This window comes from Saccopteryx leptura, chromosome 4 (assembly GCF_036850995.1).
Source record: "Saccopteryx leptura isolate mSacLep1 chromosome 4, mSacLep1_pri_phased_curated, whole genome shotgun sequence".
In the NCBI taxonomy this organism is placed as follows: Eukaryota; Metazoa; Chordata; class Mammalia; order Chiroptera; family Emballonuridae; genus Saccopteryx; species Saccopteryx leptura.
In genome coordinates this window covers 61,807,562-61,879,650 of record NC_089506.1, presented here as the reverse complement: position 1 = coordinate 61,879,650, position 72,089 = coordinate 61,807,562, and positions in this window count along the sequence as shown.

The following is a 72,089-nucleotide window of genomic DNA, read 5'->3' as shown; positions in this document are numbered from 1 at the left end:
CTCTCTCTATTTCTCTCTTCCCTTCCTATGGCCATGGCTCCAGTGGAGCTAGTTGGCCTGAGTGCTGAAGATGGTTCCAAGGCCTCAATCTCAGGCATTAAGAAGAGCTTGGTTGCTGAGCAATGGAGCAACATTCTAGATGGATAGAACATCACCCCCTAGTGGGTTTGTCAGGGGCAAATGCAGGAGTCTGTCTCTGTCTCCCCTCTTCTCACTAAATTAATTAATTAATTAATACCTGGTTTTTATAATAAATAAATATCACAAATTTGAATATAGTTTTGTAATTTTTTTACCTAGCTATTTATGTCAATTATTTAACACTTAAAGATTTCCTTAAAAGTAAAAGATTCAAATTATATTGTATCATGTTATGTTGTTATTACAATTGTTTTTTCAATTTCTCTTTAATATAATTCCAGAAATTCATAAAGAATAAGCTCAGTAAATGTATCTTGAATAGATAACTGAATCACATAACAACATATGTTAACAAGATATATATATATAGTATAAATTTAATTACAAAATTTCTTCACACTTTTGACTTTTAACAAAAATTTAAAAAAGCATAATTGGAAATATTTGTGACTTATTGATAAAAAATATTTTATATATGGGGATGATCTTTTCCATAAACTGTTCTATCAATCAAATAATCCCTAAAGGACCATATGTTGCAAATTGGTGTGAAAACTATAAATCAATCGATCTTAACAGTAGAAAGGAAAAACAATAATAGAGCTGCTGGAGAAAGATCCATAATTAGGTCTTAGAAGTTACCATTCCCATTAACAAATAATTCCCTGTTACCTCCTCATGTTCTCCCTCAAACCTTAAAAGTTTTAGTATCTTATTCTAAACATGATATCCCTACGGTGTTTAGTCTACATTAAAAATAGTGCTCAAAAAGTACAGCATTGTACTTTGCTTTAAAAAAAAAAACTAAAAAAAAAAAAAAACCAAATCAATATAGTTTGAAGTACTGGCCTGAACACTGGACATAATTCAGAAAGATGCTTATAACTAAAAAAGAATTGTGTTCTGGGATTCTGAGCAGAGCCAGAGCGAGGATAGTAAAACTCAAAACAATAATAATAAAAAGTTTAAAGAGTCAAAGAGTAAAAACAAAATTAAAATCTCTGTGGTGTGTTAACTGAAAATGTCAATCTGAAAAGGCTGCAAGGCTGTAAACACAACATCGATGTGTATAAGGCTTGTCAACCTTACTGAAGTAAGCTGGCTGTAATGTGAAAGTAAATAGCAGCTGGTCATTGATTTTAATGTTTTGAGAAGCAATAAAGAGTAATGAGGACTGTGGCCAGCAGGAGAGGAAGTGCATATCCTGACTTAAGGGGGCACCATTTAAGCAACCACAGCTGATTGCTGCCACGTGAGAATCTATGTTCAGAGCAGACACCTGTTCAGGTTTCAAAAAAGGAATAAAAGTAATTTTTATGAAATCTATAAACTTGAGTTCCACATAATAAATTTATTTACAAATATATGAATGTGTGTATATTTCCATACTTATAGTTAGGCCTGGTAAGAATATCCTTCTGCTCATTTATGTGCAATATGAAATATTAGGTTTCATATGTCCTTTTAAAACACTCTTTGCAAAACTTCTGCCGATGCCAATTGCCTCTTTTTACAATTTCTCTTTCTCTATGAGTCTTCACATTACCTTCAATGTAATAACATAAAACAAAAAGATAGTTCATTGTCAATTCAACTTTTTGCAGTCATGTTTTCAGTAGTCATGTTTAGACTGAGTACTTCACTATTTTTAGCTTGTTAGGTTGTATACACAATATATTATAATCAACTATAGTTTCATGAGTTAAATTTATTTCTCACACTTTTATGTCATTAATTACTTGTTTAAATTTCTTCATATTTTTTGACAGTTAGGAGTATAAGAATATTTATTTTTGCTCACAAAATATTAATGCTCATTGGTCAAATCTATACCTCCAAATTAATACTTTGTTTTGAGATTATTCAACTTTAATTTTTTTGAAATTAAGAATCATACTTTTATTTTTTAAGAGACCGCACAAAAAGCTGTTTTCTAAACTGATTCCTTTTGGCTGTTCAAGTAAAAGAAAATGTGAATATATCCAATGTATTTATATTTTACATTAAAATGCTTAGAGACTACACTATAATTGTTACATGATTAAATTTGTAGATATTTATGATATAAAAGAAACATTTGAAAAGTTATGATGTTTGGGCTGCAAGTTACAGAAAATTCAATACAAACAAACAAGTCTTGAAATTGAGCCATTCCAGGTAACTTGAATTTTGTATGAATGAAAAATGTAACCTGGTTCTGCCACCTCAGCACGTTGACTCTCTACAAGTAGTGCCAAGATGGCAGTCTTATTTAAATGTGTCATGTGCAGAGGAAAAGATCAAGGAGCAGATAAAACAACATATGTCTTTTATCTCCTTCAGGAACAAGAAAATCCTTCATAAATTGCTTTCTGTAAACTTTTCTGTACTTCTGAATTGCCTTTTTCTTTTTCCAGACAACCTTTCCTAAAATAATCATATCTAACCTAAGAGAAATGAGACCACTATTTTAGTTTAAAAAAAAGTTTCTTAAGACAAGCATAGAATTGTTGAAATATATTGCAAATTGGAGAATTAAGAACCACACTGGAGTTTTAATAGCAAGGAAGATGTCTAGGAGATACGTATAAATCCAAAAACAGAGACAATTCAGGCTATTTTCTCTTAAGCTGTCTTGTTTTTTTTATTTTAAAACCATCATGTAAAATATTGCTTACTGTATTCTATCAAATATTAAGAATACTCTTCACTCTTGATTACAGTCTAAGATTTTTAAAACCTATATTCCAATTTAAATTCATAATTTTTCTGTTGAGGTATAATTAAGAAGAATATTAAGGTTCATCAAAAGATATCTTGGCTTGCTCCAAATACTACAGGCTTACCAGAAGAAAATATAACTTTTAATGAAATAAGCCAAGAATTATTTTTACTAATACATATTGAATATTTCATTTTTAGAGGAATTCCTGGTGAAAGTAATATTAATAATTACACTGATAATGTTGCAATGGGTTAAGAATCTGTATATAATGGCTTTAGGATTGATTATCTCTGTGTAATTACACATAGAAAGTATAAGGATTTCTTTTAAATATGGGCATTGATTTTCTTAATTCAGTTTATCCATCTATGGGAGAGAATAGTGATACATACTAAATTACTGTCAGATTTAGTAACACATTACCTTTCTAGGGCAAAAAAAAAAAAAATAGCACCTGACATAGCTGGTACTTTGTCTATATATTTTCATTTTCCAATGTCTTCAAAAACAGATAAAATTCTATCTACTATTATTATGAATGTCATCCATACTTTGTAGTTTAAATATATTTCAAAAATTTGCAGTGTAATGCTATGCAAAATACTTGTTTTTATTTTTCAAAGTATTTAGGCATGATGTAAGACCCATTGATTGATCTTGTGCATAATAGTATTTCAAACCATGATAGTGTTCATATCAACCTGAAATGTTATGCATTATTAGAGTCTTTTTAACAATATAATACTTTGAATAAGATATTAATGGATAGGGTAACAATGAAAGATGATGCTAATTTTCTTTTTTAAAAATAAATTGTATGTTTAGCTAAAATATCTTCTGGATTTTTTTGTTTGTTTGTTTGTTTTAGGGTTTTTTTTGTTTTTAGGGTTTTTTTTGTATTTTTCTGAAGTTGGAAACGGGGAGGCAGTCAGACAGACTCCCACATGTGCCCAACTGGGATCCACCCGGCATGCCCACCAGGGGGCGATGCTCTGCCTATCTGGGGTGTTGCTCTGTTGTGACCAGAGCCATTCTAGCACCTGAAGCAGAGGCAATGGAGCCATCCTCAGCGCCCGGGCCAACTTTGTTCCAATGGAGCCTCAGCTGCGGGAGGGGAAGAGAGAGACAGAGAGGAAAGAGAGGGGAAGGGGTGGAGAAGCAGATGTGTGCTTCTCCTGTGTGCTCTGGCCGGGAATTGAACCCGGGACTCCTGCACACCAGGTCGACGCTCTAGCACTGAGCTAATTGGCCAGGGTCTTTAGTTCTTATTTGAAGTCTTTTATTTCAAAAATATTTGTGCAATCTTATGGTTTTAATTTATTGTACTAGTGGAACAAGAAAATTAACCAAGAATAAATATAGTTCAGAATGGTGCAAAAACTTGTGTTTTATAAAATACAGTTTTATATATTTTACTTTGTAAGTTGTAGAATCAGGATATTTTCCAATTAAAAGTATTATTTTATAATATACATCTTAGAAGTAATATAGGGCAAAGCTATTCCTATTTCTCTTTTTTGGAGGTATTACATGCATAAAGTCTGCATATCCTAAATGTGTAGCCTATATAACCACTACCCAAATCAAGACTGGGTAATTACCACACAAGGAGGCTTCTTCATGCCATATCCCAGTCACAGCCATATTCCATTCTCAACATTAATCTGACTTCTAACACCACAGCTTAGATTTTGTCTATTCTTTACTTAATAGAAATAGAATTATAAAACATGAATTCTTTTATTTCACTTTATTCAAAAATGTTCTAAATGTGAGATTCATCAGCCTGGCGTGCGGGGGACCTGGGTTCGATTCCCGGCCAGGGCACATAGGAGAAGCGCCCATTTGCTTCTCCACCCCCCCTCCTTCCTCTCTGTCTCTCTCTTCCCCTCCCGCAGCCAAGGCTCCATTGGAGCAAAGATGGCCCGGGCGCTGGGGATGGCTCCTTGGCCTCTGCCCCAGGTGCTAGAGTGGCTCTGGTCATGGCAGAGCGACGCCCCGGAGGGGCAGAGCATCGCCCCCTGGTGGACAGAGCATCGCCCCTGCTGGGCATGCCAGGTGGATCCCGGTTGGGCGCATGCGGGAGTCTGTCTGACTGTCTCTTCCCATTTCCAACTTCAGAAAAATACAAAAAAAAAAAAAATGTGATTCATCCATTACATGTATGTACAGTAGTTTGATTTTTAATACTGTATACAATGCCAAGAAAAAAAATCATGATTTATTCATTCTACTGTTATGTCACATATGAGTTATTCCAGTTTAGGGCTATTATGAATAAAACATCTATGATCATTCTTTTATATCAGTTGTGATGCTTTTCTGATGTGCATTGATTAAAGAATACAATGTATAATTGTTGACTCTAAGCATATAAATTAGGTGCTGTTACTTTATTTAAAAAATAGATACTAGTAATATATTTTCTTCATAATGGTTTTACCTTTTTTTTTAGAGTGAGAAGGGAGTGAGGAGGAGAGTGATGAGAAACATTAACTCCTAGTTGTAGCACTTTAGTTATTCATTGATTGCTTCTCATACATGCCTTGATGGGGAGGGGGCTTCAACCCAGCCAATGACCTCTGTTCAGGTCAGTAACTTTAGGCTTCAAGCCAATGACCATAGGATCATGTTGATGATCACACAATCAAGTGGGTGAGCCTGCACTTATGCGGGTGACTTCAGGGTTTTAAACCTAGAACTTCAGTGTCCCGAGTCATTGCTCTATTCACTGTACCATCAGAGGTCAGGAAATTTTACAAATTTTTATTTTCACTAGTATTATAGTAGACTATCTGTTATTCCACACCCTCAGCAACTCCGGGTGTTTTCAGTTTTACTTATTTAGACATTCTGATAGGTGTGAAACGTATTCATCTTTTTTCTAAACTATTTGAGAGCTTTCTGCAAAGCACATGTTCAATCTTTTCACCCTTTTTCTATTGATTTATAAGAATATCTCAGGTAAGATGGTGATGGAGTAGGCGGAAATACCAACTTCTGCCTCCCAAAACCAAAGTGGATTAAACTTAATTTTAATAAAAATCATCTGGAAGAACCAACTTTGGACTAAACTAAGAGAACTCTTTAACTAAAGAACACTGAAGAAACCACACTGAGGCTAATAGGGAAAGTGCAAATGCAAAGAGGGCTGCCTAGCTCCCCGGAGTGAGCAGCACCCTGGAGGGACTCATGCAGCAGGAAGTGAGTTTGGCAGAGAAGTGAGGGTCCTGGGCCCCAGGAATAAAGCCCCAGCCTGCAGCCCCAGAGTCTACAAGAGGCATACGGACAGTATTTAGCTGCCAAACAAGCCAGGACACTATTTGCAAGAAAGAGACAGAATACTCAGACTCAGGATTCATTTTAAAGTGACTGAGCAAAAAACCTCTTTACAGCCACTCACCTGGGGTTCTGGGGGATGGGAATTACTGAAAGGACCAGAGTATCAGGAAGAAAGTATAAACTATGAGGCACAGGGAAAAACATTTTGGGGGACAGCCACCCTAACCCCTGGGCTGAGTCACTCCCCAAATCTAAAGTAAATATTTTTCCTGTAACCAACAATACCAGCAAAGGGAACCAGGTCACCAGCCAAACAGAAGCTCTCCTGCTGCAGTCAGAGAAAAGAATCACTTAGAAGCAGGGAGCCATCAAGGATACAGTATTGAGTGTTAAGGTATGAGCTGCACTGCCAACCCCATTCTGCTGAGTGCTCGTTGGAGGGTGGGTGGTGGCAGGACACAAAAGTGTGGTCCCATTTGTGGGGATGGAAACCAGGGCCTGGCCATGGCTGCAGACCAGCACAAGTGCAGTCCTGCCTGTGGGGGCAGAAGCCGGGGCTGACTGCAACTGAGGCCTAGCACCAAGTGCAGTCCTGTCCAGCTGGGCAGAGGATGAAGGCAACCATGGTGGTAGAAAGGGCACATGAAAGTGGACCAACCCATGGCTGCGCTCCAGGCATGCGAGAGCAGTCCCGCCTTCAGTCCCTCCTGCAGAGGTAAGGCGAAAGCTGGGGAACCAACTGAGACTTGCGGCTGAGCGCAGGAGTGCAGCCCAGCCCAGAGGGCCAAGGCTTGTGGCCCAGCATGCAAGCACAGTCCCAAACCATGGGGGCAGGACAAAGGATGGGGGCGGCCAAGGCTTGCAGCCTAAATGTGTAAATGCATTCCCACACACGGGGTTGGAGCAAAGGTCAGGGTCGGCCAGGGCTTGCAGCCCAGGCACAGGAATGCAGTCCCACTCTTGGGGTCAGTGCAGTGGCCAGGCTGGCCAAGGCTCACAGCCCAGGCATGCGAACACAGTCCCACTAACAGAGGCGATGTGGAAACTGCAGTGACTGCTGCATCAGGCCAGCGTGGGCAACACCCTTGCCCAAACATTCGAGGGAGTGGAATAGGGAGTGGTGAGCCTGCAGACAGACCACATCTAGGGAACACAGAGGCTACACCCATTGAACTCCAGTGGCCACACTCTTCTTAATACACAGACAAAATGAAAAGGCAGAGAAATGCAACCCAAATGAATCAACAAGAGAAATCTCCAGAAAAAGATTTGAATGAGTTGGAAGTAACTAAATTACTGGAAGCAGAGTTTAAAATAATGATTGTTAGGATGCTCAAAGATCTTAGTGCAACAATGGATGGACATAACAAGTACTAAAATAAAAAGATAGCAAGTATAAAAAAGGACATTGAAATAATAAAAAATAATCAGTCAGAAATGACAAATACAATATTAGAAAAGAAGACCATACTGGAAAAGAAATAATCTAGTAAAAAGGGAATGTAGATTTAAAGAATAAAATGGCAATAAACAACTACATATCAATAATAACCTTAAATGTAAATAGATTAAGTGCTCCAATCAAAAGACATAGTGAAGCTGCATGAATAAGAAAATAGGACCTGTATATGCTATCTACAAGAGACACACCTCAAAACAAAAGATAAACATAGACTGAAAGTAAAGGGATGGAAAAAATATTTCATGCAAGTGGAAATAAAAAAAAGCTGGGGTAGCAAAACTCATATCAGACCAAATATACTTTAAAACAAAGGCTATAGTAAAGGATAAAGAAGATCACTACATAATGATAGAGGGAACAATCCAACAGGAAGAGATAACCATTATAAATATCTATGCACCTAATATAGGAGCACCTAAATATATAAAGCAGATTTTAATGAGCATAAAGGTTGAGATCAACAGCAAACCAGGCAAAGACACTACAAAGAAAGAAAGTATATACCAATATCCCTGATAAACTTAGATGCTAAACTTCTCAAAAAAAATATTAGCAAAGGGATCCAGCAATACATGAAAAAAATCATACATCATGATTAGGAGGGATTTATTCTAGGGAGACAAGGCTGGTACAATATCTGCAAATCAATCAATGTTATTCATCACATAAACAGAAAAAAGGATAAAAATCACATGATAATATCAAAAGATGCAGAAAAAGTATTTGATAAAATCCAGCAACCATTTATAATCAAAACTGTCAGCAAAGTGGGGATACAGGGTTCATACCTCAACATGATAAAGGACATCTATAACAAACCCAAAGCCAACATCATAATCAATGGGCAAAAATGAAAAGAAATCCCTTTAAGATCAGAAACATGGCAGGGGTACCCCTTTCACCACTTTTACTCAACATAATTCTGGAAGTCCTAGCCACAATCTGACAAGAAGAGATAAAAGGCAATCCAAATTGGAAAAGAAGAAGTAAAACTATCATTATTTGCTGTTGTTATGATATTGTACATAGAAAATGATAAAGTCTCAGTCAAAAAACTACTGGACCTGATAAATGAATTTGGCAAGATGACAGGATATAAATTCAATATTCAGAAATTAATGACATTTTTATACACCCAACAGTAAACTGTGCAAAAGAGATATTAAGAAAACAATCCTCTTCACTATTTCAACAACAACAAAAAAATAAAGTACCAAAAAATTAATTTAATCAAAGAAGTTAAACACTTGTACTCGGAAAATTATAAAATATTGATAAAGAAAATCAAGGAAGATACAAACAGGTGGAGCATATACCATATTCATGGATAGAAAGAATAGACATCACTAAAATGTTTATATTACCCAAAGCAATCTATAAATTCAATGCAGTTTCTATTTAAATAGCAATGACATATTTTAAAGATACAGAACTAATATTCCAAAAATTCATATGGAACCAAAAAAGAACACAAATAGGCTCAGGAATCCTGAAGAAGAAAAATAAAGTGGGGGGTATCACACTTCCTGATATCAAGTTATACTACGAGGCCATTGTACTCAAAAAAGCGTAGTACTGGCATAAGAACAGGCATACAGATCAATGGTATAGAACAGAGAACCCAGAAATAAACCCACACCAATATGCACAATTGATATTTGACAAAGGAGGTAAGAGCATACAGTGGAGTAAAGACAGTCTTTAACAAATAGTGTTAGGAAAATTGGACAGGTACTTGCAAAAAAATGAAACTGGATTACCAACCTACACCATTCACAAAAGTAAACTTAAAATGGAAAGAAGACTTAAATGTAAGTGAAATTATAAATTATAAATATCTTGGAAGAAAACAGGCAGTAAACTCTTCGATATCTCTCATAGCAATATTTTTGCTGATTTATCTTCACAGGCATTTGAAATAAAGGAAGGGAGAACAAATGGGACTATATCAAACTAAAAAGCTTTAGAGAGCAAAAGACACCATTAACAAAATAAAAAAGACAACCCACACAATGGGTCAATATATTCGCCAATACATCTGGTAAGGGGTTAATAACCAAAATTTATAAAGAACTGGTAAAACTCAACATCAGGAAGATAATCAGTCCAATCAAAAAAATGAGCAAAAGAAATGAATAGACACTTCTCCAAAGAGGACATGCAGATGGCCAATAAGCATATGAAAAAATGTTCAACATCACTAATCAATAGACAAATGAATTTAAAACCACAATGAGATACAATCTCAAACCTGTCTAAATGGCGCTTTTTAACAAAACAACACATAATAAATGCTGGAGAAGGTGCTGAGAAAAGGAAACCCTCTTACACTGCTGTAGGGAATGCAGACTGGTGCAGCCACTGTGGAAAACAGTATGGAGATTCCTCAAAAAATTAAAAATAGAACTTCCCTTTGACCCAGCCATCCCACTTTTAGGAATATATCCTATGAATACCAAATCACTATTCAAAAGAAGAAATGCACTGCCATGTTTATTGCAGCATTGTTTACAATAGCCAAGATCTGGAAGTAGTCCAAGTGTTCATCAGTGGACGAGTAGATTAAAAAGCTGTGGTACATATACACAATGGAATACTACACTGCCATGAGGAAGAAGAAAATCTTGATTATTTCCTTTCTTCTATTTCCTTAGGGCTTTATTTGTTGGTCTCTTTCTAGTTCTTTTAGATTCAGGGTTAAGTTGTTTATTTGACCTTTTTCTTGCCGCTTAAAGTATGCTTGTAATCTCTTGAATTTTCTTCCCAGAGCTGCTTTTGCTGTGTCCATAAATTTTGAGTTGTTGTATGTTCATTTTCATTTGTTTCAAAAAAATTTATTTCTTTCATGATTTTGTTGTTAATTCATTCATTATTTAATAACATGTTATTTAGTCTCCAAGTGATGAAAGTTTTCCAGTTTTTCTATTGTAGTTGGTTTCTATTTTCATGCCATTGTGATCAGAGAAGATGCTTGATATGATTTCAATCTTCTTAAATTTATTGAGACTTGTTTTATGTCCTAAGATGTGTTCTATCCTAGAGAATGTACCATGAGCACTTGGAAACAACGTATATTCTGCTGCTTTGGGGTGAAAAGTTTTAAAGATACCTATTAAATCCATTTGATCTAGTGTGTTATTTTAGGCTGCTGTTTCTCTGTTAATTTTATGTCTAGAGGATCTATTTATTGATGTTAGTGGGGTATTAAAATCCCTACTATTATACCATAGCTGTCGATCTAGCCCTTTATGTCTATCACAATCTGCTTTATATATGATATTTAGGTGCTCCTATATTAGGTGCATAAATATTTACAATGATTATATTCTTCTGTTGGATGCTCCCTTTATAATTATGCCATGCCTTTCTTTATCCCTTACTATAAATTTTGTTTTAAAGTCTATTTTGTCAGATATAAATATTCCTACCCCAGCTTTTCTTTTTCACTTTCATTTGCACAAAATATTTTTTTCTATCTCTTCACTTTCAGTCAATGTGTATGTTTTGTTCTGAGGTGGGTCACTTGTAGAAAACATATTTATGGGTTCTGTTTTTGTATCCACACAGCTACCCTATGTCTTTTGATTGGAATGTTTAATCCATTTACATTTAAGGTTATTATTGATATATAATTGTTTATTGCCATTTTATTTTTTAAATCTACAATCCTATTTTTCTCAAAATTTTTTCCTTTGCTCTTTTTAAAGCAGACCCCTTAACATTTCTTGCAGTACTTATTTGGTTGTAATGGATTCCTTGAGTTTTTCTTTTTTTTTCTGGTAAGCTTTTTATTTCTCCTTTAATTTTAAGTGATAGCATTGCTGGAAAAAGAAGTTTTGGTTTGTAGGTTCTTACTTTGCATCACTTTGAATATTTCTTCCCAATCACTTCTGGCCTCAAATGTTTCTGTTGAGAAGTTGGATATCATCCTTATGGGGGCTCCTTGTAGGTAGTTAACTATTTTTCTCTTCCATCTTTTAGTATTCTTTTTTTGTCTCTTAACTTTGCTACTTTAATTATGATATGTCTTGATGTAGGCCTCCTTGGATTCCTCTTTAATGGGACTTGTGTTTCTTGAACTTGTGTGACATTTTCCTTGATCAACTTAGAGAAGTGTTCAACTGATTTCTTCAAACAGGTTTTCTATCCCTTGTTTATTCTCTTCTCCTACAGAAAACCCTATGATGCAGCTGTTGCTTCTCTTCATGTTGTCACAGCACTCTCTTAGAGTTTACTCAGACTTTTTGAGCCTCTCTCTTTTTTTCTGCTTTGCTTCCATTCTTTCATTTATCTTGTCCTTTAAGTAACTGATTTAATTCACTGCTTCATCCAGCCTGCTGTTGATTCTGTCTAGTGCAGTCTTCATTTCTGATATTGTATTTGTTATTTGTGACTGGTTCTTTTTTTATGATTTCAATGCCCTTTATGATGCTTGCTATCTCTTTATTTAGGTGCTCATTATGTCCATCAATTGTTGCTCTAAGATCCTTAAGCATCCTACAAATCATTATTTTAAACTCTGCGTCTGGTAGTTTGGTTACTTTCATCTCATTCAGTTCTTTTTCAGGTATTTCTGTTGTTGATTCATTTGGGTCACATTTCTCTGTCTGTCCATTTTTTTTTTCTGTGAATTAGGTAGCACTGTCTGACTGAAATTTTTGTGGGATCTTTATGAAGAAGACAGACTTGGTGGTACTGTCTTCCAGGTCACTTGTTTTCCTTGTTCTAGAAATGTTTCTTTAGGGTACTATTTTCTCTCTTCTTCTATAGGAATATTTGTATGGGGGAACTCCAATCTCAATACAAGAAAACTGAGTCTCTGATGTGCCACCTGCTTCCTGGCCTCTCACAACAATCTAGTCTCTATGACTGGTGTAGGAGAGACTTCCAAGGGCGAAGCAGTTGCTTTTCCCCAGGCATGCTGCTCTGAGGGGACTGCTCCACCCAAGCAAGATGGTTACTGCAGTACTGGAGAATGACTCAGCACAGGGATTCCAGTGGCCATCCTCCACAGTGTCTCTCCCTGGGCCTCCAACTTTACATTCTTCTCATATAACTCCAGTTCTCTCCACTCTTCCCTGCCAGATCCCAGTGTAAATGGCTGTGAAAGAGGTTTTCTGTGTGGGCCTTTTAAGACGGAGTCTGCATCCGAGAGCTCTATCTATTTCTTGCAGACAGAAAGCTGGCTCTTTTCACAGCGAAATGCTGTCTGGTCACCTCTTATAGGCTCTGGGCTCTAGGTTGGGGCTCCGTGCCTAGAACTGAGCACTCACGCCTCTCAGGGAAACCCTTCCCACAGTGAGAGTCCCTCCAGATCCTGAGTCTCCTTTCGCTCCAGGGAGCAGAGCAACCCTTTCCGCATCTCCGCCCTTCTTACCAGTCTCAGTGTGGCTTCTTCGGTGATCCTTGGTTATAAGACTCCTCCTCTTAGTTTAGTCCAAAGTTGGTTTTTCAAGATGATTTTTCTTAAATTAAGTTGTAATCCAATTTGGTTCTGGGAGGTGGCAGTTGGAACATGATGAGCCTACTCTGTCACCATCTTTGTTCTATAAGAAGGACATTCTCACAGTTCTGTAGGTCAATAATCCTGTTTGGGTTATCAAAATGTCAGGAGGGCTGTGTTTCTTCTAAAAGAAATTCTATCTCCTTGATCAATTATTGTCAGAATTCAGTTCCTTATAGCTATGGAACTAAAGTCTCTATTCCTTGTTGAGTGTAAACTAAGTACCATTCTCAACTTCTAGGGGCTGTCAAATTTATCTCTGAGCCTCCTTCTTAAATCATCAAAATCAACAATAGTTGGTTCAGTTCTTTTCACATCACACCCTTCTGCCTCACACTTCTCTCTTCCTATTTTGCTTTTAAGTATTTAAGTACTTATGATTATATTGTTCCAAACCAAGTAATTCAAGATAATCTCCTCACCTCAATGTCTTTAGCCTTAATCACATCTGTAAATCTTTTTTTTTTTTTTTTTTTTTTTTACCACATTAGCTAACAGGTCTGTAGATGATGGCATGGGCATCTTTACAAGAGAAGCGGTACTTTCTTGTCTAACAGGGAAGTAGTAGGTAGGTTTCTTAAAAAACAAACACATATATCTGAACCAACTTTTAAAGAATATAAACTTTAGGAACAGGAAGAAAAAAAGTGTTCAGCAAGAACAATTAAGAGAGAAATTTGTCATTTAGAAAAAAAGTAATAACAAGTGTGAAAAAGTGTCTTCAACTTAGCAAGTGATGTAGATGTCATGAAAGGTTGGGAGGATTATCAGTAAAATGAAGTTCCTATGCCATGTCTGTACATTTAAGATTTATTCTACAGCATATATTCATTTCACACAAAAAAAAAATACTGAAAGTAGCCTAGAAAGGGATTGTAGGGGACCATCAAAGCTGGAGAAAGGAAGAAAAATTAGGAAGATAATGCAATAAATAATGAGAGAAATGGTATCAGACTGATTATAGCCAATGACAGTAATTATGTTGAAGAGGGGGGGATTCTAATGGTATCCAGGAAGTATGAGAACCTAACAACAGGTTGGATGTGTGGAATAACGTTAACGAGAGAGAAAGAATAATTTCAAGAATGTTGATTTTTTTAAGTTGGGGCCAGGAGGTGAAAGTTTCAATTCATGTTTTTTAAATGTATCCTTGAGGAACTATAGCAAGTAAACCTAGAAAAGCTGTGTTATTCCATGATATACTGGGTCTCACTGCCCCACACTAAAACTTTAGATGAAACTGGGAGTTGAAAAACAATATAAAGATGTTCTTCAGTTCTTATAAAATCTACATAATTGCTGCTCCTTATTAATATCATACTATTCATGTATAAGTCTAAATTGACATAAAATCTAAATTATTAATTAACATTAAAATTCCATGTGTTAAGAGTGTAAGAACCTTGAAGTTTAAAAGGAACAGAGAATAAGCTATTTGAGACAGGTATAAATATATGTTATGTTTAATAAATTAGTTGAAAAATTTTTAAAAAGACATTTTTTTTTTAGTTTTATCACTTCTAGAAGTATTTTAATAGAATAATTGCTCTTTAGCACATAAAGAAGTCCCACAAACATCCCTACAAAATAATTCAGATGTTATTTTTTTTCTATTACTAATCTCTACTATAAGTAATTAGAGCTCTTGGGAGTATACTTGCTTTATGGCTTTGAATAAGAAAAAGAAATAGGCTTGGTGTGAACTCTTGTCACTGCCTAATGTTTAGGGTACTTTTAAGATTGTCTGAGGTGCTAAAGCCATGTTAAAGGGATTCTCCCTAGCCAAGCTGTAATAATGAATCAGACAATAAAATATTAAAAATTATTATAGCAATTTGGATCAATTTGAATTTATTAAAATTCATGAGTATAAAAAAGAAGTATGGGATAATATATATACTTATATAAGACTAAATGATAGCTATAATAGAATAGTTATAGCTTTAAATTATTTTTATAAAAGAAAATTTTATGCTATAAATATTTAATTGGTTATGAAACATATAAATGTATATGTATGCATATAGTATATACACACACACACATATATATATATATATATATATATATATATATATATATATAAATCAGCTTTGATAAACAGAAAAGCACAAAAACAAAAATGTTCAAAAAGTATTCTCAAAAACTGATGAAATGCACTAAGAACACAAAGAAGTGTGTCCAAAATAGTGACTAATACTAGTGGTAATACCAAATGACCAATCAATATAAAGATCAGTCACTATTTTATAAACAGAAATTAGTCAAATGTTTCAAAAAAAAGTCTTACATAGACATGATTCTTTATTCAAAAAATTTTAAGGAGGTTTAAATTTATACATTTTAAATAAATACTGCTTATGCCACATCTAAGTTTCCCATCACACCAAGAAATTATGTTAGTACATTACTATAATTAGGCCATGTATTAATACATTATTTTTAGAAAAGTTATTAAATTTCACAATCTAACATACTTATCAGACAAACGTAAAATCCCACATTATAAAAGGTAAAGCTTCATTACATTAGGAATAAAAAAGAACTCAGGCTACTATTGAATGTTTTAATTTCACACTGTTTCTTTGTACTAATCTATATCTTGGATCTCACCCAAGAATTGACTCTCCAGCAATTAAAATGTATAGCTTTGGTATGGTATCCTCATTATATCTTGAAAGGAAACTAAAGTAAATGTAAAAATATATGGCATAATAAATAAAACTCTAAAAGCATGGGGAAATGGCAATTAAATAAAGCTATAAAGATAAGATGCAAACAAGTTTATGTAAAAGCACATTGTAATTTTGAATTCTTATCTCTGTCTTTTTAATTCAGAGTGACTGTGGTCTGCTCAGAATCTGTTTCCCTACATTGCAGTTTTGGAAGGGCCTCTAGGCACTGCCCAGGTTCTGATTTCCAGAAAATAATGGTAGGGTACGTCCAGTCTCATTACTCTATCACATCTTATGGCAGATTTCTTCTCTAATACAACTTTGCAAAATTATGTATTAGTTCCAGTGCATAGGCTATGCTCTCCAAGAGCTGGCTTTTCACTTCACTGTCTAGAATTTACTTTAATCTAGTTTTATTACAAATCCTTTTGCAAGAGGTTGTGTAGAATTTCATTTATGTGTGAGGCATTTCCCAGATAAATTAATTTTTTGTACAATGAAAAGAATGTTCTTTATTTTATATTTATTATTTTTTATTAAGTGAAAAGCAAGAGGCAAGAAGGCAGAGACAGACTCCCACGTGCATCCCTGATGGGATTCACCAGGAAGCCACCTACAGGGTAATGCTTTGGCCATTGTGACCACTGCTCCATTGCTCAGCAACAGAGCTATTTTAGCACCTGAAACTAGGCCATGGAGTTCCCAGGGCCAAATTGTTCAAACCATTCGAGCCATGGCTGTGGGAGGGGAAGGGAGAGAAGAAGAGAAAGGGGAGAGAGAAGGGTGGAGAAGCAGATGGTTGTTTTTCTTTTGTGCCCTAATTGGGAACCAAACCCAGACCTACCATGTGCCTAGCCGACACTTCAGCACTGAGCCTAAAGGCCAGGGGAAAAGCTTGTTCTTTTAATTTTCTTTTCTCTACTTTTGCATATTTGAAAAAGATTCTTGAGGACTATCCCCCCCTTTTTACATATCTTGTGAGCAGAGGCACTGGCTACCATTTTTTGTTTATCTTTTCAAAGGACATTTGTATATCAAGCAGCCTGGAAGACAGAGGGAGTGCCTCCCTCCAAGCAGATGACAGGCATGCTTACTGTGAACCTAAAAGATCTGAGTTTCTTAAGAAAAAGGTTTATCTCCTGTCATTCAGCTATTTGATGTGCTGAGGTCATCTGTCTCTTTTTGCATCACACTTTAGAAATACAGACTTACAGAAGAGATACAATAAGAATCTGATATCCTAAATATTGCTATTGAAGTGACTAATTCCTTTGTTTATATAGGAGATTATGTTTTAGACAGCCTCCATGAAATTGTTAAGAAGTTAACTTTTAAATTTACATATAGGTTGCCTGACCAGGCAGTGGCGTGGTGGATAGAGCATCAAGAGCATCAGACTGGGATGCTGCGGGAGGGCCCAGGTTCGCTACCTCAGGTCTCCAGCTTGAGCACGGGTTCATCTGGTTTGAGCAATGGTCACCAGCTTGGACCCAAGGTTGCTGGCTCAAGCAAGGGGTTACTTGGTCTGCTGTAGCCCCACAGTCAAGGCACATATGAAAAAGCAATCAATGAATAACTAAGGTGTCGCAATGAAAAACTGATGATTGATGCTTCTCATCTCTTTTCGTTCCTGTCTGTCTGTCCCTATCTATCCCTCTCTCTGACTCTCTCTCTGTCTCTGTAATAAATAAATAAATAAATAAATAAATGTGCATATAGGTTAACATTTCAGACACTTCACAGTATTTGTCAGTATGGGCAATGAGGATGGGTGCTGACACAGCTTTCTGAAGAGGAAGGTGAGGCCTGGTGAACTGATGAACAGAATTTCAAGAATGTCCAAGGGAGTTGATACTGTAACATTGACCCAATTATATTATTATTCAGACAGTAAGTGGTCTTTCACATAGTTCCCTGTTAACAAGGAAGAATTGGGAGGGTAATTGTAGGCTGAGGACTGGGAAGCAGATTCAAAGGCAGCTGTACGATGGTATCCCAGTTGTTGCTAACCATCCTTTCAGTGGACTTTGTCATGACCATGGCAGTCAGCCTCAGTTCTCCAGCGTGGTGGGAAGAAAACTCTTATCCTTTTCAGATTAAAGTCACAGAAACACTCACTCTAAAGGTAAAATTTGCAACTGCTATGTGCTAAACTAGGCAATTCATTAGAACTTTTGGTAGTTCACTTGAGAAAGGAATGGGTGTAATGCTCATTAAAGAAAAACTGCATAACCTGCACAATTTTACAGCCAGTTCCTCCTGTAGTATATCAAGCCAGCTGTAGCACTTTCGGAGACAAAACAGAAAAATATTTCAGAGTGTTTTCTGTTGGTCATAGATGTCATAAGGCTGCTATTAGGCCCTACTGGGGAGATTTTCCTGAGACATTGTTTAGTATTCATGGTAAGAGCCTGGCCTCTGTTGAGACCAGTTGCAGTCAAGCTGCTGATCAAGTCTGCACCTCACAGATTGCCACTGTTGATGGCTGTACCCTTTCTCAAGTCAGAAATAGAAATACATCTACTATGATAGACTGGCTGTACATAAAGGACTATTATTCTGATGCAGAGTCTATGACTGCATGCCAGATTTATGACTCTTACCAGAAGCTGAGCCATTTATAGTTCAGTGTAGTTCAAATGAGGCAATTGTCCAAGACTTCTGCCAAGAAATTAATTAAATCAAACCTTTGGCCCACTCTCAGGGTGAAAATTTTGCTATAGAATGGGTTATACTGATTTTGTGGCATTAGAGGAAGAAGAACAGCCCTAACAAGGGGAATTATAGGGGAGGGAATGATACTTCACAGATAAAGATGGTATTTATACTATAGCAATATATCTTCTTTCTTAATTTTACTTGTTGACTGTAGTTTATATTTGATATTATTTTGTATTATTTTGCATTAGTTTCAGATTTCCTCACACAAAGAAAAGTGGGGCTCTCACAAACTTAAAATTGACTGATAAGTTTGTCATTCTTTTCCACGTGGCTCCAACTATAAATTAAGAGTCACCATTTCTTGTATCAGTATCAAGAAGTTTTTCACAAAAATTAGGGAATGTTCTAGGATTTTTCACTTTGGAGACTAAACACCTGTCTACATTTCCATACCTTTGCCCCATTCTCATTCATTTACAATGGCTTAGTGATCCTTGAATGGCATTGATCCTACTTAGGGAGTCCAACAATTGTGGATAGTTTATATTCAGGGAGGACACATTGGTGGTACTGTCAAATCGTACCAATGACTGATGTAGATTCCCACTGAGACACAAACAGTTGTAAACATTTCATTTGGAAAATCTAGAAGCCCATGATTCATCAATATATCTTTCATCACTCCCCCAAAATTTAAGTTTTATTAATTTAACCTTATTTTGAGCTTTGATCAGCCCCTCATTTTACAAATCTTCATTTAGTGCAGACACTATATGACTGACCTCCATGATCTCAGTCATATTGCCTTAAGTCTGTTTATTTTTTGTTCTAGAAAAAATAAATTTTCCTGGCATGAAAAATAATATCATCTTCTCCTAATATTTATTAAGAATGCCAAATATCATAAGAATAAAAGACAAAATTCCTAGCACAACCTGCAACATCCTTCATGACCTGGTATTGAGCCTATCCAGAATTATTCTTCCTACTCCTAAGACCTTCTCCATACACTCAAGTACAAGTATACTATGCATTCAGTATTCAATCTCACAGCTCCCTCATATATCATACTCCCTCTACTTCCTGCTTTCTTTCTGCTTGTCCTGTCTGAAAAATTTTGTTCATTGCATAATTCATAATCCATTTTGAATGTTAAGATCCTTGTATTTTCTATGTCTCATTTCACCCCTGATTGAAATCCTTCTCAGGAATTTGAACAGTTGCTCACTGATGTGATTCCACAGCACTGTACATGACTTTAATGTAGTTGCTATCACTCTATGTAGCATTATTTTACTATTTGTCATATCTCCAAACACACAATAAGCTTCATGAATTCTGAAGCTACTTTGGAAAGTACCAACCAATAAATTTCAAACTCAATGTAAATACAAACCCAATGAGTGCTTGCTGAATAAATTAACAAATGTATTCAGTATCACTATTTCAACTATTAAAAATTGTATAATGATTTCAATTGAAAACAAAAGTAGTTTAAACTTATTATTTTGGGGGAAAATAATTTAGTTTTTACTTTATTTTACACTATTGTTATAATAATTCTTATGTGAAAAAAAAATACTTGTAAAAGCAAAACCCTGAACTTTATAAGCATATGAATAATGAATACTCCTTTTACACACAATTAGCAATTAGGTTTTTAGATTAGTTAGCTGTCACATTGAAAAGAGCACAGATCTCAAATTACAGGATGCTAAGCAGATAAAAATAAATGTTGGGCAGATTTTCACAAAAATATTAGAGATTCAATAAGTCATCCTGGAAACATACAGAGCAACACAGAATGAAAGAGGAAGGAAACAAATGAGAAATTGAAGCATTTAGATGATAGAAAACTATTCTTTTACGTCACCTACTTCTGCTCTATATTCTAAAGCTTCAGAGAAGCACCATAATTAAAACAAGAGAGTAAAAGAGTGACTTAGGTTTATTTCCGTATCTTTGCTTTTGTGACTAATGCTACAATGAACATGGAATGCAAATATTCTATGAGGTCCTGATTTCATTTCCTTTAAATATATACTCTAAAGTGAGATTTTTTAATTTGATAAATGAATGGATAAGGAACATACGTGTGTGTAAATATACATATATGTGTTTGTATAACAAAATATTATTCAGCCTTGAGAAGAAGAAAATCCTGCCATATGCAACAACATGGGCATTATGCTAAGTGAAATAAGTCAGACAGAGAAAGACATAATGATATGCCATTATTTACATGTGGAATCTAAAATATTTAAACTCACAGAAACAGAGAGAGGCTTGAGGGTGGTGAATGGAGTAGATGTTGGTCAAAGGTTACTGACTTGCAGTTATAAGATGAATACAGCCTGATCAGTGGTCGCAGTTGGGACATTGAGGTCCCAGGTTCAAAACCTCAGGTCACCAGCTTGAGTGTAGGGTTCACCAGCTTAAGCATGAGATCATCAAAATGATCCCACGGTTACTGGCTTGAGTCCAGAAGACACTGTCTTGAGCAAGGGATCACTGGCAAGGCTTGAGGCCCCTGGTCAATCAATGAACAACTAAAATGACACAACTACTTCTCATCTCTCTCCCTTTCTCTCTCTCTCTGAAAAAACAAACAAACACAAAACAACAAAAGATGAATACAATGAATACATTATTCTGGGAATCTAATATACAACATGGTGATTACAGATAATAATATTAAATTATATACATGAAAATGTCATAAAAGTAAGTGTTAAATGTTCTCACCACCAAAGAGGGTAATTTCTGATGTGATAGAGGTGTTAGCAAATGCTGCAGTGTGAAGCATTTCATAATATATTAATGCATAAAATCAACACATTGTATACCTTAAACTTACACAACATTGTAGGTAAATTATACCTCAATAAATCTGGAAAGAAATTAAAAAAAAAACTTGGAAGTAAAATAGAACAAAAGGAATAAAATGTTGAAAAGATACAGCAGCTCATAACTTCAAGTCATAGGCTGAGAGGTGAATGGGTTGGAGCTTGGCAAAAAGCTTGTTGGAAGAAAGTGGAAATAAGAAAAATTTTAAAGCATGTTTAATGAGCATGTCAAGCTATGCCACATGACGAAAAAGAGAAAAATCCTGAAAAAAATTACAAATATAAGTTTACACACAATGTGTATTTTAATAATTTAAGCTTAAGTAATTAAGTCACATGTTATTAAAATACTACATAGAATCATAATATTAATGGGAAAATTCCAGGAGGAAATACAGTGGGTGGCGCCTAAGAGATGGAACAGGCAGGGACCACATTCTCCAGACCTCTAGAACAGAATGCAGTTTATGGCTGGTTGTGTAGATGGAGAAGAAAAAAGTTTTAAAAGGCATAATTTAAGAGGAAGTACCTCTGGTTAACAAGACATGAAAGAGAAGAAATAGCCTACTTGGCAAATGAAACAAATGATTTTAATTCTTCACATGGGAGAACCTACAAAATATATAAAATCTAGAAAGTAAATCCAAAACCTCCAAGGATAAATATTAACACCAAATATAATTTTTACATAGTCAAGGTACTGAAATGCTAATTTTGTGTTAGCTCTCAGTGCATATTTAATTCTTAGACACATTCTTGATTTTTGGTTTTGACAATAAACACAGAGAAAATAAAAGTTAGTAGATTAATTGCCCTTGCTTTATTCTAAAATGGGAATTAAATTTTGACAACAGTATGTTTTCTAGTGACATTAATGTTAATCTTAATAATATAACCTTTTTTTTATATCTTACAGTTTATTTTTATTATTTTATTTTTATTTTTATTATTTTTTATTTTTTTAATAATTTTTTATTAATGTTAATGGGATGACATTAATAATTCAGGGTACATATATTCAAAGAAAACATGACTAGGTTATCTTCTCATTAAATTATGTTGCATACCCCTCGCCCAGAGTCAGATTGTCCTCTGTCACCCTCTATCTAGTTTTCTCTGTGCCCCTCCCCCTCCCCCTAAATCTCTCCCTCCCTCCCTCCTGCATCCTCCCTCCCCCACCCCTGGTAACCACCACACTCTTGTCCATGTCTCTTAGTCTTGTTTTTATGTTCCACCAATGTATGGAATCATGTAGTTCTTGTTTTTTTCTGATTTACTTATTTCACTCCGTATAATGTTATCAAGATCCCACCATTTTGCAATAAATGATCTAATGTCATCATCTGATGGCTGAGTAGTATTCCATAGTGTATATGTGCCACATCTTCTTTATCCAATCTTCTATTGAAGGGCTTTTTGGTTGTTTCCATGTCTTGGCCACTGTGAACAGTGCTGCTATGAACATGGGGCTACATGTGTCTTTACGTATCAATGATTCTGAGGTTTTGGGGTATATACCCAGTAGAGGGATTGCTGGGTCATAAGGTAGTTCTATTTGCAGTTTTTTGAGGAACCACCATACTTTCCTCCATAGTGGTTGTACTACTTTACATTCCCACCAACAGTGTATGAGGGTTCCTTTTTCTCCACAGCCTCTCCAACATTTGTTATTACCCGTCTTGTTGATAATAGCTAATCTAACAGGGGTGAGGTGGTATCTCATTGTAGTCTTGATCTGCATTTCTCTAATAACTAATGAAGCTGAGCATCTTTTCATATATCGGTTGGCCATTTGTATTTCTTCCTGGGAGAAGTGTCTGTTCATGTCCTCTTCCCATTTTTTTATTGGATTGTTTGTTTGTTGTTGAGTTTTATGAGTTCTTTGTAAATTTTGGATATTAGGCCCTTATCTGAGCTGTCGTTTGAAAATATCAGTTCCCATTTAGTTGGCTGTCTGTTTATTTTGATATCAGTTTCTCTTGCTGAGCAAAAACTTTTAATTCTGATATAGTCCCATTCATTTATCTTTGCCTTCACTTCTCTTGCCATTGGAGTCAAGTTCATAAAATGTTCTTTAAAACCCAGACCCATGAGTTTAGTACCTATGTCTTCTTCTATGTACTTTATTGTTTCAGATCTTATATTTAGGTCTTTGATCCATTTTGAATTAATTTCAGTACACGGGGACAGGCTGTAGTCGAGTTTCATTCTTTTGCATGTGGCTTTCCAGTTCTCCCAACACCATTTGTTGAAGAGGCTTTCTTTTCTCCATTTTGTGTTGTTGGCCCCTTTATCAAAGATTATTTGACCATATATATGTGGTTTTATTTCTGGACTTTCTATTCTGTTCCATTGGTCTGAGTGTCTATTTTTCTGCCAATACCATGCAGTTTTGATTATTGTGGCCCTATAATATAGTTTAAAGTCAGGTATTGTAATGCCCCCAGCTTCATTCTTTTTCCTTAGGATTGCTTTGGCTATTCGGGGTTTTTTATAGTTCCATATAAATCTGATGATTTTTTGTTCCATTTCTTTAAAAAATGTCATAGGAATTTTGATGGGAATTGCATTAAATTTATATATTACTTTGGGTAATATGGCCATTTTAATTATATTTATTCTTCCTATCCAAGAACAAGGAATATTTTTCCATCTCATTGTGTCTTTTTCTATTTCTCTTAGCAATGCCTTGTAGTTTTCTTTATATAGGTCCTTTACATTCTTTGTTATGTTTATTCCTAGGTATTTTATTGTTTTTGTTGCAATCATGAAGGGGATTATTTTTTTTAGTTCATTTTCTAATATTTCATTGTTGGCATATAGAAAGGCTATGGACTTCTGTATGTTAATTTTGTATCCTGCGACCTTACTGTATTGGTTTATTGTTTCTAGTAATCTTTTTGTGGAGTCCTTTGGGTTTTCAATGTATAGGATCATATCATCAGCAAAAAGTGATACCTTTACTTCTTCTTTTCCTATATGGATGCCTTTTATTTCTTTGTCTTGTCTGATTGCTCTGGCCAGAACTTCTAGCACCACGTTAAATAAGAGTGGAGAGAGTGGACACCCCTGTCGTGTTCCTGACTTAAGGTGGAAAGTCCTCAGTTTTACGCCATTTAATATGATGTTGGCTGATGGTTTATCATATATGGCCTTTATTATGTTGAGATATTTTCCTTCTATACCCATTTTGTTGAGAGTCTTAAACATAAAATTGTGTTGTATTTTATCGAAAGCCTTTTCTGCATCTATTGATAAGATCATGTGGTTTTTGTTCTTTGTTTTGTTGATATGGTGTATTACGTTAACCGTTTTACGTATGTTGAACCATCCTTGAGATTCTGGGATGAATCCCACTTGATCATGATGTATTATTTTTTTAATATGTTGTTGTATTCGATTTGCCAGTATTTTGTTTAGTATTTTAGCATCTGTATTCATTAGAGATATTGGTCTGTAGTTTTCTTTCTTTATGCCATCCTTGCCAGGTTTTGGTATGAGGGTTATGTTGGCCTCATAAAATGTGTTTGGAAGTATTGCTTCTTCTTCAATTTTTTGGAAGACTTTGAGTAGAATAGGAACCAAGTCTTCTTTGAATGTTTGATAGAATTCACTAGTATAACCGTCTGGGCCTGGACTTTTATTTTTGGGGAGGTTTTTAATAGTTTTTTCTATTTCCTCCCTGCTGATTGGTCTGTTTAGGCTTTCTGCTTCTTCATGACTCAGTCTAGGAAGGTTGTATTGTTCTAGGAATTTATCCATTTCTTCTAGATTGTTGTATTTGGTGGCATATAGTTTTTCATAGTATTCTACAATAATTCTTTGTATATCTATGATGTCTGTGGTGATCTCTCCTTTTACATTTTGGATTTTATTTATTTGAGTCCTGTGTCTTTTTTCCTTGGTGAGTCTTGCCAAGGGTTTGTCGATTTTGTTGATCTTTTCAAAGAACCAGCTCCTTGTTTTATTGATTTTTTCTATAGTTTTTCTGTTCTCTATTTCATTTATTTCTGCTCTGATTTTTATTATCTCCTTTCTTCGGCTGGTTTTGAGTTGTCTTTGTTCTTCTTTTTCTAGTTCCTTAAGGTGTGAAGTTAAGTGGTTTACTTCGGCTCTCTCTTGCTTGTTCATATAGGCCTGAAGTGATATGAACTTTCCTCTTATTACTGCTTTTGCTGCATCCCAGAGATTCTGATATGTCGTATTTTCATTTTCATTTGTCTCTATATATCTTTTGATCTCTGCACTTTTTTCTTCTTTGACCCATTCATTTTTTAGAAGTATGTTGTTTAGTTTCCACAATTTTGTGGAGTTTTCCCCCTTTTTTTTACAGTTGAATTCTAGTTTCAAGGCTTTATGATCAGAAAATATGCTTGGCACAATTTCAATTTTTTTAAATTTGCTGATATTGTCTTTGTGGCCCAACATATGGTCAATTCTTGAGAATGTTCCATGTACACTAGAGAAAAATGTATACTCTGTCGCTTTGGAATGAAGTATCCTGTATATGTCTATCATATCCAGTTGTTCTAGTATTTCATTTAAGGCCACTATATCTTTATTGATTCTCTGTTTCGATGACCGATCTAGAGCCGTCAGCGGTGTATTGAGGTCTCCAAGTATGATTGTATTTTTGTCAGTTTTTGTTTTAAGGTCAATAAGTAGCTGTCTTATGTATTTTGGTGCTCCTTGGTTTGGTGCATATATATTAAGGATTATTATGTCTTCTTGATTCAGTGTCCCCTTAATCATTATGACATGACCATTTTTGTCTCTGAGTACTTTTTCTGTCTTGTAGTCAGCATTATCAGATATGAGTATTGCTACACCTGCTTTTTTTGGGGTGTTGATTGCTTGGAGTATTGTTTCCCAGCCTTTCACTTTGAATTTGTTTTTATCCTTGTTGCTTAGATGAGTTTCTTGTAGGCAGCATATAGTTGGATTTTCTTTTTTAATCCATTCTGCTACTCTGTGTCTTTTTATTGGTAAGTTTAATCCATTTACATTTAGTGTAATTATTGACACTTGTGGGTTCCCTATTGCCATTTTATAAATTGCTTTCTGTTAGTTTTGTATCTTGTTTGATTCTTCTCTTTTGTTTTTCTATCATTTGTTTTTGTTTGTTTGTATTCCATACTTCTTTCCTCTGTTGCTACCTTTTTTAAGTCAAGTGTTTTTGTGGTGGCTTTTTCAAGGGTGGTTACCATTAAGTAATGAAAAGGGTACCTACCATATTCATTGTAGTACCCTTTCTTGTGAGTATTTCTGCACTTCATCGTCCTTTGCTACTGTTAATCTTCATCCTTTCTCCCCCTTTTTTTTTCTTTTGTTGTCACAGTTTAAGTTTGGTTTTATTGTGTTCTTGGTGGAGCTGTTACTTGTGGTTATGTTTCTTTTGTTTTTTGAATCTGGTTGGAAAACCCCCTTTAGTATTTCCTGGAGTGGGGGCTTTCTGATGATAAATTCTCTCATCTTTTCTGTATTTGTGAATATTTTTATATCTCCTTCCTACTTGAAGGATAGCTTTGATGGGTATAGTATTCTTGGCTGAAAGTTCCTCTCTTTCAGGGCTTTAAATATTGGGGTCCACTCTCTTCTAGCTTGTAGAGTTTCTGCTGAGAAATCTGATGATAATCTAATAGGCCTTCCTTTATAAGTTGTATTCTTCTTTTCCCTGGCTGCCTTGAGAATTTTTTCTTTGTCATTGGTTTGTGTCATCTTCATTATGATGTGCCTTGGAGTGGGTTTGTTGTGGTTAAGAAAACTTGGTGTTCTGTTTGCTTCTTGAATTTGAGGCTTTAATTCTTTCCATAGGCTTGGGAAGTTCTCATCTATTATTTGTTTGAGTATATTCTCCATTCCATTTTCTTTCTCTTCTCCCTCTGATATACCTATTATTCTTATGTTATTCTTTCTGATGGAGTCATACAATTCCTGTAGGGCTTTCTCATTTTTTATTATTTTTGAGTCTCTTTCTTCTTCTCTCTGTTGTGCCTCAAGTTGCTTGTCTTCTATTTCACTGATCCTGTCTTCTATCTGGGCTGTTCTATTAGCTAAGCTTGTTACCTCGTTTTTCAGCTCTTGAATTGAGTTTTTCATTTCTGTTTGATTTGTTTTTATAGTTTCAATTTCCTTGGTAATATATTCTTTGTGATCGTTGAGTTGTTTTCTGATTTCCCTAAATTGCCTTTCTGTGTTTTCTTGTATATCTCTGAGTATTTTTAAGATTTCTATTTTAAATTCTCTGTCATTTGGCTCCAAGGCTTCCAATATGTTAAATCTTTTCTCCATAGATTTTTCCACATCTATTTGTGATACCTCTCTGTCTTTTGTATCCATAATGTTCGATTTCCTTTTTCTTATTGGCATCTGAAGGTGGTCTTGATGATAGTGTTAATTGGAATTAATAAAAAATAAAAAGAAAGAAAAAAAAAAGAAAAAAGGAAAACACTCCACAAAAAAAAAAAGTAATAATTTATTATTTCCCCCTTTTTTCTTTCTTCTCTTCCCCCCCTCTCACCTCCTTAGGGAAATATCGTGATGACCTGTGAATTATATTATGCTAAATGGAACAAAAACTGCCTATAATGGAGGGCCTAATTTGGGGTGAAGAGTTCAAGGGGCAAAAAAGGGAGTAGGGACCTACTAAATACAAAAAAAAAAAAAAAAAAGGGGGGGGGAATCTTAGACAAGCATAAAATGATTTGCTTGTAAGTGATGGTCGACTAAGAGATATAATGAGAGGGATGAGAGGGAAACAGAAAAAAGGAGAGAAAATCAATAATTAAAAAAGAAAAAAAGAAAAATAAAAATAATAAGTAAAAATCTATTGTATTAAGTGGAGCGAAGACTAAATACAATGGAGACTTTGGGTTGGGAGGAATGCTAGTGAGTTAAAAAGCAATGTAAAAAGTGCCCAAAATGCCACAAAAACAAACAAATAGAGGAAAACCAAGAACAAAAGCAGAAGAAGAAGAAAAAAAAAAGAACAACAAAAAAACCCCCACAAAAACTTGAGTCCCAAATTAAATAATTTGTTCGTGATTGAGGCTTAAATGGGAGGAAAAGTAAAAGGAGAAAAGAAGAAATGAATAGAAAGGAAAAAATAAGAGTAAGAGAGAAACAAAGGAAGAAAAAAAGGAAAGGAACAAAAAAATAACAAAAGGGGAGAGAGTGAGAGTTAAGGGTTTTGGAGTGTAACCCTAAAGGAGAGTTAGGATGAAGAAAAGAAATAAAATGTAACACTCATGGGTAGTGTAGTTCAAGAAAAGGGTAGCATAAGATGGGCAGAGGGTAAAAGGACCGAGGTGGAAGAAATAGAAATAATAATAAAGGCAATAAGATAGAAGAAAGAAACAACAACAACAAAGAATTAGTGGAACAAGTTATAAAGTCTGTGGATTTTTCTTGATTTTGAGAGGTTAACTTCTTCCTTTTTTCTTTTCTCCCCCTCTTCCTGGTTGGTGACTCTGTACCCCGGTTCTGCCCCTGTGTCACTCTTAGGTAGGAATTTGCAGTTGATGGGATTCTATGGCAATGTCATATAATTGGCTTTAGTCTTGCTGGTAGTCAAGGCTTGTTGGCATTTGCACAGGCCAACAATGAGAGAGTTTGCTTTCCTGGAGTCTCTTTCCTAGTCTCCCCTTCCTGAATTAGCAGCCTTGTGATCCAGCTATGAGGCTGCCACTGCTTCTGTCTGGGGAGTAAGAGGCTCAAAGAGCTGGGAAATCCCCACTCTATCCTCACTCAGCGCAAGGCTCTGGGTAAGGCTTTGGCAGTCAGAGCCTCCAGCATAATCAGGCGGGCTTTCCACCCACTCACAGACCTCTGGCTCTGCCACTCTGTCCGGTAACACAAGCGGGTGCCCACTTCCGGGGCGCTTGGAGAAAACTCTCACTCACTGGCTGCGCGCGCAGACCAGGATATCCGGCCAGCAGTCTCACGCTCTGAGTGAAACCCCCGACCGCAGGGAAAAGTTGCAGCGTTGGAATTGAGTCTCGCTCCGTCCCCGTGTGCGGCTTTTGCAAGGCGCTGGGGCGGCCCGAGATTCCGCTTTGGCCCACACAAAGGCCCCTGACTCTGCTCCTCTGTGCGATGACACGGGCGCGCACTGCCGAGGCACTCGGAGGAATCGCTCACTCCTTATCTGCGCGCGCAAACCAGGATATGAGGCCGACCGCTTTCCCTCTGAGTGAAACACCCTCGGCAAGGAAATTCTCCACCATTGGAATTAGTTCTCACTCCCTCCCGTGCGTGGCTTTCCCAGGGCGCTGGGGCTGCCCAGAGACTCTGCCCTTGGCCCACAGAAAGGCCTCTGACCCTGCCTCTCCGTGGGGCAACACGGGCACCCTCTTCCGGGGCTTAGGAAGAAATCTCTCGCCCACTAACTGCGCACCAACCAGGAGACCGGGTAAAATGGCCGCGCCGCTTGTCTTTCTTTGTTTGGGTTTGGCGCGAGTGTTAGCTTGTATTGCCCGGGTTGCCACAGGATCAGATTTTCCTCGGCTTGGATCTCCGTGCCACAGCCTGGTTCGGCCGTTTTTATTCACCCCCTTTGCCCGCCTCAGTTTCTATATTCACAGTTACCAGAGAAAGCCGCCCTGTTTAGGTTAGTGAGGAAGGCGGAGCATTTCTTACTCCCTATTTCCTTCGGGGTTTGGTTATATATTTAGCCAATTTTTCACTCAATCATACCTTTGGGTGTATTGCGAAGCATCTGGAAGCTCCAAGTATAGGTTTTTCTGTTTCTGGTTGAAGATCTTGTTGAGTTTTGGGGGAGATTTATCGGTATCGCTTCCTACCCCGCCATTACTCTGACGTCATCCAAATTTCCCCATTTAAATTAATGTGAATGCAATTAATCCATTCTGGCCCCCAAAAACCACACAAATTTTTTGTTTTATATGCTTTTAAATAAGAAAATATACTTTATAAATAACAAAATACACACACATATATATACATAATAGGAGAGAATGTAAAGAAATAAACTGGTTTATGAAGTGTATTTACCTTCAAGGTCAGGCAAAGATGCTGGTGGAGAAGGAGGAGACCAGTAGAGGTTATCATTTCGTGTGCTATTGCTTAACGTAACTTACTCTCTACCCACTTAACACTACATTTAATTGCAAAATTTAACTTACACACTACATATGATATATAACTTTATCATTAAACTTAATTGCTATTTACTTTGCTTAACCATCATCATTTTCTTCAGTGGCTTTTGGCTTTTTTGCCACACTTTCCTCTCTTTCACTTAGATGCCGTTTCAACAAAAAACTTTCCATGGAAGTTCGTTTCTTTCTCCCTTTCAGAATGTTTGTTAGGCCATCCACTGGAGGGTGGCGGAAGCTTGTGATTCAAATATCTGCTCATGACTTAAAGCAAAGAATCCCACAAGTGACTACTCATCTCTCAAATTGTTCGTGATTTAAAGTGCTTGTGTGTGAAGGTACCACTGTATGTCTAATTTTGTATAGCAAGATTTTGCAGTATATAGGTGTTTTTATATATTTATTATTTTAATTATTTTTGCTGTAAAATAAGCATTTTCTAGCCTAAAAAATAGAAAACAATATAAAAATATTAATTAAAACATATTAAAAGAATATTAAATCATCTTCATCATTCAAGTTGTAGTATATTCACTGGTAAGTACCCATTAGAATTTCATATGTTGTTAAAATTACATAGGTTTAACAGTATAGAAACTATGTAAGAGCATAGGAAGTATTTATAAGAGTGTGGGAAAGGTTAGTAACAGTGTGGGAAAGGTTTATAACAGTGGGGGGAGGGTTTATAAAGCCTTAAAATACATGTAAATAATAAAATAAATATAAAGTTGCTATTTCGCAGATCTTTGTCTATTGTGGGGGGTTCTGGAACCTAACCCCCATGATAGACCCTGAATCACTGTATTGGTAACTATTAGTGAACTGACTATTGGAGTCTAATGTGTATGCATGCTTATTGATTTTAAGATTTTAGAACTCAAAGAGCTGACTAAGATAAAGTCTTTGAAGGCAATAATACTGTGTTCTGCTTAGCATAGAAAATCACAATTTTTAAAATTGAATTATCTTTGAAATTAATTTGTTTTAAAATCAATATCCATTCATTAACTTTTTTATTTATTCTATAAATACTTATTGAACTCTGGCACGGTGTTGATGATCTGACAGTAAATGAACATGTCAGAAACCCCTGTCCTGATGGAGCTGACTCTAGAGTTTGTAGTATTGTATAAGAGATGATTATACATCCAACAAAATGATAATATGCTTTTGAAATAGTCTCTCAATAATGTCAACATAAAAATGTTGATGCAACATAAATTGAATATAAAAAAGAATCAAAGAAAATTCATCGATATCATATAGGAATATGTTCAAATTTTGTATTACAAGATCTTATTTAAATGCAGATATGCATCTCATTTATAATACTTTTATTAAATTCAAACTTTAGAAAAAACATGTGTTTACACCTAACAACAAAGTCAATTTCTAATTCTCTCCCACTGGTAGAGAAAACATCTCTCTCCAAAAAGAAATTTGTTTTGATGACCTTAGTAAATTTATCATCTATAATTTATACATTAATCAATTTCAAAGCAGAAAAATAAGCATAAGAGAAATTAAATAAAATTACAGTTGTACTATAGTACCAAATCAGTCTTACTAAAAATAGAGTAAATTTTACATGTATATGAAAACAAATATTTTAATTTTTTGTAGCCCTTTTAAAAATTCAAATAATTCAAGCTATCTACTTTTTAAAAAAAATTGTTTATTTTAATTTATTGTGTTAACATGGATTCAAATGTCCCACTGAATATGACACCCTCACCCCCCGCCCGCGTGTTCTTATTTACACCCTCTTTGCCCCCTCCCCCTAACACTCTCTCCCCTTCCTTCTCTGATTTGCTGTCCTGTTATCTGTATCTATGTGTAATGTATATATAATTTCACTAATTCCTTCACCTTCTTTTATTTCATCCCCTCATCCCCCTCTGACAGGTGTCCCTCAGCTCCCTGTGACCCCACCTCTGTTTCTATTCCATTCCTCAGTTCACTTTGTTCATTAGATTCCACATATAAGTGAGATCATATGATATTTGTCTTTCTCTGCCTGGCTTATCTACTATTACACATACTGCAACATTTATCTTAAATATGTGAAAAGTCATGAATTTTTATATATGCTTAAACTGAGAACCTGGCTTAAAAATAAAGTATACCTTGCCAAGAGAAACTCATAATATTAAAATATACCATAGGCTCTCAATATTTTATTCATTAAATCTGGGAAATTTATTATTAAGCACATGACAACTGAGTCCAATGTTTTTTAAAAATCTATTTTTTACTAATTTCCAACAAACACTAAAAAGGGGAATTACTGGTTCAAATGAATAAAAATTTTAATATATCCAGAATTGCAATGCAGTGAGTAAAACATTCTCCTATTAGAAGGAATTGCTTCCCATTAGCAATATTATTAAACTTCATTGGAAAGGAGCAAAGATGAATTAGCAGCCTCTGTAACAAACCAAAAGCTATAGAAATCTTGGGAAGAAATCTGTTACTTTAAAACATCTTATATGAGTATTTCACAGATGAGGAAAATTCTAAGATAAAAAATAAAGTGATTTTAAATTTACTATTTTGAAAGGTTAAAGGATGGGAAGTCATTAGAGCAATATCTTAAGTGGGAAACAATATAAAATAATATTAATTTTATAGGCTATTTTTATGACAGAATTAAATTGTAAGTGGAATATAATTGCAAATGGAGACTATGTCATAAATACATAAATTTAAACTAGTTAAAGTACATCCTCAGAGAATGTATATATTTGTTGGCCTTATTTTTATATCATCATTCATATCAGACTTTATAAGTTGGAACCATCATTTTTACTATTATATATTACATTATATTATTATTTTATGTTGAATATTGCATATTTGTTATCATATACTATTATTATATTACATATTATGTTATGTTATATATCATATTGTATCATGTTATATTATATATATTACCGACACCTTTTCTTTACATATGTCTACATAGTAAAAAGTATATGCAGCTTGACCAGGCGGTGGCGCAGTGGATACAACATTGGACTGGGATGCGGAGGACCCAAGTTTGAAACCCTGAGGTCTCCAGCTTGAGCATGGGCTCATCTGGTTTGAGCAAAGTTCACCAGCTTGGACCCAAGGTCTCTGGCTTAAGCAAGGGGTGACTCGGTCTGCTGTAGCCCCACAGTCATGGCACATATGAGAAAGCAATCAATAAACAACTAAGATGTCGCAACGAAAAACTGATAATTGATGCTTCTCATCTCTCTCCATTCCTGTCTGTTTTTCCCTCTCTCTGACTCTCTCTCTGTAAAAAAAAAAAAAAAAAAAAAAAAAAAGTAGATGCAAGAGGTCTTTCAGTTCTGCCTTTTTCTTACAACCAACTTTGATTACTGCAATACAGGTAGATGAGTAAAAATCTAAAATTTATTAAAATCCTGCAGAGATTTTACAACAACCTTTTGTACACAGTGATGACATTTAGTGTTATTTGATATTATTTAAAACCACCAGCCTTGACATATCACTGAAATTTTACTATGCTTTCAGTTATATAACATGTTTTATTGTATCAGTATAACTTTTATTTCTGTCTTCTATATAATATTTATTAACATTATTAAAAATATGCCCTATTTTTTAACCTTTCCCAAGTCTTTTTCTTCTGATATTATTGTATACTTGTATTTTATTTGTTGACTTTTAAATAATTATTATTTTTTATAAAAAGATTGTTAAGGAATTATTGTTTCATTCTTCCCTCATTAATTTTGTTTGTAATGTACTAACTTTACCCAGTGCTGGAAGAGAAATGCCTTTCCTTTAACATGCTACCAGAGCACCTTTTTAAAAGGATAATAAAGCTGCTTATATAAAGGTCTAAAACCTAATTCCATTTGGAATAAATAAAAATAATATAAAAATGTAAATTTACAAATGTATATATAAAAGAGAAAAAGTATTAAATGCTAGTCGATAACTTTTTTTATTTTAAAGCTAATTATATGCAATGAAGTTGCTTTATTGTGATCCATGTTTCTTATAATGTGATAACCTTCACTATAGTAAAATGCACAGTGGATTAAAAGCTTAGAAACTGATATATGTTTTACTTTCTGTCCCTATCCAGATATTTGACTTTGGAAAGTCACCTAATTGCCAAGTCTGCTTTTTCAGTGGCATGAGCTTCAAGAGAGCCTGCATGATGTCTTGGCATCCTTTAGAGGCAATGAGACAGTGATGCCTGTCAATGCAAATACAATTTGTTTTTGCTTGTAGAATGCCTTTGTTACTTGAATTTATACTTAGGTATCTCCCTTATGCTAGAAACCAATAAAATAATGAACTGCCACTCTGAAGATTCAGAAAGCTAATCAATGTCTACCCTGACAAGTATAAATCTTCTCTGTGTAATCTACTTCATCATTCACAATTTGTTGTTTGCTTTTCAGAGATTTAAAGCTTCCTATTAAGGATGTTCTTTTTCAAATCCCCTTGAAACAGATATTCTATGTCTCTGTGATATCAAGTGTTTCTCTATTGGGAGAGTAACTATTTGATGTACTCTAGGATTGATTAAAAAATTAAGTAAAACACTCATTTAAAAAATATTTTTATTGTATTGTTGCAAAAGTGAGGTTTACTTACACAAAGAAACTTATGACCCAGCCTCCTACATTCTATTTGCTCACATTCTAATGGGAAAATCCCTTAAACGTTTAATTACCCTTTAAAAATTATGGAGCAATATGTGTAAAAGACAACAAGTGATGCCTGACCCGGTGGTGGCATAGTGGATAGAGCATTGGACTGTGACACGGGACGCGGAGGACCCAGGTTCCAAACCCTGAGGTCTCTAGCTTGAGCGTGCGATCATAGACATAACCCCATGATCTTTAGCTTGAACCCAAAGGTCGTGGGCTTGAAACCCAAGGTCTCTGGCTTGAGCCCAGGACGCTGGCTTGAACAAGAGGTCACTCACTCTGCTGTAGCCCCCTGGTAGAGGCACATATGTGAAAGCAATCAGTGAACAATTTAATTGATGCTTCTCATCTCTCTCTCTTCCTGTCTTTCTTTCCTATCTGTCCCTCTCTCTCACTCTCTTTCTCTGTCAAAAAGAAAAAAAAAAAGACAACATATGAGTTATCAAAAGGCCAATGAATAGTCTCATGAAAACAGATGAGCATTTCAGAATGAAGATACAGCATTAGCATTACACAAAAGATTCAGACAAGCATAACACTAGAAGACATATAAATAACTTTGCATGTCAAGGATGTGGGGAAAAGTAAAAGATATGAGAGGAGACAAAGGATACAAATCATTAATGAAATTTTGTATCTTGCTAAAGTTGTTGAAATTAACCTTGGTGGATTTGAAGTGGGGAAGTGACCCTATCAAGAGTATATTTGAAAAAGATTACTATATCAGCTGCATGAAGGATCAATCTGACAGGGATCTAAAGCAAGAAGAATATTAACACATAGGAGAGATGCAAAGAGCAACAGTGCACATTAGTGAGCTTTCAACAATGTTTATTGAGTTGAAATAAATTGAAGAATTTCTTGAAATTCTTCTTTCTTATATCTTATCTATAGAAAATGTCAACAGCAACTATTCATTGGGTTGCTTCAAAGTTTCTCTACTGAACTCCAGTGAGGGTAAGATAGTTAAAGTCTGGGTGAATGACCCATCTCATCAAAGATTCTCCAAAAATGTCATCAAGTAACTCTTCTACAGATGGTCCCATTATTTAAATGGTCTTTATAGGTCCTGAGTCTTATGCTGCAGTCTGAATCACAAAATAGTATCCTGTTTTTAGCACACTATTTAGTAGTTACCTTAATTTTTCCCTCCGTACCTTTGCAAAACAGCATGCTAGTAATTTTGTCCCCTTTGGTTGTTATAATCACACTCTTTGACTATTAATTACTCTTAGAGCTGTTTATTCTGTTATTTTCCCAAGTAATTTTTATAAACTTTTGCCAATAAAATAAGTTATTTAGCAGTTCCTTGTCAATAATTTTGAAAGCTGAGATACAATAAAGTGCAAGTTTCTTACTGATGATTGAAAGCTGACTTTCAATTTTTATTTTTGGAACACTTCCATGTTTTTAAATGTGTCATCATAAAACTGTCATATAGATAAAAATAAATATAATTTTTATCATTTTGCAAATGAGTATGTTAACATACAAAAGATTGACTTGTAAGTAGTACATTTACACAATGGAATAATGCTTAGCCATAAAAAAAAAAAAGGAAATCTTACCTTTTGCAACAGCATGGATGGACATGGAGAACATTATGCTAAGTGAAATAAGCCAGACAGAGAGACAAATATCATAAGATTTCACTTGTAATGATATTAATGAACTAACAAACAAAATAGAAACAGACTCATAGATAGAATATAGGCTGAAAGCTGTTTGGGTAGAGGGCTGGGTGAGAGGGGTAGAGCGATTACACAAAAAAGGACAAATAATAACAAGAAAAAACTAGGGACAACAGTGTGGTGATTGCAGGAGATGAAGGAGGGTATGCGGGGATAAACAGTGATGGATGAAGACCTGCTTGGGAGAGTGAACACACAATACAGTGTTCAGAAGATGTGTTGTAAAATTGTGCATCCGAAAACTGTGTAATTTTGTTAACCAGTGTCATCCCAATAAATTTAATTTTTTTTTAAAGGTGAAAATGCTTTTCTCAAAAGGAGAAAAAATATCCCACCACTCTATAAAAAAATTTTAATATTTATAGCATCTATATTGCTGATACTATTTTATGAGTTCAGCTTTGGCAATGAAAAGGTACTATTTTCCACACACACACACACACACACATACACATTTTTGTTCCTGTATCCATACATACATATTTTCAAGCATCATAGCCTAGAAACAATGACCAACCTAGTAGCAATGAACAACTTCACATATAGAATATGGTCTCCAAAATAGCATTTCCCATTAAAATGAATTACGTCTTCAAAAAAATGACTAAATACATATTGCACAAAGTGTAAGAATTAGTTAGAAAAAATTTAAAAATTAAAGAATCAATAAAAAATTACAAAGAGTATGTCAAAAGGACTCAAGGTCTAATATGAGAAGCTTCTATTGTTGAGATAAAGCAATCTGAATAGCCAAATAAGTGGAACTAACTGAAAAAAAAGTTTAAAATAAAAAAATCAGTAAAATATGATAAATTCATGAATTGATAATGTCACTCAATTAAAAAAAATTTCATACTTGGTGAATACTAGATAGCCAAAATATTCTGAAAACTGAGAAATAAATGAAATCATCAAAGCATTTTCCTAACACCTACAAAATACAACTAAATAATGACATTTTTTATATTAAGCAATCCAACTAGAAAAGAAAAAATAGTATAATGGAGTTCATATTGCAACCACTAATGAAATTACTGACATGTAAATGATTAACAGTGACTTCTAAAATTATTAGGAGACAGGTTAAACCGGATTAGGCTAACCACAGCTGAATCCACAAAACTGCACACAATATTTCTTTAACAAGAAATAGTAATTATTATTTGTGACTTTTACAACCCAGAATGTAAAATCTGAGTTGAATCAAACCAATAAATCTATCAGTTTATTTGAAATAGAAAAAGTGAAAGGAGAAATTAAATGGTACCAAGGATTCATAATTCAGTAAGTAAGGTGTAGAAGACAAAGGACCTGGTTTTGTCAGTAATAACAAAATGTTTTTTGTTTTTTGTTTTTTAATACAAAAAAAATACAAGAAGATATGGAAACCAAGAGATTAAAATGCAATAGTATTCGGAAACATATAAAACCAGTGCAATGTGTGAACTTGTTTGTTTACTCATATAATCAAAACAACTTAAAAAAGGAGAAAAAAAAGAAAAGAAAAGAAAGAAAGAATAGGGCAAATGTAAACACTGACCAAATAATTATATATTAAGGCATTCTTGTTAATGTTTTGTGTGACAATAGTATTATGGTAACTTTTTTATTTATTTATTTTTTCCTTTTTTAAAAATTTATTGGTTTTTAGAGGGGATGGAGAGAGAGAGAGAGACAGAGAGAGACACACAGAGAGAGAGAGACAGAGAGACAGAGAGAAAGGGGAGGAGCATGAAGTATCAACTCCCATATGTGCCTTGACCGGGCAAGCCCAAGGTTTCGAACTGGCAACATCAGAGTTCCAGGTCGACACTTTATCCCACTGCGCCACCACAGGTCAGACCTGGTTAACTGTTTTTTTTGTTTGTTTGTTTGTTTGTTTGTTTGTTTTCTGAAGCTGGAAACGGGGAGGCAGTCAGACAGACTCCTGCATGCGCCCGACCGGGATCCACCCGGCACGCCCACCAGGGGACGATGTTCTGCCCACCGGGGGCGTCGCTCTGTCGCGACCAGAGCCACTCTAGTGCCTGAGGCAGAGGCCAAGGAGCCATCCCCAGCACCCGGGCCTTCTTTTGCTCCAGTGGAGCCTCGGCTGTGGGAGGGGAAGAGAGAGACAGAGAGGAAGGAGAGGGGGAGGGGTGGAGAAGCAGATGGGCGCTTCTCCTGTGTGCCCTGGACGGGAATCGAACCTAGGACTTCCACACGCCAGGCCGACCCTCTACCACTGAGCCATCCAGCCAGGGCCCTGGTTAACTTTTTAAAAAAGAATTCTGATTATTTAGAAATATGTACTGAACTATTTATAGGTAAAGTTTTTTATTTGTTTGTTTTTTGTTTTTTGGGAGGGCACTTGTTTTCAAATAACCCAAAGAGGTCAAGGTGAAAACAGATTGCTAATGAATTAATTATCTGTTGAAGCTGGATGCTGATAGGTCAGGACTTCTTATACTGTCTTCTCACTTCTGCATATCCTTTAAAATTTTTGTTATAAATATTTTTTAAAATCTTTTAAATCTTTTTTAAGTTAGGTCCAATTCTTATTGAAACACTGTTTTTGCTGAAATATAACATAAAATAATTGTTTCTTGTTTGTTTTTATAACATAAGAGGAACAAGGAGTAGCAAGAGTTATGGTTAACTTATTTATTTATTTTTTATTTTTTTAAAATTTATTGATTTTTAGAAGGGAGGGAGAGAGAGAGACAGAGAGAGAGAGAGACAGAGAGAAAGGGGAGGAGCAGTAGTAAGAGTCTCCTTGGAAAAGGAGATTGTTAAATGATAAAGGATGGGGAAGCTGACAGAAAATTAGCACTGAGCTATGTCTGAAGGCTCTAGTCAGGGGTCTCAAACTCAACTCAGCATGTGGGCCGCAGAGCAAGATCACAACCATTTGGCGGGCCGCACTAGGTCTACAAAAGGCAACTGTTACGCAACGCTTTTCTCACTGCAGTTGAAAACAAAAAAATCAGTACAACAAGCACAATGCGGGCTGCATGCGGCCCACGGGCCACGAGTTTGAGACCCCTGCTCTAGATGGATATAGAAGGAACTGGTGTAGATGCTACTGAATATAATTGACACAGATTGAGGTTAAATATATAGTTAATCTTGAGTACCAATTAATAGGAAGCTATGAGTTTTGTTGGAGGAGTGTTGAAGCTCATCAAGATTTGTATATCAGACTTAATGAGGGAACAAATCAGCTGTTGAGACAGCTTATTATGTATATTAGGTCATCAAAGACACAGTATCCAAAGGCATAAAAATCTCAGTTAAAATTAAAACAATTTGTCTAGATGCAGGGAAAGATAAGATTAGGTAATTGTTCCACAATTATATTTTTCAAGAGCAATTTTTTGGAATACTTATATTTATGTATGTATCTATATTAACTATATATATACATCCTAGCACTAAGATTTTTAAACAATGTGACCTTTAATAACTTGATATTTCTGAGTATATTTCTCATCTGTCTAATGAAAACAGAATGCATACATTATAATAGAGTTGTAATAGTTAAATAGAAATTGCATAAAAAGTGAGTAGTATGTGTGTCATATTATAGGTACTCACTAAATGTTCTCAAGAGAGAATAAAACATTGGACACAAAAATAATTGAACGTTCATTATCAGCTTGTGATGAGCAAAACTAAGAGCAAGAGAAATAATACGAACTTTAGAAATGAGGTAAGTTGAAGGGCAGTAGTGCTGTGTTGCAGGGATAAAACTGAGACCCAGTTATCACCCTCTGGTTTATGGTAATAAGAAACAAAATTAGAACTTGACCAGTGGTGGTGCAGTTGATAGAGTGTTTACCTGGGATGCTGAGGTTCCAGGCTTGAAACCCTCAGGTCACCAGCGTGAGCATAGTATCATCAACATGACCTCATGGTCACTGGATTGAACCCAAAGATTGCTGGCTTGAGCCCAAAGGTAACTGACTTGAAGTCCAAGGTTGCTAACTTGAGCTCAGGATCAGCTACTGGCTCTGCTGGAGCCCCTGGTCAAGGCACATGTGAGAAGCAATCAATGAACAACTAAAGTGCCACAACTACGTGTTGATGCTCTCATCTCTCTTCCTGTCTCTTTCTTTTCTCTCTCTCTCTCTCTCTCTCTCTCTCTCTCTCACACACACACTAAATTAATTAATTAATTAATTAATTAAATTAAAAAAGGAAACCAAACAAAATTAACAGTACTGGAATTCAGAAATTCATAGTGGATTACACAAATCTTGAGTCTGGGCATTTGGACAAGATGCAAAGTCCCAAGACAGTTTCTTGGATATAATTATGATTTCCTACAGTCAGAACATACTCAGAAACATGAGTATGATTAATCCCAGAGCCAGAAAGATCCTTTTGACCAAAATGGCTAGAGCTGATGATAGAAAACTGAGGAATTGGAGACATGACACAAAAACAGGTTGCAATTCAATGTTGCCTCTGGCCAGACCTGATGCTTACTAAGTTTGTCAACATATATTATATAAGAGTGCTGATTTATCTTGTCTTGAAAGAATCTTATCTTCTGTTGGCAATGGAATTGAAGAATTGTTTACATCAGTGCTCCATCTGAAGTTTATTATAATTAAGTTTAACAACATTATCTAGAATCATAAAATAGTGGAATATTAGAAGTAAACATATTCACAGATGTTATATAATAAAAGACTCACATTATATTAAAGAATAAACAAAAAATCTTTATTTTACTTACTGTTGGTTAACAGCTCAGTGTAGAATCATTTACTCAAATCTAAAAGTGTATATTGCATTAAATAATTACTATTAATACCTGGGAGAAATGTATAGTTTGTGAAATATTTTTATTTAAAAAATAAAATAAAAACTGAAGCAATTAGTTAATTTGACTGTTTATTGCAACTCTAAAATTAATAGAAACTTGAAATTTATATTAACTTATCATAGAGAAGTGAAGTTTTAAAAATTAAATGTAATCAGAGACACCAGATTTCCATTTTCCCTACCTTGCTTTAGTATAAATGCTTTTACAATAATTTCATTGTAGAGTAAAGCATGGGTTAATTGATTAATATAATTAAATTGATACATTAATTTAAATATTTAAAATTTACAACTTGTGTCATAATTTTTCTTATTTTTTTGCATTTTTAAAATTTATTTAGTGAGAGAGAAGAGAGAGAGAGAGAGGGACAGACAGAGATATTCAGGAACTGAGAGAGATGAGATGCATCAACTCTTTGTAGTGGCACTTTAGTTGTACATTGATTGCTTTCTCTTATCTGTCTTTACCTGACAGCAGCAGCTGAACCAATGACCCTTTGCTCAAGCCAGTGAGTGACCTTGGGCTTCAAGTCAGTGATGTTTGGTTTCAAGCCAGTGACCATAGGGTCATGTCAATGATCCCACGCTCAAGCTGGTGACCCCGTACTCAAGGTGGTGAGTCCACATTCAAGCCTGTGACCTTGGAGCTTCAAACCTGGGTCAACACTCTACCCACTGCACCACCACCTGGTCAAGGTGGTTCTAATGGTTCTACTGTAAAGGAGAGTCTCATTTAGATATAGGTGACTGTGAGTGTGTACCTTTAGTAGCAAAGGAGGTTAGAAAATGGAATTCCTTGATCATGCTTTGGAGAAGAAGGTTTATAGTGTGGTTAACCCACTGGTAAAAGGAAATGTATTTAAAGATACTGGTAAGTGATGAAGCATGGCTGCTAATAGAGTTTACCCATGGAACTATACTAAACAATCTATAAATTTGAATAGAGATATTCACTTGGAAGTTAGCAATCTGAGGACATAGGTGACTTGCAGGTACATTTTCAATGAGGATTACAGCTCTCTTGTACATCAGTGCTAGGTTTCTTAACCCTTGCTCAGTGCTGTGGTGCCAATCATGTCTCTGATGAAGGTACCAGTTGTGAGGTCAGAGTTGATATAATTCTTCCATGTTAAGTGGAATTCTCTTATGAATCAGATTCTGATATGGAGATACACTAGCCAGTTTACTAAAGAATGTTTTCAGGACCATAGTTTAACAAGGTAATTAAAATAAAAAGAGTGAAAGATATAGAATTTGAGAGAAGGAGAAGTTAAATTACCATGAAGTTGAATCAGAATGACTCAGCCTATTATATTGGGTACAGCAGACCTGATATAACAATTTAGAGTTTTTAGAAATTGAGATAAGGGGTCCAGGCTCTATATCCATATAAGCCAGTCATTGGATGTGAGTTATTTCTAAGGTGGGCTACAATCTTACCAGCTACTTTTGACTGAGGGCAATTCCTTGAGAAAGGCTCGTCTTTGAGCTTTCATCATCCAATAATACTGACATCTTGGTCCTAGATGGGAGTTCTGAGCAATACACAGTTGCACTTACTATGCCTATGTGGTTTGGATGTCCTTCATGACTGTGTGCCTTTTAGACCCAGCTTTCTGGCCCTCCAAGATATTGTAAGAGTTATAAGGCTTAAACATATGTCTTTTTCTTTAGTAATTGAAATGGGTTTTATTTTATGCAAGTAGCTTTGACTGAAAAACTTTGTATTTCCTTAAATTATTCTAAATTCTTAGATGAGATAGCAGTCTCATCATACACACAGAAACCTTTCAAGATTTTCTAAGGATCATTAATATAAAAATGAGTGATAATAGGAATTGGTCTGTACATGTATACATAGATCCATCTCTTTACATTAAATCTTATATGTGAAGACCAGATGCCACAGAGATAATGAAGACTTGTTCTCAGAATGATACACTTGCCAGTGCCACTTATACAACAAGTTGCATATTAACTGGCTTTAAGAGCCATAAGAAAATCAGCATGGGGATGCATCACCATGTCTTCACAAAAAAGAAAAAAAGGATGAAATATCCAAATAAGAGCATCTGGTATAAAATTAGAATACTTGTGTTTGTGTTGTTACTTCTTCAAACAAATAGAAATTGGGTGAGTCAAGATCTGCTTCTGTGGGTAAAAGTTGCAAAAGAAATATAATTCTCGCCTGACCAGGCAGTTGCACAGTGGTTAGAGCATTGGACTAGGACGTGGAGGACCTAGGTTCAAAACCCCAAGGTGGCCAGCTTGAGACTGAGCTCATCAGATTTGAGCATGGGCTCACCAGCTTGAGCAGGAGGTCACTGGCTTGAGGGTGGGATCATAGACGTTCCCCATGGTCACTAGCTTGAGCCCAAAATTTGCTGACTTGAAGCATAAGGTCGCTGGCTTGAGCAAGGAATCACTAGGTCTGCTGTAGCCCACAAGTCAAGACACATAAGAGAAAGCAATCAGTGAATAACTAATGAAGTCCCACAATGAAGAATTGATGCTTCTCATCTCTCTCCTTTCCTGTCTGTCTGTCCCTATCTGTCCCTCTCTCTGTTTCTCTCAAAAAAAAAAAAAGAAATATAATTCTCAATTATATAAATATGTACTTATATTTCTCAATAAGATTCCAAAGTATTGTAATTGTTTTCCTTTTTTTTTTTTTTTTTTTTTTAAGTGAAGCAAGTGCATTTTCTTTTGGCTGAATGTTAATGCTTTTTGTTCATTATTTATCTTTTTTAATTCAGTAAACTATAATTCTGATGAATGCCTATTAAGATGGCAGGAATTATCCCTTGGCCAGATTAATACAACATGCGAGAGGCAAGGAAAAATTATAAAGAGAAAATGGTATTTTAAAAAAGACTTAATTGTCAAAGACTCCTCTGGAGAAACTTTAGAGAAATTTAAATCATCATAGAAGAAACATTGGCAGGAAGCATGGAGGCTCAAGAAAGGCCCATGGAGTGTGGACAAAACTCCTAATTTTCAAGTGATGTGGGTTGCTTGTAGAACGATTAGGTCTATGAAGGAAAGTGATGCAGCCCTTGCTGTGTCTCCATCTGCAGAAAGATTCATAGACCTGTTTTCTTTATTAGGGTGGGCAAAGAGGGGCATCCTGTTGAGATGAAGTCCACAGCATAATAAAGGAAGAAACTGTTTTACTTCTTGGGCTGCAACCAAGAAATGTGTTAATTAGCAGGATGGGAGAACATTTTGTATATGTGATAAGTAAAATTCTTAACAAATAAGAAGATTGGAGGTGATATTTGAAATTTTTAATCAACAAGGAAGAGTGTTACAGCCTCTTGAGACTGCTGATTGAACTAAGTGTGCCAAGTATATTTATTTGATCTCTAACCCTGATTTACTTAGCATACTAATGGTTAAAATGTGTGAGAGACCTTTTCTTTTCTAGCCTAGGAGGGGCATTTATAATATTTTCAACTAGACAAAGATCTACTTTATAATTTTATTTAAGTGATGTGAATTTTCTTTAGGCTTATGCTAGAAATTAATGAACATTTTGAAATACAGGAGAATCTATACTATCATGAAAAAAAAATTCAATACCATGGTGTCAGATATAAATCTTAATTACACTCTTATTCTTATATTATTTTCTTTTTTATCATACATGTTGATTTTTGGTAAGTTTATAACATCTTCTTTTCTGAAAAGTAGTCAGATATAAAGAATGTTTGTAAAGGGCTTCAATCATTCTAACTTCAGTTGGCAGTTTAATTACTTGTAATCTTTTGCATTATTTTGTTCTAATATTACATATCGCCACTGGCTTTTTTTTTAAGTTTTTTTTTAATTTTTTTATTCATTTTAGAGAGGAGAGAGAAAGGGGGAGAGAGAGAGAGAGAGAGAGAGAGAGAGAGGAGAGACAGAGAGAGAAGGTGGGGAGGAGCTGGAAGCATCAACTCCCATATGTACCTTGACCAGGCAAGCCCAGGGTTTCGAACCAGCAACCTCAGCATTTCCAGGTCGATGCTTTATCCACTGCACCACCACAGGTCAGGCGCCACTGGCTTTTGTAATTACATTTATGTAATGTTTGTGATTTAAGTAAAAATGTGATTTTTTTTTTTTACTGATGATATCTCAAACTTTCTTGTTGACTACTTTTAATGACCTAGTTGATGTATTAGATTTTTTCTCAAAATGCCATTTATAAATTAGCCGACAGAAAAATTAGATTTATAACTTGACATCCATATGCTAACTTTTTATTTTCATTAATATTTGGATGATAAAGCAATACTGCACTTAAGTTTTATATAAAATTAGAAGACATTTTAATAACTAATAAATATGACAGACTACATTATTTTATAACATATCAATAATCTTTGTATTTATTATTAAATGTGTAGATATATACTATATAAAATAGATATATAATAAATATCATACATTCATTATAGATATATAGGGAATTTATATTTACTATATTAATTATGTAATAAGTTGATCAAGGTATAGCTATATAAATAGATAGTGATAACTATACATAAAGATCAAGTGTTCTTTGTAAAAAGTCCATACTCAGTCTGTTTTTCTGTTCTGCAAACCTAAGTTTGAATTCTGTACTCTTTTTTGTTTTTTCATATTATGTGAGCAGAATTGGCTATAATTTATTTAGAACAAAGCAAGGCTATATATTAACCCATTCTTATCTTTTATCAAAAATTATAAAATTTAATTGTTACTTCTCTATTAAAAGAGCATTACTTTCCCTATTTTTTTTTCCATTTTGCTAACCATACCCTTATTATTCTTGGACCTACTTACTAAACTTTTCACTTGCACATATGGCTTCTCTTAAGCTCTTCTCTATATAGACAGAACTCCTTTCTGCTAATAATGATACTTATATATATTTAAAGAGCTATCATACATTTTTTACAAGGAATATTTTTTATATACTTTTACTCACTTATAACAGGCTTGTTTATTTTAACCCTCACATAACATATCTCTTCAACATGATATAATGAATAGTAAAATCACTAGTGCATTATGTGTGATATAGAATTAGATGATGTAGGTGTGACACAATGTTAAAAACTATGTAAATTTAAAGCATGAGAAATATATGTAAAAATTTATAAAACAAGATAAAGTATTATAACATAAATTTAAATAAATATATAAACTTAAAGGAGATAAAGAAAAGACCGGCCCTAACTGGTTGGCTCAGCGGTAGAGCGTAGGCCTGGCATGCGGGGGACCCGGGTTCGATTCCCGGCCAGGGCACATAGGAGAAACACCCATTTGCTTCTCCACCCGCCTCCCCTCCTTCCTCTCTGTCTCTCTCTTCCCCTCCCACAGCCAAGGCTCCATTGGAGCGAGGATGGCCCGGGCGCTGGGGATGGCTCCTTGGCCTCTGCCCCAGGTGCTAGAGTGGCTCTGGTCGCGGCAGAGCGACACCCCGGAGGGGCAGAGCATTGCCCCCTGGTGGGCAGAGCGTCGCCCCTGGTGGGCATGCCGGGTGGATCCTGGTTGGGCGCATGCGGGAGTCTGTCTGACTGTCTCTCCCTGTTTCCAGCTTCAGAAATAAAAAAAAAATAAAGAAAATAAAATAAAAAAGAAAAGACCAAATTAAATACTTAACTTTGGAGACAAAGTTTTAATATTAGTTATGTTTTGATAGTTAATAATTATAAAAATAGATTATTAAATTATCATACACTTTTAAATTTAATGCATATGTATTTGTTGTTGGTCACTGTAATGTACAACGCACCAAAGTAAGTGTTTCATATGGATGGGGAAATAAATATATAGTTATCAAGGTTTAATTTTTGTATCAGATGTATCCTTTAGAGCTAGGGATTACAAATATGAATAAAATGCAAACCCTAAGATTAAGGTCCTTATATTCTCTTGGAAGAAGGTAATATACATTGTTATGTTTATAGATGCAAAGTACCTGCAAAATATTATGAGAATACCATGAAAAAGTAGTTTCTTTTGAGCAAATAGAGTAATGGATGTATCCATGGAAGCTGAAAGGAGTTAACATTGAACTGTATCTAGAAAAATAGGATGATTTCCTAAGGAGAACTAGTAGTGAAGAAAGTTGTTCCAGGTGGAGAAATCTGCATGGTAATGACACAGAATTTTACAAATAGATGGAGAGTTCTGGGAAGATGCTCTAGGTACAAGTTCTTAATCTCCTTTTTCATTAACACTCTGCCCCAGCAAGGAGACTTTTAGACATTTTTTATCACCATCCTACCTCATGAAATTAAATACTAAGAATAAAATATTTATTGTGTGCATTTAAGCTTTGGAGACCCACAATCAGTGTAGTATCTAAGAGTATTTTGGCTTCATAGAACCATTTTTATACCCTTCACAGAAAATATCATTCTTTTTGAGACTACATGATGTAGTCTAATAAGATTTTAAGAAATTAGGGATTTTGAAAAGACTGAATGTTGCATATATTGAAGAAGTAAATAGTAGTTAGATAACAAGATTAGTTATTCTAAGGTTTTGGAACTCCATGGATAAAAACTCAGTGGTGGAAATTGGTGATATAATAAGGTAAATTGGGTTGAAAGCAAGAGAATTGAGGAGCAAAATGGAAGATAAGTGTGAAAAAGTATTTTTACAATATTGTGGAAAAGCAAAATATTAGATATTAAATAAAATTTTTAGGCATAAAAACATGCTTTAGACTGATTCATCTTGACTATACATTCTAAAACTATAAAATGTTTAACTCACCAGGTATATATATAAAGATGGTAATGATTTATTAATTTTCATGATGTTCAAGGATTATGTGGAGTAGCCTACTAATATGAGCTGCCACTTAATGAACCTTCCTGAATTGCTCCTCCTTGCCAATCTGAAACAACCTACCAGCTGTTCAGAGAACTCAGTCAAATCCAGTAATACAAAAAGTACACTTCTCTCATTAGATGTATTTATTAATATGTACTGGCTTATTAACATTACTAATCCATTGTCTTTATGAAGCTCACAAAACAATTTAAATCTGTTTTATTTTACACTACAATGATGAGAATTATTATTATTATTTAATAATTTTATTTTTTTAATGGGGCGACATCAATAAATCAGGATACATATATTCAAAGATAACATGTCCAGGTTATCTTGTTGTTCAATTATGTTGCATACCTATCACCCAAAGTCAGATTGTCCTCTGTCACCTTCTATCTAGTTTTCTTTGTGCCCCTCTCCCTACTCCATTCCCTCTCCCCCTCCCTCCTCCCCCCATAACCACCACACTCTTATCAATGTCTCTTAGTCTCACTTTTATGTCCCACCTACATATGGAATAATGCAGTTTCTGGTTTTTTCTGATTTACTTATTTCACTTCGTATAATGTTATCAAGATCCCACCATTTTGCTGTAAATTGTATGACTATTAGTTTATAATTATAAAATACATCAAATGAAGAATCAGCAAATAACAACAAAAACATTTTTCTCAACACTATAACAATTATTTTCTCATTCTCATTTTTATAATAGTATTATGATAGATTTGGATTTCTGGGCATATTTCCAGACTTTATCAATCCCCAATATTAATGAACAACTATTTTCACATGTTTTAGCATATTCCGAAAGGTAGTGACCTAGATTGCATAGAATAAAACCCTGGTTTCATTCTCACTAGACAATTTTAGATTATAAAATTTCTCAAAATACGGCACACATACTTAGACCCACCTGGGACAGGATCATACCTGGGGCTAGTTGGTACCCAGAGCTAGAGGCGTAGGCAATACAAATAGCGATGCCAGGGGCTGGACCAATCTTATATTGTATACTGTGCAATGATGATGAATACAGATTACTGCAGTCAGGAGACAGAGATTCTTGCTAATCATTTTTATTCTTAGATAAAAAATTCAGGATGGATTTTTTTTAGGGATATGAGAATGTGGGAGTGAGCCTGTGGATTTTTTCCTTTTATTATTTGATATCATTACATTCTAATACTGTAGATCAATTAGTCAGAGAAAATAAATGAGCATGGTAATGACAGTTATAGAGTATCAACAACAATTAAAATTAAAATATAGAAATGCTGTGTGTATATATGAGAGAGAGAGAGAGAGAGAGAGAGAGAGTAGAATGTTCCTCTAGGTACAAATTGTATTATTACACATGTACACCTATTTTGTGACTAAATATAATTATAAATTCCTAATGAAAAATAAAACCTAGAATATATATTTTATCCACATTTAAAAATTTAATAATGGAATCTTTATTTCTTACACAATTTTACAAGAATATTTAGTGTCCATAGCAAATTCTTAGTGAAACCTGTCAGTTTGATTTAAATTGGAGTTAATGAAAGTTCTGTGTTAGTTACATAAGATAGCAATTGTTATTGCATCAGTTTTCTGTCAAGTATTTACTTTCAAATTTTGGTCCTTACTATTCTACATCGGTCCTTTATTGATTCAGTGCCACCAATTTAACTAGTGTTGAAAAGAAATCTCAAAATTACACATCTTAATTTCAAGTTAGTTACTACTAAACCTATGAGGGTAAAAACACATATCATCTACTTCAGTCAATTAATTTCAGAATTTTGTTGAATTTTTATTCCCTTTATTCCTTCTTTCCAGTCTAATTTACCCCTTCTTTGTTATTCCTCTATGCCTTCCTTCTCCACTTGCATTTTTAAAAATGTTCCATTATAGTTTCCTGTCATCTCTTCAGTATTCACTTCCTTTATGTCTTTCCTTTTTCCTTCTCATCGCTATGTGGGCATTTAATTTTTATTAGGCATTTTCCATGTCTTCTGTATTGTTTCTATTTCTACATCACCTTCATCAAACACTCTCTTCTCTTTCTCTTTCATTTATCATTGTTTTCTCTGGAAAATTTATGTTTTTTTTTAATTTGCATTCTTTATATTTAGTAAAACATTTGGCACATACATATTGGTAAATATTAACTAACATTCTTTCTTCATTCTTTCTTTTGGCAATATTTTTTTAACTTTGGAGTGGAAGGTTTATATAATATCTATTTCAGGTTAGTTCTTGTGCAAAGTACTAAATATAATACACTGAATTACATTTGTCATTTTCTTATAAGGAATTTATCAGCATGAACTGATAATATGGTTTTGCTACCCACAGATACATTTAGTCTGTATCATATATTTACATAGTTTGAATACATTCTAGCTGCAAAGTTTAGTTATGAGAACTTTGTGTATTCCCAATTAATTTCTCTGAAATTTAATTCAGAAAAACTGGTTAGAAATTTGAGTTTCAATTGATTCTTCTGTCGAAAATATCAGCCCCAATATTAAAAATTGATATCTCTTTTTACTCATCTTGACTTTGTACTGAGCAACATTGCCATTAATCCTGGAGCTCTGCTTTGTACACAGCTGTCTTACTAACTATTTCTATGGTTTGGGTGTTATGTGCCAAATAGAACCTCTCCCCTTACAAGGTTTCTCAAAGAAGAGAAAGAACAGATTACTCTGCTTTGTTTTGCTATATTGTTATTCCAATATTTTGTTTATCATACTCAGAACAACCTTGTTTTATTTGGTGCCAATTCAGCCCCACTACTAAGACATGACACATCTAAGAATTCTTCCCAATGCTGTGTGTATTGCAAGATCTCTCTGAACTAGCTGATGTAAGCACAAAATAATTCCCAGCCCTGTTGAAGCTTCATGATTTGGGGGGTACTGGGTAACTTCTAGTGTGTCTTTTCCTACTCTTGGAGAGTTTTCACTCAGACAATACAGATCCTTTCTCAGCAAGATTCAAGGGGAAACCTCAACACATCCCTGTAGCTCTGTTGTATGATGCAGGGTCAGTCCTCTTCTCAGGTAATCTGCCCATCAAATTTTAGACACCTTTGCCTTCCTAAACTTTATGCCCTTATCTCCTCAATTTAGTAAGACCAGAGGGGTTCTTTTTAGGTTTTCCCTGCCTGTGCTGTAGTCTGACAACCACCTCCTGAAAGTAAACTGGAATATCTTATAATGACACATCTGAAATAACTGAGAAGTAGAAAAACAAGAGAAATGTTAGAGGATGCATATACAAACTTATGTAATGAGTAGTCAGGAAATGGCATGAATACTGGAAGCACTGAAACTGGTTTAAATATAGTCCTATTTTCTTAAGGTAAATAAGTCCACTTTTTGAGAATTAGAAATAAGCTATTAAAATATTACAATATATTGATTCCCCCATTCCACCTTTCTCTAAGAAGTAACTCTTTTTTGGTCAATTATTAAGCTATATTTTGCTCTTTCTCCATTACAGCTTTAAAATAGTTCTCTATGGGCCCTGGCCAGTTGGCTTTGTGGCATGTCGATGTTCCAGATTCGATTCCCAGTCAGGGCACATTGGAAAAGTGTCCATCTGCTTCTCCACTTCTCCTCCTCTTGATTCTCTCTTTTTCCCTCTTTTTTCCTCCTGCAGCCATAGCTCCACTGAAGCAAGTTGGCTACAGGCACTGAGAATGGCTCCATGACCTCCGCTTCAGGTGCTAAGAAGAGCATGGTTTTTGAGCAATAGAGCAATGTCCCAGATGGGCAAAGCATCATTCCCTAGTGGGCTTGTTGCCACATGGATTCCAATCGGGGTGCATGTGGGAGTCTGTCTCTGCCTTCCTTCCCGTCATTGAATAAAATAAGTAAATAAATAAAAATAAAATAAAATAGTTCTACCATGCCCCAAAGCAGACCTACAGAAACCTTAAGGGTATGTCCCTTTCATCTGTTAGGTGATTCACTCTATGAGTATAAAAACTGTAAAGTAAGAAAAAAATATTATGTCCAAGATACACTTAGCTACTCTTATATGCATATACTTTTTTTTTACTTTGAGGGAGGCTTAGTTTCTAAATTTATAAACTATTCTTTATAACCATTTAGGGAAAATATTTTATTTGGTTAAGTATACTTTTCCCTTAGTACAACTGGATAATTTAAAAACATTTGCATAGCCCTGGCCGGTTGGCTCAATGGTAGAGCGTCGGCCTAGCGTGCGGAGGACCCGGGTTCGATTCCCGGCCAGGACACACAGGAGAAGCGCCCATTTGCTTCTCCACCCCTCCGCCGTGCCTTCCTCTCTGTGTCTCTCTTCCCCTCCCACAGCCAAGGCTCCATTGGAGCAAAGATGGCCTGGGCGCTGGGGATGGCTCTGTGGCCTCTGCCTCAGGCACTAGAGTGGCTCTGGTCGCAACATGGCGACGCCCAGGATGGGCAGAGCATCGCCCCCTGGTGGGCAGAGCGCCCCATGGTGGGCGTGCCGGGTGGACCCCGGTTGGGCGCATGCGGGAGTCTGTCTGACTGTCTCTCCCTGTTTCCAGCTTCAGAAAAATGCAAAAAAATAATAATAATAATAAAAAATAAAAAAAATAAAAACATTTGCATAACATTTTTCATTCACTAGGTGTATGTAGTCTTAATTGCATGACAAACAATAGTTCCCTGAAAACATACCATTTTCCTATATGGTAAGAATCATAATTATCCTTCTTTTTCAAATAAGAAAACTGAAGCACTGAGATCTTAATAATTATGATGACTGGCAGGTGGCCATCTCAGATTCAAGTCCAGGGCATCTGGCTCCAGAGCCGCTGGCTGAAAAACTTCACAGGCTGTGAGTAGAGCTAGTTTTGCTCTCAAGGTTGTATCTTCTTTCCTAATTTGACTGGATCTTATTTAGAACTACTTTCTTTATATTTCTGGTTCTCTGAATGTCCTTACCATTAATGCAGTTGATTTTTATTATTTGAGGTAGTTGGCTTCTATAAATTAACCATAAACTCTGAAATAACAGATACAGAACCATTGCACTTACAGAAAAGACAGTGTTTGGTACTTCTGAGCCTCTGATCACAACATTTTCATCAAACATTCAATACATAATCTTGTTTATGTGTGTGTGTACTGTTTAAAAATACCTTGTTCATATATATAAAATATATTGATTTATTAACTTTGAACTTATAGCTAATGGTATTATAAGTCATGCCTAAATAATATCTAATCTATGCATTTGGGGGTGGGGGTAAGGCACAATACAACCTTCTGTGTTTAAGAAACTAAACAGCACGTTATCATTATGATTGGGGCAACTTTGAATAGTGAAATTACCAACAAAAAAAACAAAAAATGAAACAAAGATACTAAATAGACCAGAAAAAGTACACTTATTTACATGATGAGAACTGAAACCAAAGCAGATTACCCTGTTTGATTTCAGCTGGAAGTGTTTGCAACAGGTCACTCAAATTTTTTACCACTCTATGCATGCCTATGAATGACCATGAAAGTACTTTTAAAGTGTTGATTTTAAGGTTACAAGTAATCATTAGCAGGCAGGAAAATTCACAAATACTGAATCCGTCAATAACAAATATCAGCTGATAATAAAAATTAAGGAAAATAAAATCGAGTTTTAAATCTACAGAGTATGAATATAAAAACAAACAAAAATATACTACTTGATTTCTAAGTGGACTTCCATTTTCAAACTGGCAATAGACAGTAAAAAGAAAATATTTTACTTAGGTTTTTAACAAGTTAAATAAAATACTTTTTCTTTTATTTAAAGGTACTGCTGCCTGACCTGTGGTGGCGCAGTGGTAAAACGTCGACCTGGAAATGCTGAGGTCGCCGGTTCAAAACCCTAGGCTTGCCTGGTCAAGGCACATATGGGAGTTGATGCTTCCTGCTCCTCCCCCCCTTCTCTCTCTCTGTCTCTCTCTCTCTCTACTCTCTCTCTCCTTTCTAAAATGAATAAATAAAATAAAATTTGAAAAAAAATTTTATAAAGGTACTGCTCACAAACCAGAGATAGCATCATCTAACAGAGTTTTTTCTAACAGAAGATTCCATGCCTACTTTTTTTTTACAGTAAGAATATTTATTTGTCTATACAGAATTGAGTTAAAATACATAATTTTAAAAATATGTTAAATGCTATAACTTATTTCCTTAAAAGTATGATATCCCATAACTGAATGAAGAATTAGAGTAGTGATGAGGAGGCTATCAATCAAGATAAACCAGTAACTATTGCTTTAGTATCTAGAAATTGAAATTAATGTGCAAACAGTGTGAGTGGTACATAAAACTTTACTGACAAAATTGGTACCTGTGTTATTTTACATTCAAAAGTATTTAACAATTCTATGAAACAGTTGCTGCTCAATTAGAACTCAATTATTTGTTAAATGAACTAAATGCCATTTCATTTGCACAGAGGAATCTTTAATAGTGATTAATGGAAATTTAATCAAATATGAGTTGAGACTGAAATGTGTTCAACAATAGAATACAAATGAATTATATTAGAGTTAACAAGATCCATTATTTAGATTATGATTTTGATGGGGTCAAGTATGAAGGGTGATCCTTACACAGCATATCAAGCAAAAAGAATATTATGTAGAATAACAGATGGCATCTCATAATCGGCTCTTTGCCTTGCAAATGTATCCCTGTGGCCACAATAGAAGAAAGTGATCATGAATAAGGAAAATTAAACTGACTCAAAAATATGTCAGTCAGCACTTTTGTTTTAAAAATTCAAGGACCAGTAATTGAAAAGATTTGTTAATAAGTTTTTGTGGATTAGCACATAAAACCCAAACATTCAAAGAATTACATTTGCTTTAATGAAAGGGAGAGTGCGATCTTTGTGCCTCTTTTTTCATCACCTATATTCAACATTCATCTATTATCCCAAAGTTTGAGTAATTGTATCATATTTTCATATTGTGGAATAATAAATAATTTTCAGTGTTAAATATAAATCCATATAAAAATAAAACTTCATGTAATTATTTAAAATATGAATTTTTTTTGGCCTGGTATGTGGAAGTCCCAGGTTTGATTACCAGCCAAGGCACACAGAAGAAGCGTCCATCTGCTTCTTTACCCTTCCCTCTCTCCTTTCTCTCACTCTCTCTCTTTTCCTCCTGCAGCCAAGGCTCCACTGGAGCAAGGTTGGCCAAGGCACTGTGGATGGCTCCATGACCTCTACCTCAGGTGTTAGAATGGCTCTGGTTACAACAGAGCAAGGGCCCCAGATGGACAGAGCATCACCTCCTAGTGGGCATGCCGGGTGGATCTCTGTTGTGCATATGTGGAAATCTGTCTCTCTGCCTTCCTGCTTTTCACTTCAGAAAAATACAAAAAAAAATTGAAGTTTTTATTTTTTATTTTTTAGCATTTTAATAGCATTTAGTAAGAACTGCTTAAAAATTAAATTGGGTGAGTTGAATTTATTTTTTTTATTAAAATTTATTGGAATGACATTGGTTCTCAAACCATACAGGTTTCAAGTATACAACTGAGTATAACACCATCTTGCCTGATCAGGCTGTGGCGCAGTGGATAGTGCCTCAACCTGGGATGTTGAGGACCCAGGCTCAAATCCCCAAGGTCACCAGCATGAGATCATAGACATGACCCATTGTGACTGGCTTTAGCCCAAAGGTTGCTGGCTTGAGCCCAAAGGTTGCTGGCTTGAGCAAGGGGCCACTGGCTTGTCTGAAGTCTCCATCTGCCCCCCCACCCCCACAACCCCACCCCCATAAAGGAACATATGAGAAAGCAATCAATGAACAACTAAGGAGATTAAGGAGCTGCAACAAAGAATTGATGCTTCTCGTTTCTCTCTTCCTGTCTCTGTCTCTCTGGCACACTCTCTCTCACCATATATATATATATATATAACATCATCTGCCCACTGTATCATGCATCCTCTACTCCAAGCAAAGTTTCTTCCATCTCCTGCCCCCCCTAACTTTGCCCACGTCTATCTACTTTCTCCTTTTCCATGACATAAAATAATGAGGTTTTTAAAATTTACATGCAAACACCAGACTCAACTTGAAGGGCAAATGTATGTATGTTATTTATATTTAGTACATTACTGTATCCTTTGGCATGCTTTCTTCATAATCTATTAGTTTTGTTTTGTAGTTTATATTGTTACAAATAATTATGCATAATATCATTTCTACAATTTGAGCGAAGCTGAAATGTTTATGAATGCATTTTTCTTTCTTCTAAATTAGTTTTGTTATAGGTCACAAATGTATTTTCTTTTTTAATTCTAATACTAACCCTTTAATTTATCTGGTAATTATACTGAATTCCTAGCATCTTAGCATTTGTAGGGGAAGAAAAAGTGTAATTTATTTATTTTTACCTATTGTTTTATGAATTCCTTTTACTTCAGTAAAAGTATTCTAGCTATAAATATTTGCCTTTAGGTTTATAATTTTTAAAAAGTAGAGTAAAAAAATTGTTGTTTTTGATTATTGTATTATAATAAAAAATTAAGTGAAGCTCACATCTATTTTTCATTTGTAAGTGTAATTAATACGCTGTGCCAGCAATTGAGACAGGTACTGAAGATAATGCTTACAGAATGTCACCATGCCCCTTTGGCAATTCTGCCACTATGGGGGTAAAATTACTGTAAAATTTAGTTTGATATTATACAGATCTCAGCATAGTGACATGCTTCATATAGTGTAAAATTCCAAATTACATCTTTATGGATAAAATACAAGTACTGACTTATTAAGGTCTCATTTACAGGCACCCACTGAGAAAACTGCCTACTATTCAATTTAACTATCTCAAAGGAATAACAAGAGAGCATAGGTGTTGGAACTCATGCCTGTGTTTCAAGGAATGTGAACAATGCATAGTGGAATTCAAGCTGAAAGGAAATGGTATTATTAATATAATACCCATGTGAACTATTTTTTTTCATCAGCAAAACATTTTTTTCCAGTTTGCAAAACATTCTCCTTGTACTTGATTTTCTTTCCAAGTTTTTATCTAAGCTTTGTTAGTATTTTAGATTTTGAAACACTGGTGTTTTAAAAGGTGTCATGTCAAATAACCAGCTATGTGATAATATACTAGATTTTTCACATTTAACTTTGAATATATATTCATGGTATTTAAAGGTCATGTAAATAGGTCCTAGCTGGTTGGCTCAGTGATAGAGTTTTGGCCTGGCGAGTGGATGTCCCGGGTTTGATTCCCAGTCAGGGCATACAGGAGAAGTACCCATCTGCTTCTCCACCCCAACCCCTCTCACTTATCTCTCTTTCTCTCTCTACCCCCACTGCAGCCTATTGGCACAAGTTAGCCTGGGGCGGTGAGGATGGCTCCATGGCTTCTGCCTCAGGAGCTAAGAAGAGCTCAGTTGTTGAGCAGTGGAGCAGCATTCAAGATGGGCAGAGCATTGCCCCCTAGTGGGCTTGCCAGATTAATCCCAGTCAGGGAGCATACAAGAGTCTATGCCTGCCTCCCCTCCTCTCACTGAATTAAAAAAAAATGATTATGTAAATAGACCTTATGGTGTTATGGTGTTATATCCACTATAAATTTTTTTGAAAAGTATATAATTAAGAAAAATATATTGCTGGGAAAGATAATTTATAAACTATCAGATAGCGTTATTTTTAAAAGGTAGACAATCAATTTCTTATTTTAAAGCTCATTAAGTTAAATGTTTGTCATATATTAGCATAATTTCTGCAAAATAACTAAATATATAAAAGAAATATACAGTATATAAGGCATATGAACTCTCCTCAGTTAGGAAACATTTTATTTAAATTCCATAAATCTTTGTTTCTCTTTCTTAGTGACCCGCATCCTTTTGAATAACACAAATATTTATATATATAAGGTTGTCTTGTATGTTCTGTTTCTCCCTATAACTCCACATACCTGATTTCCAATACAGAAATTAAATTGTCTTCTTTGTTCCCCCTTCCACCCTGGCATCAGTTATCCCAGAATCCTAGAGATGAGGAAGAACTCCTGCCCCAGATCTTCCCCCGAGTGAGGGATGCACATGTGCTATCTTATAATTTAGTCTGACACATTTCTATTAACACTACTTTAAAATCTTTCATATATTCATGCTTTATCGTTTGTTTCTAGTACCTTGCTCACCTCATACACCTGAACTTATCTCCCAGCAAGTTATCTCTCATCCTTTCATTTTTTTGTCCTCCCACTCTGCCATCAATTTCTCTTTTCCATTTGCGAGGCAAACAGACAAAACAAACCAACCAAAATTTCAAAAAGCAAAAGTTAAATGTTTAAGTAATCGCTGAAAAGTCAAGGTAAATATGAGCATTTGGAAAATTAAAAATAAATGTTAATTACCATAGCTTTAGTTACACATATTATTTAGTTAATTATGCTTTTAATAGCTTAAAATGGAAATTTAGTTTATTTACTCATTTGCTATTTATTTTTAATTATTATTAAAACTTAATCATTTTCAAATTCACAAGATTGAGGGACTATGGAGAAACACTTTGTGTCAGGGAAAACTCTGACAAGTGAAACAGTGATGAATGCTACCAGTTCCTTCACATACCAAGCACAGGTAACTGCTTGTGCAGCAGTTAAGTGCAAAGTGGAGTTATTTTCTCTCTCCCCTAGAAGTTACTTGGTAGAGTTTTGTTTATATTACTTTTCTTTAAATCTCGTGGCATCACAGAAATACTTAAGGATATGAAGTTTATATATAATCCTTCTTAACTTTCTTTCATCTGGAGATACATATATATATATATGCTGGAAAATTTTCCACATAATTTGTATTTGAAGATAGAATCTTGCCCTGGCCAGTTGACTCAGTTGTAGAGTATGGACCTGTGTGTGGATGTTCTGGGTTCAACTCCAGGTCAGAACACACAGAAGTAACCATCTGCTTCTCCATCCCTGACCCCTCTCTTCTCCTCCTGCAGCCATGGCTCAATGGTAAGGATGGTTTTCTGGACTCTGCCTCAAGTGCTAAAAAGAGCTTCATATCCAAACAATGGAGCCATGACCCAGATGGGCAAAGCATTGATTGCCCTTAGGGGACGTGCTGGGTGGATCCCCATCAGGGCGCATGTAGGAGTCTGCCTCTCTACCTCCCCTCCTCTCACTTAATAAATAAAAAAAAAGATAGACTATTTTTAGTTTTTAGCAGGCATCGAATTTGTCCAATGTGTTCATGTTCTTTCACCAGTAATAACTTTTGATAGGGAAAAATGTGGGGCATATTAAGTGAGGAAAAAATGGAAGAATAGGCTTGTATCACCATCATAAGAAAACAGCCATTATATTTTTAAATGGTTTTTATACTTAGAGAAACCTTTTAATTTTGTTTTAGAAACATTAACTGTAGAATCATTTTATCAGAGATTTGATTAATAGATGTACCACTTCAATAAGTTTGACCTTGGGTAACTGAATAAAAACTATGTTTTTTCACATATGAAATAAAATCATATGAGAAGTAATGTATATGAAGTGGTTTTTTTTGCAAAGCAATATTTATTGAGCATCAACATTGGATATTACTATTAGAACTTTGTGACATTATTATGGATCAAATATAATTTTATTAACTTTATGCTATATCCACTGATTCCAATTGTCTTCCTAGAACAACACAGAGTTAATATGATATTTTACATATTGTAGCCCTTGAAATTCTTAGATTGTTCAACAATGATTCAAAAATATTTACTTGTCTATATAACAAATTTTATGACATGCTTTTCCTCACCTTTGATCCTCCTGGTTATTATTTTATAGATATGTGTAGTAAGTATTTTATTTTTCATATGAAATCTTCAAATAAGTACTTCATATATGCATTCATTAAAGATGTAAAGATAATTCATTAAAAAAATTTTAACTTGCCTGGCCATGTGGTGTGACACAGTAGATAGAGCATTGGCCGGGGATGCTGTGGATCCAGGTTCAAAACTCTGAAGTCACGACTTGACAGCGTGATTATAGACATGACCCCATGGTTGCTGGCATGAGTTTAGAGGTTGCTGATTTGAAGCCCAAGGTTTCTGACATGAGCAAGGGGTCACTGGTTCAGGTGGAGCACCCCAAGTCACGACACATATGAGAAAACAATCAATGAACAATTAGTGTGAGGTAATTATATGTTGATGCTTCCTATCTCTATTTCTTCCTGTCTGTCTGTCTGTCTCTCTCTCTCTCTCTCTTTCTCTCTCTCTCGCATGCATGCTAAAAAACAATTTTTAATCTAAATTAAACATACTAGCTGATCACCTTTGAGGTTATATTGAGGTCGTCCTCTTCCTTGTTATCTTTCTCTTTCACAACTACTTTATTTCTTTTTCCCTTTCTTTTCATTCTCTTCCTCAACTGCATTTTTTTCCCATGTGTGTCAGAGCAAGGTAGGCATCCAACATGGAGATTGGGTAGGAAGTGTCCAAGAGGAAATGTCAGGACAGTGGGAGAGAGATGGACAGATTCCTAGAATGAGGGAGAATCCTAATTAATGTGAGAAAAGCACCAGAGCAGGATGGGGACCCTGGACAGCATGCCAGAACCAAAGCAAGATGAGGAGTGTTTCAAACAGGGATAGGCAGACCAACTAGTACGGATAAGAAAGATGTCTCCATGCCAAGGTCAGGGAGGGAGGAAGCACATCGCAGAGAAGAATTTCAAAGACTAGGCAAAAATTTATTAGGAAATTAGGTAGGAAAAGTTTAAAGTTAAAAATTAGGTTGGACAGTTTTGAGGATCAGGAAGGATTATCTGCCAAGCAGGAGAATTCAGAGTGAGTGGGACCTATGCAGGCAGGTCCTCTCTGGTGGACCAGATGATAGAAATCAAGCAGGGTGAGAAGGGGATTCTGTGAGGGGACACCTGCGTGGACTGTCCAAGCCCAAACAGGTTAAGGAGGGAGTCTCACATGAAATGACCAAAACATTGTGTGAAAATCTGAGCACAGTGAAGATGCCCAGGTAGAGAAAGGGGTATCAGTGCATATAGGAAAAGAGGGCAGCGGGACAGAAAATCTGAGTAATAAATGTGCTCTTTGTATGGTGTCACTGCTTCCAGGCCTTGTGTGCGCTCATGATGAAGGAATATATATGTAATCATATATATGAATGTATACATGCACATAAACACACACATATATAAATATATTTATACATATATATGAATATATCATATGTATTTAGTAGTTTCTTTAAAAACAATATAATTTTTTCCCTGTTGTGTTTGCAAGTTATCTCATCGAATGGGAGAAAATATGAATTCTTATTCATAGTATGTTTACTTATTTGAATACTGTGTGTATGTATGTGTATGACTTTAGTCTTTTGACTAATATTGAGATTACTGATAATTAAAATTATTTCTAGTTACAATCTATTCAAGTTTCATGATTTCTTATTTGTTTAATTTCCTGACACTTCATCAAAAATCATTCATAGTGATTTAAGATTGAGTAAATAATGTTTTTAAATCAAAGATTCTACAAAAGTAAATAATTTTATAATATGAGTTTCATTTGAAAATGGATTAGTTAAATTTCTTACTCAATTATATGATATGTAAATCTGTATACCAAAGTAAATTGTTAATTTCAAATATAAGACATGAAATTGAAAGACTATGACCCAAAGGGAATTATTTTACTAATTGTGCATTACTGAATTATAATGTTTAATTTAATTTCTGAAAATAATCTATATCATAAAATGTTTATAATGGATTCAAATACATTCAATAGAGGATCATTTTTAAGACAGAAAATTTTGGCAAAACTTTATAAAATAATCTAACATAATAATTATCCTTTACAATTAATGCTTTGAACTGTGTTCTTTTTTTTATCTTTTTTTTATTTAATTTTTTAATTTTATTTATTCATTTTTAGAGAGGAGAGAGAGGGAGAGAGAGAGACAGATAGGGAGAGAGAGACAGAGAGAGAGACAGAGAGAGAGAAGGGGGAGGAGCTGGAAGCATCAACTCCCATATGTGCCTTGACCAGGCAAGCCCGGGGTTTCAATCCGGCGACCTCAGCATTTCCAGGTCGACGCTTTATCCACTGCGCCACCACAGGTCAGGCTGAACTGTGTTCTTATGTATAACTCTTGTTCTCTCAGAAGTAAACTCTTTTATTTTTTTCTTTTCCAAGTGAAAAGAGAGGCAACTGAGAAACAGACATCCACATGCATCTGGACTAGAATCCCCCCAACAAACCCCTTCTGGTGCTGATACTCTGCCCATCTAGGGCCATGCTCACAACCAAGCTATTTTTAGTGCCTGAGGCAGAGGTTCATGGAAACATTCTCAGCTCCCAAGGCTGATATTCTCAAAACAGTTGATTCATGGTTGTGGGAGGGAAAAGGAGATTGAGAGAGAAGGGAGAGGAGGAGGGGTAGAGAAGAAGATGGTTGCTGCTCCTGTGTCCCCTGACCAAGAGTCCAAACTGGGACATACTCATGCTGGGGTGACGCTCTATCACTGAACTAACCGGCTGGGGCAGAAATAAACTGTTTTAACCATTTATGACATTAAGTCTTTATTTTTTGAAATATTAACATGAAACAATCTCTTAATTCTCCACACTCCTTGTATAGTGTGTCTGTAAAGTCATGGTGCACTTTTGACCGGTCACAGGAAAGCAACAAAAGATGATAGAAATGTGAAATCTGCACCAAATAAAAGGAAAACCCTCTCAGTTTCTGTAGGATGATATGGCAGCATGTGCGCATGTGCAGATGATGACATAACACCGTGTATACAGCGGAGCAGCCCATGGCCATGCCAGTTGAGATGTGGATGGTACAGAGGAAAGTTCAGTGTATTCTGTGGCTTGCTAAATTTGAATCTGTGACCAAAGTGCAACGTGAGTATCGGCGCGTTTATAACAAAGCGCCACTACATAGGAATAACATTACTTGGTGAGATAAGCAGTTGAAGGAAACCGGCAGTTTGGTGGAGAAACCCCGTTCTGGTAGGCCATCAGTCAGTGACGAGTCTGTAGAGGCTATACAGGATAGCTACCTAAGGAGCTCTAAAAAATCTGTGCATGAGCCCACATCGAACTGCACTGAATAGGTATGAAACTGGGAGAGTTTTCCTTTTATTTGGTGCAGATTTCACACTTCCATCATCTTTTGTTGCTTTACTGTGACCGGTCAAAAGTGCACCATGACTTTACAGACACACTGTATGTTAAAGAAAAATGGTTGCCATTTCTAATACTGCCTTCTATGGTCTGTTTTTCTAAATATGGCTCACATATTATATAAATCATATACCTTATCTTCTCCATAATGTCTCTCCTCCACATGACTCATCTTTACTCCATTCTGAGAGTCTATAGATATGTTTTTGCAAGTGCATGTGTGTGTACAAAAAGTTCTTTAGCATTATTTCACAGGGAGAAGAGGTCATTCATGTGCACAGTCAAACCTCATGACCTGTACAGACAATATTGTTTTAACTTGATAGTATGGAGTGCCTTTGGAACTGAGATTTACTGTTAAGAAAAAATTCATCCCTTTGAAACTGAGCAAGATTAAAAAAATATTAATTTTTAGATAGAGGAGAGAGAAAAAGAGAGAGGAGAAGTGAGAAGCATCAACACATAATAGTTGCTTTCCATGTGCCTTGACCAGGCAAGCCCAGGAAAGCATTCAGCATTCCAGTTTGACACTTTATCCACTGTGCCACCTCAGTCAGGCCCAGAGCAAGTTTTAAAAAATGTTAAAAATTAGTATTAAAAAGTATTTCTTTAATGAGTATAATTTTCAAAACAATGGCTTATTTTAAGTCTTTCACTTAATGAACCATTAACAGGACTCATCATCTATAATATAATTTATTTTTTTAAACTTTTATTTTTTATTTATTCATTTTAGAGAGGAGAGAGAGTGGGAGAGAGAGAGACAGACAGACAGAGAGAGAGGAGAGAGAGACAGGGGGAGGAGCTGGAAGCATCAACTCCCATATGTGCCTTGACCAGGCAAGCCCAGGGTTTCGAACCGGTGACGTCAGCATTTCCAGATCGACGCTTTATCCACTGCGCCACCACACGTCAGGCTATAATATAATTTATATTTAACCCATCTTTAGAAAAAAAATTACATTTTATATTTTTATAGCTTTTTTTTTCATGACAGAGACAGAGAGAGATAAAGAGAGGGACAGATAGGGACACACAGACAGGAAGGGAGAGAGATGAGACGCATCAGTTCTTTGCTGTGGCACCTTAGTTTTTTATTGATTGCTCTCTCATACATGCCCTGACTCGGGGGCTATAGCAGTCTGAGTGACAACTTGCTCAAGCCAGCAACCTAGGGCTCAAGCCTTGCTTAAACCAGATGAGCCTGCATTCAAGCTGGGACCTCAGGGTTTCAAACCTGGGTTCTTTGTGTCCCAGTCCAAAGCTCTATCCAATGTGCCACCACCTGGTCAGACTATAGTTTTATACTAGATCACCATCTAGTGATATATAGAGTTTTTGGGGGGTTTTCTTTTTTTGTATTTTTTTTTTTTGTATTTTTTTCTGAAGCTGGAAACGGGGAGAGACAGTCAGACAGACTCCCGCATGCGCCCAACCGCGATCCACCCGGCACGCCCACCAGGGGCGATGCTCTGCCCACCAGGGGGCGATGTTCTGCCCCTCCGGGCGTTGCTCTGCCGCGACCAGAGCCACTCTAGCGCCTGGGGCAGAGGCCAAGGAGCCATCCCCAGCGCCCGGGCCATCTTTGCTCCAATGAAGCCTTGGCTGCGGGAGGGGAAGAGAGAGACAGAGAGGAAGGAAGGGGGGGTGGAGAAGCAAATGGGCACTTCTCCTATGTGCCCTTGCCGGGAATCGAACCCGGGTCCCCTGAACGCCAGGCCGACGCTCTACCGCTGAGCCAACTGGCCAGGGCCTATAGAGTTTTTAAAAAAATGAGATTTGAAGAACCTTTATATTGGGTGTGTAATATAAATATAAATGTACATGTGTGTCCAAGTATGTGTGTATGTGTATTTGTGTATGTTATCCTATAAGCTTATACTGAATGTCTTTTGTGTTCCATTTTCTAAGCATACAGAAATGAACACTCTACTCTCAAGATGCTTCAGTTCTATACACAGCCATAAAATAAATTCTCATTTTAGTAGTGGAAACCAGGACACTCATCTGACCCTTAATTTAAAGAAGAGAAGCCCTTATCTCTAAGGGCTAGTCATGATATGGGCATGATAAGAAAATATTACTTAAATATCTCTATGTCTCAAAGCCTTGTGAACTCTGATCTATTGTTTTTTCATCCTTACCTCACTAAAGATCTATGACTAGTATGAAACCCAAATATGACTCAAGAAAACATCACGGAAAAGTGGGAAAGTGGCCTAGAATTTAATATACCTAAGTCCATAAGCTTATTTATGTCACTCATACGATTTTATACTCTGTGTATTTAAAAAAAACAACAACACATTTTATATTGTTCAAAATAAAAATTAGTTTTATAATCTTGTCAAAGAAAAATAAATATTTAAGTGGCTCACACAATTATAACACATCAGGAAAAGTCTGAAGATAAGGTAACTAGCTAAGGCAAAACAAAATTAGAGATTAATAAATTAAAGAAAAAAGAGGTATACATGTTCTTGTTATTCAGTCCAGGTCTTTATTTCTTTCACCTGTAACTGCCACAACATTTGTTATTGAAACAACTGAACAGTGCCTCATTTTTTATTCCTTTTGCTCGGGATTCTTTTTTTTTTTTTTTTTAATAAATTTTTATTAATGGTAATGGGATGACATTAATAAATCAGGGTACATATATTCAAAGAAAACATGTCTAGGTTATTTTGTCATTAAATTATGTTGCATACCCCTCGCCCAAAGTCAGATTGTCCTTCGCCACCCTCTATCTAGTTCTCTGTGCCCCTCCCCCTCCCCCTAACTCTCCCCCTGTCCTCCCTCCCCCCACCCCTGGGATTCTTGGCTTAATCTTATTCTAAGAAGCACAAGAAGAGTTCTTTCCAGAGGTGCTATTTCATACTATAAGAAACCAAGTTTTATCTACCCTCGGGATTATACAAGTTTTGCATTCTGGGGTTGGTGAAGGCCATTTTAGAAATTTTCTTATGATAAGCAGATGATAGACAGATAGGTAGGTAGGTAGATAGATGATAGATAGATAGATGATAGATAGATAGATAGATAGATAGATAGATAGATAGATAGATAGATAGATAGATGATAGGTAGATAGATAGAGGCTAAAGTGGGGGAAAAGATTACTTCATATGCATCGCTATAAAGTCCAAATTTTATATTTATTTAACATGTCCTGGTTCTCTACTATTTTGAAAAGATAAGAATTGTGCATCCTTATGTTCACTGCAGCATTATTTATGATAGCCAAGATTTGGAGGCATCCCAAGTGTCTCATCAGTGATGAATGGATAAAAAAGCTATGATACTTTAACACAATGAAATGCTACTTGGCTATAAAACAGAAGGGAATTTTACCCTTTGTGATAGCATGGATGGACCTGGAGAACATTATGCTAAGTGAAATAAGCCAGTTACAGAAAGATATATACCATATGATTTCACTTATATGTGTGGTTTTGTTTTGTTTTGTTTGTGACAGAGACAGAGAGAGACAGAGAGAGAAAGGGACAGACAGACAGGAAGGTAGAGTGATGAGAAGCATCAGTTCTTTGTTGCATTACTTTAGTTGTTCATTGATTACTTTCTCATATGTGCCTTGACTGGGGGGCTACTGCTGACCAAGTGACCTCTTACTCAAGCCAGCAACCTTGGGCTCAAGGTGGTGAGCTTGCTCAAACCAGATGAGCCCGCGTTCAAGCTGGCGACCTCAGAATTTCAAACCTGGATCCTCTGCATCACAGTCCAATGCTTTCTTCACTGCACCACCACCTAATCAGGCCACTTATATGTGTTTAATGAACAAAATAAACTAACAAATAAAATAGAGAAAGACTCATAGTTAAAGAGCGGGCTGACAGTTTTTGGTGTGGGGAGGCTTGGTAGGTAAAGATATTGAGCACAAAACAAATGAAATAAAGTCGTGGACACAGAAAACAAAGTGGTGATTGCTGGGGGTGGGGGCTGGGGAGAGGTGGAGGAGGGTATGAGAGAAAATAGTGATGGGCAGAGACTTGACTTGGGGTGTTGAACAGAATACCATACACAGATGATATGTTGTAGAATTGTGTTGTAGAAACCTTTATATATAATTTTGTTAACTAGTGTCACCTCATAAATTCAATAAAATGAATAAGCATTAAAAAAGATGAGATGAGAATTGTTAGGCATGGTAGTGATACTGCAGTACTTTATTATGCAAAATATAAAATTAACTGGAATGATTGTTATATACATTTGTGGACAAGGCCCACTGGGGATGAGGACAATGGAGACGCAGAGACCTAACTCCAGGGATCAGGTTCAGTGATGCAGATCCGCTTTATTCAGGAAGTAAGCTAGCTTATATACACAGGTTCAGCCTATAGGGTGTTACAGCGTGTCCTTCAAAGCCAATGGCTTACAAGTTCAGGGAGCTGCCTGGTTGGCACTAAGTCACTTCCCTACAGTGGGCAAGCTCCCTCCTGGGTGTGGCTAGGAGGGTTTAACCTTGCTGGAGTGTTCTCACAGCATTGCATCAGCCACAGCTGCTAGGTAAATGCTCTGCGCTCTACCTACATACATTTAATTTGAGAGTGATTTTTCTGTGAACCATTATTGCCTGGTGACTATCCTAGAAGAGTGTCATACACATATAAATGGAAATACTTGAATATGTCATAATTTAGAAACTTAAATTTAAAAATGTGCACATTATTCTGGGTTGTGTGAGAATCAATTGACTAGTTTTCCTATGTGACCTTATCAAACAGTATACAAAGAAAGGAGTATAAATGTTTTAGAGATGATTCATGACAAATAAGTTTCTGTTAGAAGCCTGTTAGTCCATATTTAAAATGTGCCTTTGTCTGGTTCCTGCATAGAATGATCCAAGATATCGTAGTTGTATTTAATATACAATAAGCTATTTTAAATAAAGACATCATATATTTGCAAGGTAACTTTAACTGTATGATGATTAAGCTGCAGTTGTGTTTTAGTAAACACTTGTTTTCTTAAAATGCTGATCTTTAAAAGTCCTTTTTTATAATTAGAGTAAGTACTGAATTTTTCTTTTTTTATTATTATTAATTTTAATAGGGTGACATAAGTCAATCAGGGTACATAGGTTCAGAAAAAACATCTCCAGGTTATTTTGACATTTGATTACGTTGCATACCCATCACCCAAAGTCAAATTGTCTTCCATCACTTTCTATCTGGTTTTCTTTGTGTCCCTCCCCTCACCCCTCCCTCTTTTTTCTTCCCCCACCCCACCCTGTAACCACAACACCCTTGTCCATGTCCCTGAGTCTCATTTTTATGTCCCACCTATGTATGGCATCACAAAGTTCTTAGTTTTTTTCTGATTTTAAGTACTGAATTTTTAATCTTTGATCAGTGCAAAGGGAAATAGTGTCAATGTATTCTTTTGCAATAGAACATTTTTTGGAAAATATTCATACCTGCAAGAGTTAACTTCTAATTTTGCTCTAATGATACAACGAGGTTTGCTATAATATAGTTATTAGAAGATCTTGTCACATTTCTGTTTATTTATAATAAAGGACACAGTCGCTACTTTTTCTTAAAATTATCATCAAGCAATTAAACATATTTATGGTCCAGAAACATGTTTGGAATATACAGACCAAATAAGAATATAACTGTGTTGTTCCCAATGAAAAAAGTTATATCATTAAGGTTATATGGGTGTGACGTCACGGAAATGGCGCCGTGAGCAGCGCGTCCGACAGATCTCCCCAAAATCTCAACAAATTTATCAACTAGAAACAGAAAAATTTATCCTCGGAGCATTCCAGAGTTCCACACACACACTGAAAGCAAAAGGACTGTTGCTGAGGAGAGAGCACACCTGTGGTGAGTCAACCCACACGTGCAGCTGCCCGCCCACACTCGGGGACCATAGCCTGGGCACTGGCAGCCGCCCCAGCATACCCTGAGAAACTGCGCGCGCACCCTGTGCCGCGGTCCCCGACCACTGGCGTGCGGAGAAACCCCGCGCGCGCCCCGTGCCGCGGTCCCCGTCCACTGGCGTGCTGAGAAACCGCGCATGCGCCCCGTGCCACGGTCCCCGGCCACTGGCGTGCCGAGAAACCGCGCGCACACGCACGCGACCGAGCCGCGGTCCGGGAGGAGCGCCAAGGCTGTCTTTCCTAGTCAGGATATTCTCTCTGTGGGCGGGGCACCTCACCCAGCCATTCAAGCTAACAATCAAGCGCTGGGGGGAGGGGCGCGCAGCCAGCCTGAAATACTTTCTGGAGCACAGCTGCAGATCCAATCACTGAAATTAGCTTAACCCACGAAATCTACACACCCACGGGGCTCTAATCGATAAGATCTCTCCCAGTTCAGTGATCCAAGACAAGAGGCATGATATTTTTCAGTGCCTTTCGCTAAAGGGGCGGGGGCAACTTCTGATTGACAGAGCCTCCATATTCAGGGATATACCTAACAAGAGGGACTTGGCAGATATTAAGATCCATAAAGCAAACAGCGACTAGTGCTTCTTCTTCCCAGCCAAAACAGGCTACCAAGTGTGGAAAGCCTGGGTTGAGTGGTCCAACTGAATGATAGGCGTTGAACAGTCACCTTGACAACAATTGACTCCCAGCCCCACCTGATTATGCTGGAGGCTCTGACTGCCAAAGCCTTACCCAGAGCCTTGCGCTGAGTGAGGATAGAGTGGGGATTTCCCAGCTCTTTGAGCCTCTTACTCCCCAGACAGAAGCAGTGGCAGCCTCATAGCTGGATCACAAGGCTGCTAATTCAGGAAGGGGAGACTAGGAAAGAGACTCCAGGAAAGCAAACTCTCTCATTGTTGGCCTGTGCAAATGCCAACAAGCCTTGACTACCAGCAAGACTAAAGCCAATTATATGACATTGCCATAGAATCCCATCAACTGCAAATTCCTACCTAAGAGTGACACAGGGGCAGAACCGGGGTACAGAGTCACCAACCAGGAAGAGGGGGAGAAAAGAAAAAAGGAAGAAGTTAACCTCTCAAAATCAAGAAAAATCCACAGACTTTATAACTTGTTCCACTAATTCTTTGTTGTTGTTGTTTCTTTCTTCTATCTTATTGCCTTTATTATTATTTCTATTTCTTCCACCTCGGTCCTTTTACCCTCTGCCCATCTTATGCTACCCTTTTCTTGAACTACACTACCCATGAGTGTTACATTTTATTTCTTTTCTTCATCCTAACTCTCCTTTAGGGTTACACTCCAAAACCCTTAACTCTCACTCTCTCCCCTTTTGTTATTTTTTTTCCTTTCCTTTTTTTCTTCCTTCGTTTCTCTCTTACTCTTATTTTTTCCTTTCTATTCATTTCTTCTTTTCTCCTTTTACTTTTCCTCCCATTTAAGCCTCAATCACGAACAAATTATTTAATTTGGGACTCAAGTTTTTGTGGGGGTTTTTTTTGTTGTTCTTTTTTTTTTCTTCTTCTTCTGCTTTTGTTCTTGGTTTTCCTCTATTTGTTTGTTTTTGTGGCATTTTGGGCACTTTTTACATTGCTTTTTAACTCACTAGCATTCCTCCCAACCCAAAGTCTCCATTGTATTTAGTCTTTGCTCCACTTAATACAACAGATTTTTACTTATTATTTTTATTTTTATTTTTTTCTTTTTTAATTATTGATTTTCTCTCCTTTTTTCTGTTTCCCTCTCATCCCTCTCATTATATCTCTTAGTCGACCATCACTTACAAGCAAATCATTTTATGCTTGTCTAAGATTTCCCCCCCCTTTTTTTTTTTTTTTTGTATTTAGTAGGTCCCTACTCCCTTTTTTGCCCCTTGAACTCTTCACCCCAAATTAGGCCCTCCATTATAGGCAGTTTTGTTCCATTTAGCATAATATAATTCACAGGTCATCACGATATTTCCCTAAGGAGGTGAGAGGGGGGGAAGAGAAGAAAGAAAAAAGGGGGAAATAATAAATTATTACTTTTTTTTTTGTGGAGTGTTTTCCTTTTTTCTTTTTTTTTCTTTCTTTTTATTTTTTATTAATTCCAATTAACACTATAATCAAGACCACCTTCAGATGCCAATAAGAAAAAGGAAATCGAACATTATGGATACAAAAGACAGAGAGGTAACACAAATAGATGTGGAAAAATCTATGGAGAAAAGATTTAACATATTGGAAGCCTTGGAGCCAAATGACAGAAAATTTAAAATAGAAATCTTAAAAATACTCAGAGATATACAAGAAAACACAGAAAGGCAATTTAGGGAAATCAGAAAACAACTCAACGATCACAAAGAATATATTACCAAGGAAATTGAAACTATAAAAACAAATCAAACAGAAATGAAAAACTCAATTCAAGAGCTGAAAAACGAGGTAACAAGCTTAGCTAATAGAACAGCCCAGATAGAAGACAGGATCAGTGAAATAGAAGACAAGCAACTTGAGGCACAACAGAGAGAAGAAGAAAGAGACTCAAAAATAATAAAAAATGAGAAAGCCCTACAGGAATTGTATGACTCCATCAGAAAGAATAACATAAG